The sequence below is a fragment of the Pistacia vera genome, unplaced genomic scaffold (assembly GCF_008641045.1).
Source record: "Pistacia vera cultivar Batoury unplaced genomic scaffold, PisVer_v2 Contig206, whole genome shotgun sequence".
Lineage (NCBI taxonomy): Eukaryota > Viridiplantae > Streptophyta > Magnoliopsida > Sapindales > Anacardiaceae > Pistacia > Pistacia vera.
In genome coordinates this window covers 542,543-604,688 of record NW_022196009.1, presented here as the reverse complement: position 1 = coordinate 604,688, position 62,146 = coordinate 542,543, and the positions used below count along the sequence as shown (strand labels likewise).

Genomic DNA, 62,146 nt, shown 5'->3' with positions numbered 1-62,146 from the left:
ATCCGGATTTGATTCAAAGAGATTATATATCTGAGTAATAATGCTAAATGGAAGATTATACACAATATAGATGTTATATATATAAGAAAAAAGAAGAGAGAGATAATATATATATATATTATATATATAATATATATATATATAATATAAAAGTAAAGAAATTACATCACTTATTGTAAAACATTTAATGTGGTGTAACATCAAATATTACATGGTTGTAAGATTTTCCTCACAACCATTATAAATACATACAAGCATTAATAATATGAAATTACATAACATGAAGTTAATTAATTATTAGTAGGGAGTTTAACATTGGGATGAGATAAGGCCTTCTCACAGCATTCTGGATTGTATCTACAACAAAATGGAACTCAGCCTCAATGATTTCAATCAATGTACCAACAATTAAAACTACCATTATTATCATTTCAAGACGACAACCTCATCATTGAGCTTTCCATTATCAATCGAGATACTACCTACTGTGATGATCAACAACTCTCTTGATGATGAATAGATAGAATAAATGAACATGTATTTATAACTAATCCTAACTATATTAGAATTATAATCAACTGCATTCTTCACATATGGGGTTTATTCTACATTGAAAAAGAGGTTAAATGTTGGTTATTCAGTTTTTAAACCCTAAAAAAACTAATTAGTAACATATATACGTGATCATCTCAAATCCATGATATTTATAGGAGATTATGAGCTGAATCTAAAGTGATAGAGATTGAATTGACGATACATATGATGAAGGGTCAGTGTTAATCACACCCTAAAATGAAACAAAATACAAAATGTAAATTTTCTAGTTGAAACTTTTATAAAGTAAAAGAATACCAATTACAAAGTTCACATCCATTTAAAAAAAAAAAAAAAAAATCCAATCTTCACATTAATGTGAAACAACTGGTAGGTAATTCAATTATCTTACTAGTTTATCATATTTCATTGAACTTATAAGTAAAATACAGTTTAAACTTTTACCCCTTTTTGTGTATACTTATACTCTATGTTTTTGCATTAGAAAACCTTTATTTTATTTTATCAAAAAAGCTAAATCCAAGCAATCAACATTTTTTATTTTATTTGTTTTCGGAATATCAAATGTATTTTAATTTTATAAAGTAAATACAAAATTATTTGTATACAAAGATTTATTAACAACTTCGTGGATGATAATATTTGAAATTTTTCGCTTGCCCGGTTGCAACAAATCTTGACTCAATCACTGATTTTGGTCATATTTGTTTTTTTTCGTAGTGTAGACAAACTCTTTATTCTTTATTGTATTTCGATCTCCATAAAAAATTGTCATGAGTAAGTCAGTGTTCATTGGTTTTAAACGACAAACAAGATTTATTTTCTAAATATTATAAAAAAAAAAACCCATTTTCCAGTTTTCTCAAAAAACGAACAAAACAATTATTAATATATAAAGGCATTACAAAGAAGAGAATTTACAATTAAAATATGTAAGAATTTAAATAAATGCTTTGGCATCTCACAAATCACAATAATATTATTAATGTTCAATATGTTTTTTTTTATATAAATTTCAATTTAAAAGATTTATTTTTTTATTTTAAAAATCGATTAAGTAGGGGTCAAATAAAAACATTTTCTTTTTTACGAAAATGAAATGAACTTTTTAGTTCAGATGATAAAAGAATGCATTGGGCTGGCTGGGTCTTGCATCCCAACTCAACTGGGCTTGACCCATAAAAATTTAGGTCGATTGGGTTGAACTTGGGGTTTGGAGGGGTTTGAGTTGGTCTAGAAAACTCATTTCTTCTCAACATATAATATTCTTTTAAAAAAACAATTAAATTAAAAATTTAATAAAAAATTCAAAAGTGAAAGGCCTCCATAGATAGAAGAAGAACCGCAAAGCAACATCATCAACCAATATCACAATAACATTATCTATATTCTAGAACGAGATAAATTTAGTGACTTAAGTAAAAATTAGTACATTATTTCTTCAAAATTTCACTTTGGTCCCAACAATGGACCAAGATCCTCATAATTGATTACCTTAAAAAACCTAAACCTAAGGTATAAAAATAACCACCCATAGCTAGGGACTCCTATATAAGAATCTAAAATTGAAGGAGATGGACAATTCAAATTAGTTACACTTACCCTTTATGCTACCAAATCGTATCCACTAGTCTGATTAAAGAAGCAACAAAGAATCACGATTTCGGGCATTAAAAAACCAATTCTATATATAACACATCTAAGTATAACAAATCAAATCAAGAATCCATATGTTTGTCACAGTTGTAACAAATACTGATAGGAAACTGTTAGCATCATGACCAATGATAATCACATCATAAATCAAGAGTTATCCCATAAAAATATATAAACTATGTCTCCAAATTTATCTTATTCTGTTTCCTATTTGCTAAGAAGATGAATTCCACACCTTTTCACAGAGACACTGACCTTGCATACCATGTCCATAGACTTTAAAGCTTGCTTAATGTCATGAAGCCACTTTTCCTTATTGAAATACCTTCAAACTCTGTAGTGAAATATAGCCTAGCCAAAGGTGATCAGAATCACAGTTGAGGAACTAGGGGTGAGAATGTGAAAGAGAAAGAAACTATATATTTAATCTCTAAAAAGCATCGAATCTGGAAGAACTGTCTGGAATCCTCACATATTTGATCTGAATAATCAGACAGGAAAACACTAAACAAACAATGAATCCCATGAAGTTATCATTGTACCTGTGTGGAGGTAGTTGGATTCTTAATGAGGCTCCATGACTCTGATGGTAAACCACTCTGGAACTCACCACAGAAAGGCAAATATGAAATTGAGCAGATTGACTAGAGAGTTCCTGCATGTAAATATGTAGATCATGTAGCTCTAGATATACAAATTATTAACTTTAATTGACAAAGTATTCTAAGTAATTAGGGACAGATGCGAGAAGAGACCGACTGAAGCCGTAGTTCAGGAACATAACTGCCAACGTGATGTTGGTCGTGCTGCTTGATCTGTGACCCGTTCGGAGCAATTGAAAAACTGGACAAGATATTTGCAGAACTAGTTGGACTTAGTGGACTTGAGAATGTTTTCAATGCAACGCAAGCTTGTGCCCCCATAAAAATTATTCAAATGGAAGCTCTGGCAAAGACTCAAGCCTCTGGCAATTGTTCACTGAAAGATTTTAAGCTTAGAAAGCTGATTCATTCTTGATGGTAGGCTAACAAAATGGTTTCTACTTAAATCTAAAGTTTCTAAAGAGACTAAGGAACAAAGATCATTGGGATTGCTCCTCCAAAAGATTGCAATCACTCAAGTCTAATGTTCTAAGAGACTTCAGACCTATCAAATTAGCAGCGATAAACAAATTGAATCTTGATATCTTTTCGGCAAAAGCAATGACCAGATGAAGAAGTCCATGTTCTGTTTGCCCATTACATCCACGGAGAGACAGCTTTTCAAGATGTGTCAAGAGAGTAATAGAGGGTGGCAGTTCTCTTATTGCAGTCCCACTTAAATCTAGCTCCTCCAAACACTCGACTTCCCCAGTTCTGGGGAAGTTTTTCGAGTTTCGGAGCAGCCATATAGATTCAGATCTTGAGAGATTTCAAACCACAGCGCTGCTTGGGAAACTCACAAGATTTTTGCAGTCTTTCAAATTTAAAAGCACAGCTTTGTGAGCAGTCCAACGGATTCGTGAACCTCAAGCAAGCTTATACACCCTTCAAGATCAAGGCTCTCTATATTCGGAATTTGTGTGAAGTCTGGTGTTTTAATCAGATTGTAAGGTGACTAAGCTTCATGTTTTCAACTTCTCAAAAGCTACAAGAACACAAAAAATTGATTTCATAACTTAATAATTGATATGCATTCAGAGAGATTGAGCATTAATATGTATACCTTTATTCCGTTCAAAGATTGGACATGACTAAACACATGTGAGTTTACAAAAGTTCTGAGGATGAAACTTGAAGGCAAAGAATTTGAAGGATATTTATGCCATTTCAGAAATCGCAACTCATTTGAGAGGTACTAGGTCTCCCGAAATGTGCACATTACTGATTTTGAGCAGTCTCAAATTGTTCATTTTAGACAAGGATTTACCATTCAAGTTTAGAATTTCAACTTCAGGCTGGTCCAGTATCATTCCTTCAAACTGCATCAGTTCCCTTCAAAAATAAAAATAAATAAATGAATATTAATAGAGAAGTTACCTTGATGAAATGCAATATATGAAATAATGGTACATAATTCATTCTCTTAAAAAATTCTTAATATTTCTCTCAAAACACGAAAGCTATCCTTAGAAAGCCATAAACTACTCATTTTCCAGGGTTATCACGATGTTGTTCACGAACAAATTCCAACCCATTTCGTATCAAATCATGCATCCACAATTATTATTTCGGATGGTTATTAGAGATTTGTGTCGAGTTCTTTTATTCCTATGGCTGAATTAAAACCAAAACCATTCAGTTTTTCCATGACTTGATCTTTGTTTTTCCCATTAAAGAAACATGAGATATCTAAAAATATCTTTTATCTATTTGATCGGAATCATAACTTATTCTTAGCACTTTTGCAATTCTTTCATTGGAACATCCCGTAGTCTGTCCAAGGCATTGTCCATTCCTCTACACTTCTATTACACAAATAGGATCCCAACACTACAAGAGCTAATGGAAGTCCTTGCGTATAACTTACGACACTCATGGAGAGCCAAACATACTTACAGAGGGTTTCTTGTTTTGAAGGCCTTTGATTCAAACAGGTTGAGAGCTTCATCTTGTTTCAATCCTTCAACCTTAATATATGTGTATTTTATCCATGGCTTACAAGCAAATGTTGATCTCTAGTTGTAATGACGATTTACTACCAGAACCAAACCACTCATGCTCTCCAGCCAATGCTTCCAATTGTTCTAATTGATCAACATCATCAAGAACAAGAAAAACTCTTTTCCCAAGCCGACTACTTATCAAATTGATCCTGATGTAATCAATTTATATCAGTATTTTTGAACATTGTCATAAAAATCTTACCTTGGCCCCTGGTTTTATGCTGTAAGAGTAGCATCTGGAACTGCATGCATCCACATACTCTGCAATGTCATCATCCTCATCTCCATCTTCTGTCCTCGCAAGCCTAATCACCATTGATCTCACATTCTCACCAGGCCATTTGTATTCTACATGGGCTTCGCAGTCCAAATCAGCCACCATATCTCTCCATGGGTAATATAGTTCACTTCCACTGTTACATATTATTGCATCAAAATCTTCTATATTTACTGGGCAGCTTTTGATTGCTTCCATAGTCTACCATAAACTCGAACCAGTTAACAATATGAAGCCTACTTTGCCCAAGCCTATACTCAATCCTGCTGCTTTCATCACATTCTTGATTGTTGTTTGAAACTTCTCTGTGATATTGCTGTTGCTTTCATAGAAATAAGCAGCTATTACAGAGAGCATCTGCCTTCTACTAGGACTGCGAGTGACACTGGCACTGCCATTGAAGGAAGCCTTTTGGGTGATGGCTTCAATGAGTTTTTTCTGTTGCATTGCTGCATCAAGCTCCCCATTAAGCTTGAAGTCTCCTTCTATGGAGACCTTTAAAGAAAGATCTTCCACATCTTTTAGAGAGTCACTCATTGGTTCTTTAGGAACGTTCATGATCTCAAGACGTGTGGTTGGGTGATGGTTCCTACAGTCTTCTACATGTGAGAGGTGGTTACGGCAGTGTTCTATCCATGAAAAGCGGTGGATTTTCTTGAGTCCATTTTTTTGACAATCAGACTATTTCTTTTTCAGCAACCAGCTTTAGGAGGGCATCTGCTACGGCTTTCTGATCATGCGGGTCAATTAGGAGACCATTGTTAAGCACCTGGTGGTAAAACAGAGTCCTCTGTTACTATCAGTCTGAGTCATAAGGTGATACTATGATTAATTCATTAGGTGGCCAAAATTTCCCATCAAAGCTATTTCTGTCATAATTTCATAGTTTGGAGTGTTATAAGATGAGGTATTTTTGAATTCTGCATAATTTTAGTCTAGGCATGCATTTCTTCTACACAACTTTCTATAAAGGATGAGAAATTTGGAACCTTCACAATGTCCACAGGTCCCCCGTTCTTTGTGGCAATAATACACAAAGATGAGGCGCGGTTTCATTGATACTGCAAATTCCATTGAATACAAAAAGTAATGATTTAACCTAAATACAAAGATATATATATAGGCTAAACAAAGAATATGAAACAATCTACCCTTAATAAATAATAAAACAAAATAACCCATATTTCTTAACATCTCCCCTCAAACTCACGATGCGGCAGTCTACAAGCATCGAGAGTTGCCAACTAGAAAACGAAAACGGGAAATAGAATGCGACTTGGTAAGAAATCTGCAATCTGCACAGAGAGAAACCAATGTAAGGTAATGGTGCCATGCTTGAGATGATGACGAGTAAGGTGACAATCGATCTCAATGTGCTTAGTTTGTTCATGAAAAACCGAGTTGTGAGCAATCTGAATAGAATTCTGGTTGTCACAATACATAGGAGTGGGATGAGAAAAAGAAACGCCCATATCTGCAAGTAACCAACGTAACCAAACAATCTCTTTGGTAATAGATGTCATAGCACGATATTCTGCTTCGGTTGAAGATTGAGAAACAATAGATTGTTTCTTGCTCTTCTAAGAAATAAGAGAATCACCCAAAAAGATACAGAAACCAGTAACAGACTTGCGATCCGTGGGATCACTGCCATGATCAACATCAGAGTATGCACGTAGCTCCAAGGAAGAGGAGGATGGAAGTAAAAGACTCTAAAAGACTATACCCCGAAGATACCGCAAAATACGAAGAACAGCTGCCCAATGAACTGTAGTAGGAGAAGCAACAAACTGACTAACAACATGAACAACATATGTAATATCTGGACGAGTAATAGTGAGATATACCAAACTCCCAACAACAGTACGGTATAAAGTAGGATCTGATAAAGGTAAACCATCAGAAGAAGAATTCTTTGCATTAACCTCAATCGGAGTATCGACAGTTTTTTTATCAGTAAATCTAACCCGCTCAAGAATATCTGCAACATATTTCGACTGAGAGAGAAGATAACCTCTAGGTGAGTAGGCTATCTCAATACCCAAGAAATATCGTAAAGAACCCAAATCATTCATTTCAAACTGTTGAACTAACCCTGTCTTCAAAACTGAAATACCATCAATATCATCACCAGTAATAATCTTGTCATCAACATATAAAGACAAAATGATATGACCTGCATCAGTGCACTTAACAAAAAGAGCAGAATCATGACTATTAGAAGCAAATCCAAGGGAAGAGATCACAATAGAAAATTTCTCAAACCAAGCACGAGGTGCTTATTTAAGACCATATAACGCTTTCTTCAGCTTGCAAACATACCCANTATTGCACCATCAACAAATTCAGGTATGTGTGGCCAAAGTGACTCTTTTGCTATGTACCTGTAACACAAACATTAGAGCAATTCTTCCGAAAATAATCAACGTAAAAGCTTGGATCAGGCGAAGATTATTACTTATCGCGAGCACCACACGGGATGCGGATGATATAGGCTCCGCAACTGCCACTGCCGTCGACGGGGCAAGACAACATCTCAATGGGTTCACCATAGCTAAAGTCTACTTCTGGTGAGGCAATTTGCCTTGTCAAGAGATCCACACGATGAACTCCTTTAGTGTTGGCCAAGGCTCTTGCAAGTTCAACAACATATTTTACCTGAAAAAAATGTACTCAAGAATTAGACTAGAAATGTAATGTGATTTAGTACCAGCTCAGTAAGTTTATCATGCCAATACAATCTAAACGTTCCAAATTTTAAAAATATAAATACACAAAATAATTATGAAAATTAAAAAGATTAATGGTATTACCCGAAAATAATAAATTAAAAATATATGAGCATAAATACCTGACCACCAGTATCAGAATCTCTTCCAAGCTCCATATTTTCTCCTCGTATCAGCCCATGCATACTACAAACAAAAAATTAGACACAATATAAGTTTCTTAAAAATAATTCTTTTGATTTTAGGTTGTCGTACAGCACAGAGGTAATGTTACCCTAATATGAACATTAGATTATGGTTGGCGGGCATCTTATATAAACATTGCTCATTTCTCTTTCAAGTTCAGCACCTTAGAAACATTGAGCTCAGATGACAAATGTGTACATACCTTATCAAGACAATGTAGAGGTTCTTGCTAGACTTATCTTCATCATTCCATATTTGCAAGTCAGAATTGATTCTTGTTAAATATTTGGAAGATTCTGAAATATTAGCATCTCCCTTCTCCTTCTCGCCTTCGGAGAGCTCCGAAAGGTCATCAGCAGCATCGTTTCGACCTTGCTCACGCTCGAAACGTCTCTTTGCTAGCCTTTGTGCATCCTCCCAAGCAATCTACAAACATAAATATAATTTGTATGTATATATGGTAGTCTACTGTTTGACTTTGATAATTAAATGATAGACTTGTAAGATTGAAAGAAACTTATAGTATAGCGATATTTGTTTTGCAATGTGATTTATTGTCATATGCAAGTTATGCATCGGCATAGTTAGCATCATATGTAATTTCATTTATTTTTGGTTTAATTTATCAATCTGAATCTCTGATATTGACTGATTTAGATTAAGATTGAACCTTATATTTATGGGCCGGTAAGAGGAGAAAGAAGTACTTGTTTAGTTGAGCCCATTATTGAATGTGTACTCAGATATTTAATGTATGGACTTAGTGCACTGGGCTTTAATTTTTGTCTAGATTTTGAGAAAGTTTGTTAAAATTGGGCTGGAGATCCCGGTATCAAATTATTCATCAATTTAGCTGGAATTTTAACATGTTTTATAACAAAAACCCCCTTCAGTATAATCAAATAGCAAAAGTCCTTTTGTGGTTGTAGTAATAACAAAAATCTCTATACAGTTAAGTTTTTTGTGTTGAAATAAAGGGCAAAGTGGCAATTTTGTAAAATATTATTAACTTCTCTTATTATAAATTCTAACAGCACACTAATAAGAGGATTTATGTTATTTCTGAAATCTGATGGAGACTTTTGTTATTTTATTAAACCTTGGGGGTAGAGAAATCCACTAATTAAAAGTTAAAACCCAATTAATTATTAAGGTATTTTCATAATAACTCTTTTAAAAAGGTTACTAACTATTCTCATAATTTTAGATACCATTTTCAACCAAACTCAAAACATTTTAGGATGTCAATTAATTTTTTTTTTTTTTTTTTTCAAGAAAAAGAAAAAGAAAAAAAAGAAAAGATAGATACAAAAAGTAGAAAAATAAAGCAAGCCGGTCATAAGAACATGAATTTTCTTCAATTTTTCTTGGACTTTAAATTAAATGCTCCGTAAAGAAAAAGAAAAAGAAAAAGAAAGTGTAGATAAAATAGCGGAAGTTGAAGTTGAAAAGGTAATACTTGTTTCTTTTTGCGAGCAAGATGCCAAATTCGCCAGCACATATTCTCCAGCCTGTTACTCCCTTCACGGGAATTCCTTGTTGCTATTACCTGCATTCACATCAACCTTTCAGTATCTCACAAGTTTCCCTTTCCCTTTCCACTTTTCATTAAATTAAAAATTAAAAAGCCAGCTATTAAATTTTGTTTATTATGTTTCAAATGAGAACCAATATATGTGTATTTATTCAATCACAACGTACCATGCTAATATGTATAATTTACATGTGTATTGTGATTAAATATAGGTAGATGTATTTATTCACAAAAACATATATTTTTGTTACATGTGTTTGTACATTTGTTTAATACTGATGTAAAATATTAATACATCGTGATAGAATGATTACAAATGCGTTTGTGTTACTTAAAACTTTTTTTAATATATATTTATACACAAATAACAAAAATACAGGACATGCAACTTCCTAGTTTTGCTTGATTGTTGCAAATATTTGTATGCTATATATATGGTTACATTAATAATTTATTTTTGAAGTGGATTTAATTCATTTCATCTTTGGGTTAGTGTTATTGAACTTCTTGAATTTAAGTATAATTTATAACACTACATATAAACTTAGAATTATTATTGGATTCCCCTATTCTCTCTTAAGATTTTGCTTGATTATTGCTAATCTCATTTAAGAGTGGTGGTTGTTAATGTTAACAATAAGAGAACTTTAGGCAAAGTTAGAAAAACTTAGAAGGGCGAAATTGATCATTCTCAAAGTATTGGGAATTTTAGAGAGAGAAGGAGGAGGGGTGGGGTGGGTTTGGTTGTTGGTGTTGTGAAAATTAGCACTTTATTGTTTTATTTTGGTTTTTATTTTTATTTCACATTGGAGTAGTTATCTAGTATGTATACTTATACCAAGAACTTTGTATTTGACTTTTTTCTTTTTTTTTTTAAATCTCTATTTTATTTCAGGTGAAAATTTATAAATGATTTATCTAATTATATTCAATATCTCTCTCTCTCTCTCTCTCTCTCTATATATATATATATATATATATTCAATTTCATGTGTAATAAACTTGTTTAATTAAAAAAATAGAGTATAATTAATTAATGAAAATAGTAAGAGAAGAGAAAAGCTTCATATTGAAAGTTAATTTTCCTCCATTGAAAATATTTGTTATTATTATTATTATTGTTATTATATTCTTATTCTAAATTCCCATTTCTTTTTATAGTTATTATTGACAAAAAATATCACAAGTATATAAGGTCCCTTTACTGACATTTTTTTTCCAAAAATAAAAAATAGATAAAAAATCAGACTCTCTCAAAAAGGTCCAATATTGTAGCATTTTCTTTTAAGTTAACATCTCATTCCAAATAAAAAAATAATTTTTTTTTTAACAAAATGTTAATATTGGTTGGGACCCTAGAGAACCAATTTTTTTCATTTGGCCTACAAAGAGGATCAATCTAATTGTACTTCCAAACTCTGCCACACAAAATATTGAGATATATGTTCATTTTCTATATACATATATATATATATATTTTTAATTTCTTTTTTTTTTTATGTCCATAATTACATTATAATATGACATTTTCCCACATTGTTTATCAAACAATATGCATAAGAGAATGACTATATGAATAAATATATAGGCGTTGAGAGAATTGAACTGACCTTGACCCAAGTTCTATGGAGGTCAGATTCATCAAAACTATTAATCACTTCTTCAACGAAGTATTTTGTAGGGCTAAACAATTGCCCCTCCTTTTGCTTTGATTCTTCAAACTTTGAAAGCTTCAACTTCCCATCATCCATTTTTCTTTTCCCACTTCCCACATCTAAAATTGCCTCCAAGTACCCATTTATCCACTCATTTCCAGCCATTTCACCTTCTCTCTAGCTTCAACAAGCACTTTTCTTAGAAGCGCTTCTGAATCTTTGTTTATGATATATGAAGAAGAAAATTATTAAAGAAAAAGAAAAAAAGAAACTCAAAAGAAAGTGAAGTACTATTATTTTGAAAGATAATAAATATTCATTACAAGAAATACCACTTTCCGCAACGAAAATTTTCCTAGAAAATCTTCATGGTAGCAAAGAGAAAAGTTTTCAAAGAGAGAGAGAGAGGTGAGGTTTCAAGTAATGGCTCTTTGAAACCAAATTGGAAGTAAACAAGTAAAGGCTTTTTATAAGGATTGAGGAATGGGGTATTTACTATTTAGGTATATTTTTTTAATATTCTATAATATTTTATGAACTTTCTATTGTCTTATTGACGATATGGACTGTGGGATTGAGTGGTATTTGTTCTCTCCCTTTATTTTATGTTTAAAAATTCTCTTTACAAACGCATATTACTCTCACAACCATATTCTTCAATTATTCTCCACTTACACCTAAAAGTTCTTTCAAAATTTAAAACCTATATGGAGAATCCATTTTTTTTCTTTCATAAACTATCTATTCTTGCCTTATTATTAAGGGTCTTTTTTTCATCCTTTTTCCCAAAGCCTTAGGAAATATTGTAAAAATAAAATGGCAATGGTGGTCCTTGATACATCTTTGATGACCAATTGCAAAGAATATTTGTTATTCGGAATAATATTTGTTATTATGATAAACTTTGATGGTATGTGAAAACACTTGATTAGGAGAATTAATTATACTCGATCTAAAACATATATAAATTTTGTTCAATAATATAACACCCTGTTTTATTTCAAATTTTCTTATATGATGTTTAGATCAATTGATTAAACTTTTTAAGACATATGTTAAAATATGGATAAAACTGTAAAAAATAAGAGTAAAATGTGATTTATTATATGATAATACAAAATTTAATTGGTTGAAAATGTGCTTTTTCTTGAGATGAAACTTGTATAACCTATCAATTCGACCCAAATTAATCATTTTACAATTTTTTATAATGTAGAATTAAGTAATCAATTTAGAGTAATATATAAAAGAATGGGGTCTTTTTGCAAACTGAAAAAAAAAAGTAATATTTTGTCTTTGATGAGTTGCACTTGTTTCAAGGATGATGCGCTCAGAAACAAACTCATTTAGTACATTTTGTCTAAACTCTAGCAAACGACAGGTCTTTCCATTGTCGTTTTTATGCGAAATAACTTTATTCTTTGAGGGTCTTTACAATAGCAACTCTTGTTTGTATTTACAAAATAGAATTTTCTTTCAGCCCAACTTGTTTATTAAGTCAATGTTATCTTACAAATTTGACTTGAAAAACCTTTTGGAAGTAGTTTTTGGTGGAGATTTATCTTTTGGGTAATTTTTTTTTTTTTTCATAATTTTAAAAGAAAAACTTATAAGAGAGTTTTATTATCTCACCACATCAACATGGTGAAATGATGAGAAAAACATTCTTTTTTATAACAAAAAATTTACAACTAAAAAGAAAAATTAGATTTACACAACCAAATAATTAACAATCTTCACAGCTTCTATTTCTTTAAGCTCTATCTGAAAAAGGCATCATAAAATCTCAAAAGTTATAAAGATGTTAATTAATAAAGAGAGGTAAATCTATATGTATATCACACTCAACTATATTTTATAGTTCCACTTAGAAAAATAAATCACGATAAAAGGTTTTTAAAAGCAAGTAAAGCAATTAAATGTATCTTGCACAATTTTTCTTCAGAAAGTAAATTAAAATAACACGTGTGAACTTTAGTTTGTAAGCAATCAATTATTGCACATTTTCAAGGCATTAATTAGACCGTTATAAATAAACCCATCATTAATTTATATATAGAATAAAAGCGAGGGCATCACAAGAGCACAATCCACCTAAAAATGTTGCCTAAATATTAGTTTATACATAAAAGAATCAAAGAAAAGGAAAAGAGAAAGAGAAAAAAAGAGATAACAAAAAGTTAAGAGTGTGAGTTAGGAACCAAAGAATTAAGAATATTTGTTAAGATCATAAAAACACTTTAGACTGGTCATTCATTCTTCTTAAGAGATCATTTATCATCGGAAACACTTTTTTTAAGCATATTTTAAAGTGATTTTACCCGAATATAATTAATCTTTTCTTAAAAGAATCTTTTCATAAACACTTCGAAAGGACATCTTTTACAAAAGAAATCAAAGGGTATAGAACAACATGTGTAGTGTACTTGTGTATTTTTTTTATTGCTAGATACTTAATCTACTTTATAATTTACTTATTTTTTATTGACAATTTTTTCTTGTACCGTCAATATTTACTATGAATAGCTACTTGAATTATTGGCGGTTGATAATCAAGTACTTTTTTTAAAGATTATTCGAAATGTATATAGAGTACTTGTAAAAAAAAAAAAAATCTTCAAATTAAAGTACTACAAATAATTTAAAGTAATTAAGATATTAGCACTTCTTTATATATTATTTGAAGTATATATTTATATAAAAGTAGCTTTGTTCAAAAGCACTTTTGGTATAAGCTCTTAAAAATTAGAGATACCCATATTTTATGGATGTGGAAGTTTCATAAATTTTACTCCAGAAAAAGTAATAATTGAATTAGCACTTCTATTAAAAAAAAAAAAAAAAAAGCTTAAAAAATCAATACAAATTAATATTCAAGGATTTTTTTTTTTTCATTCACTTACTAAAAGGGAAAAAGATTATTTATTAAAAACTTTTAAGTCAATGGAAGATAGCAATACGGGAGAGAGAGATTTTGTATACAATAATACTATATTTACAAAGAAATCTTATAAAAATTTATATACAAAGTGAGGTGGCAAACTCTTTCATTCATTTTTTGCCGCATCACTTTGTATGGAGATCTTTGTAAAATTTCTTTGTAAGTATAGTATTACTTTTTTGTATAATTAACGAGGGAGAGTGATTTTGTAAAAATTTATTAAAAGAGACGTGTTTTACAATTAATGAGGAAAAAGATTGCATTANTAAATCTGTTAAAATAAAAGTACTTTTTGCATAAGCAGTTCCAACTTCCAAGTAAAAGTTACCCTTAAGTGTATGGATGTGGGAGTTAGGCAGGTTTACATCACAATCGCAATAAGAACAAATTTAATGGGAGAGAGCTCAGCAAATGCAATATGAGCTCGAGAAACTCAATGGATATTTGAAGGAATATCCAATTTCTTACAACTCTTATCACATTTTGTGACCATTCAACTAGTTTTATTCTTTTTATCTTCCTCACTTTCTTCCAAGAAAATATATGCCACTTGCATTTTATGATATAACAGCCACTTAATTTTGTTATAGTTTTTATTTTATTTTATTTTTATTTTGTATTATTTATCTTTTCTCTCATGTTACTTCTTGTTTTTATATGATTGATTGGTTCAAATTGAAGATGCTTTATGGAGCAATTAATGCTCATACTGAATTTCTGATGTCTATTTTTATATAAATTAATTTCGAATATGACTCAGCCTATCAATTATACCCTTTCATTTTATTTTATTTACCAGAATTTTTAGACGGATAGATCAATATAAAGGGGGTTAATTTGCGCTTAAGTTTCAAGCGTAGAATATTTTGAAAAACTATTAAACATTCCTTTAAAATTATGAAGACTCCTTAAGAATATTGGAAAAAAAAGAAGAAAAAAAACTCTTATAGTGAAATATAAAACCCCCCTATAATGTTAAAAAACCCTGAAATATTAGGTATTTAATAATTTCGAAAACTGGGTGTTTGAACTTAATAATCTCTTACAGGATGGATGAAATTAACTTTAATTAATTTTTTTTAAGGGTTTATATAATATTTAACATAACTAAAACCACGTGATAAATAATCAATCCTTTTTTGAGGTGGTGTTCTGATTTTTTTTTTTTTTTTAAATTAGGACAATGGTACAAGAAGTTTAAAAAAAATTTTGTACTATAAAAAATTCTATTTGCCAGAAATCTTGATCTCTATTTAAAAAAGAAAAAATTGATTCATTAATGACAATTCTCAACTATTGAGTAAATACAATTATATATCTGGTTTGATTTAATCTCAATGATTTTACTCAAAAATTGCATAAGCATAGATTGATTAAACTTATTTTTTATTAGCAACAGTTATATACCTGGTTTGATTTAATCTCAATGATCATACTCATTAAACTATTCATGTAAGATGATTTATATCAACATAAAATAATATGTATTATGTTTTTTTAAGCTCCTTTTTCCATGAACACTTGTACCGAAATAAATATAAATATTGAGCCTCTATCAATTAACTTAAGCTTTTAGGTACAGGGTAATTAACTTAATGTGGTATCATAACTAAATGTCAGAATTTTAAATCCCACAATATTAGTTTATAAAGGAGACACAATTTCTTGTTTTGTGTAAAAAATCTGTGAAATTTTTTTATTTATTAAAATGTTCTTAAAACAATTTCAAATGTAATTTAAAAAAAAAAAAAAATTTACCTTCCCCCATTTCACAATTTCTTAACTAAATTTTTTGGATATTATATCAATGTATTTTTAGATATTAAAAATAAATAATTATTTCAAGTTAGAATTTATATTGAATCGAGTTTCCAAAAATTATTTCCAAATCGTAAAAAAAAATACCACCAACAAAGTCATTTTCCATATTTGAAATTTCTCATTAAGTAACTGTGACTTACTAATAATCTTCAATACGACGAGCACACATGCTCCAATCTAATAAAGAGAATTGAAGATTTTATCACGAGTTAATAATATATCGATTTCTTTGTTCCAAAGGGGCACAAAAACCTTAAACTGTAAGTGTTCAAAGTAATTATTCATTCCAGGGGGTCAAGACGTTAATAAACTTAATAATATAATTATAGATAAACTTATAATAAGTAATATATTGGGTATAAGTTATACAAAACTATGAGTGTTTATTTATAGTGCTCTTTATAATTAATATATTTATGATTGTGTTTAATGATACGGAATAAATTTATAATACTTTAACGAGTGCAAAACAAAACTAAGAAAATTTACTAATTAACAAGTTATTAAACCAATACAAATAACTACACCTCCAAATTAAACTACAATAAAATTTCTACTAATAAAATATTCAAAGATTTATTTATCTTTTATAGTAAAATATTATAACTTTTGTTATAATTTCACTTTTGTGTTTCGACTCCTTAAAATAATGCATCAAAATATATATATAGTATTGAAACATAAAACAATTGACAATAGTTTAATTTGACAAATAAATTTTAGAAATGATATTTATTTTATAAAATATATGAAAAGATATATAAACTTTTTTTATTTTGTTCTTTGTACAATTAAACAATATATATAAAATTCATTATATAATTTATCAAGAATTTTTTTTTTTTTTTTGTAAAAACTAAGAATTTAATTTGATATATTTGATGAATTTAGAAGACATATATATAATTTTCTAAAGTCAAGGAGGGTAAAGTAACCCTCCTTGACCCCCCCTCCCTTTGCCCCTGTTCATCGGTGTTTGTGGGTATGGTTGTTCAACATAAACATCATATAAACCATAAGCAGAAAGTAAAGCATACAAGCATATTTACATGGTTCGGCTAACAACCTACATCCATGGAACCAAGTTTAGATGAAGCAAATCCACTATGACGAACAATTACAAAGCTGAAATTATGTATACAAATGTAAAACACTCCTTATTGCACAACACTCTAACTCCACCCTCTGGTTGAACCAATATTTTGCCACAGCTTGCTTGATTCAACAACCTCTTGGATAGCTCAAGTTCTACTCAAGCTTCAATGCTAAAGACAACCTTCAGCTCCACAGGTTGAACCCTCTTCAAGCTTTTGTCACTGGAATCATGTTCCAACAATACTCAAACAACAAAGATAAGAAAAGTATTTTGAGCATAAAACCATAAAAGGAACCTGACCTAAAATGAATAAATTCTCTAAGGAATTTTAGAGAACAACCAAATATATGCATGGACGAAGAAGATAATATAGAATCCCTGCTCAACAAACCTTTAGACAGCCAGCCAACAAAGCCTTACACATGTTTGGCTATTTTAGGAAAGTTTTCAACAACTTGTTTGAACCACTTCTGAAAAGGCAAAACAAATTTCTAGGACACATCTAAAATATTTGACACTTGTATTTGGACCATTCACGCATATTTCAAAACTAGAGAAAATCCTAACAACCAATAAAAACTCAACATTTGTATTAAAGGTCTAACTGGAAAATTTTTTATACATCTGACTCTAATGTGCCCATATATTTTGTGATAAGTTCTGTGAAATTGAAAGAAAAGAAAGATAAAACTTGATTCTAAGCTGAATAATTCTTTGTATTTGATTGATTAACAAGTTACAATACATTGTGGCTGCTTATATACTTGAAGAAAATAAGTGAGAGAGTGAGTGAAGAAGAGTAAAGTTACAGCAGCTCATTACACTGAATAATCGTTTTGGGAAGAAGACTTTTACAACTAAAGTGAAACGACATCGTTTGTGAAACTTCAGTCAGATCCTCACATTTTGAGAACTTGCAGTTAGCNATTTCATAACACTCTAACTCCACCCTCTGGTTGAACCAATATTTTTCCACAGCTTGCTTGATTCAACAACCTCCTGGATAGTTCAAGTTCCACTCAAGCTTCAATGCTGAAGACAACCTTCAGCTCCACAGCTTGAACCCTCTTCAAGCTTTCGTCAATGGAATCATGTTCCAACAATACTCAAACAACAAAGATAAGAAAAGTATTTTGAGTATAAAACCATAAAAGGAACCTGACCTAAAATGAATAAATTCTCTAAGAAATTTTAGAGAACAACCAAATATATGCAAGGACGAAGAAGATAATATAGAATCCCTCCTCAACAAACCCTTAGACAGCCAGCCAACAAAGCCTTACACATGTTTGACTATTTTAGGAAAGTTTTCAACAACTTGTTTGAACCACTTCTGAAAGGCAAAACGAATTTCCAGGACACATCTGAAATATTTGACACTTGTATTTGGACCACTCACGCATATTTCAAAACTGGAGAAAATCCTAACAACCAATAAAAACTCAACATCTGTATTAAAGGTCTAACTAGAAAAATGTTTATACGTTTGACTCTAATGTGCCCATATATTTTGTGATAAGTTCATACTAAGGAAATGTATACACATCTATGCAGAATGTTATGACATGTGTAAACTACAGACACGATTGTGCTTAACCAAATAAATGTGCAAACATCAGAAATGCATGTGCACACATAACTTCATAAGTTAACAAAAATACTTACAATATAGGTAGCAATGAATCTCAACGTTCAAAACTATTTTAATTCAGTTACATATAAATTGTATCATATTTTGTGTTAAAAAAAGGTGATTAAATCTTATCTATTGAAGTAATTCAATTAATTAATCTCGTGCAGGAACTTAAAAAATAGCTTGTTTAAGATTATATTTTCAACCTAATTTTTGTGTCTCCCCCCATATCTCTGCTTCATGTTGAAGTTTTAANAATGTTATAACTTTTGGGGCCCGTTTGGATCGGGTTTAAATTTTTTAACAAGGGTAATATTTGTTTAATTTAGCATATTACCTTGTTTGGCATTTTTGTAAAAAAATTTTATGGGAAAAAAAGATGACAAACAGTGCTCAAAGGGGGGTAAATTGCCGGGAATATTTGTACCTCATGGGGGGCTGTTGTTAAAACGTTACCGGGTAATTATAATTTCTATCCAATCTTGCCCCTAAACAGTATATTATGCAGACGAAAATATCCTTGGCTTGGTTAATAATTACAAAACGCCCAATTTGTAAAATGACAAAACACCCCCACCACCACAGTGCCAGATTCCGGCCACCACCATCGGAATCTGGTTGAAATCTGCCGTTACGACTCATAGTGGTCAAATCTGGCCGTTTATTCATCGATCTGGCTTTTTTCGGCCAGATCTAGCCGTCGAGAAAAAGGCCAGATCTGGCCGTTAGATACGGCCAAAGATCAACGACGGCCATTTCTTTGGTCGTCGCTGACGGCCAAATCTAGCCTTTTCGGCCAGATCCATCATGGATCTGGCTAGAAAAGGCCAGATCGGGGAATAAACGACCATTTTCAGTCGTTTTTAGACCGTTGTCACAGATTCTGGCCACCATTGACTGTGGTTGTCAGAATCTGGTAACTATGGATGGGTGGGGTTGTTTTTGTTAATTTTTAAACTTTTCTTTTCTAAGGGTGTTTAATTAAGTTAATAAACTTAAGGGGTCTAAAAATAATTAAAAAAAAGAATAGTATTTCCCAAAATAATTAAACAAAAAAGTAATAATTAAACAAATAAGTATTTTGGGAATATGATAAAGAATAAGGTTTCAAATAATAAAACAAACAAGCCCTTAATTATTTATATCTAGTAATCATCTAAAGGGCATTTTAGTAAAAGGTATTTCAGGACATCTGTTATTACTATCAACTAAACGCATTAATTATTAATACATCCCAGTTGAACCAAGTACAATAATAATTTAAACCCAGTAATCTATAATATAATCTTTTTTTCTGGTAATCTTATTACTAAGATAAAAAAACATTATATAATCCAAACGCCCTCTTGTTGTAATTTCACTTTTGTATTTCGACTCCTTAAAATAATGCATCAAAATATATATATAGTATTGAAACATAAAACAATTGACAATAGTTTAATTTGACAAATAAATTTTAGAAATGATATTTATTTCATAAAATATATGAAAAGATATACAAACTTTTTTTATTTTGTTCTTTGTACAATTAAATAATATATATAAAATTCATTATATAATTTATTAAGATTTTTTTTTTTTTTTTTTTTTTTTTTTTTTTTTTGTATAAACTAAAGAATTTAAGTGATGAATTTAGAAGATATATATAATTTTCTAAAGTCAAGGAGGGTAAACTAACCCTCCTTGCACCCCCCTCCCTTTGCCCCTGTTATCAGTGTTTGTGGGTATGGTTGTTCAACATAAACATCATATAAACCATAAGCAGAAAGTAAAACACACAGCATATTTACATGGTTCGGCTAACAACCTACATCATGAAACCAAGTCAGATGAAGCAAATCCATTATGACGAACATACAAGTCAATTACAGATTGAAATTATGTATACAAATGTAAAACATCCCATTCAAACACTCTAACTCCACCCTCTGGTTGAACCAATATTTTTCCACCGGTTGCTTGATTCAACAAAACCTCCTGGATAGTTCAAGTTCCATCAAGCTTAATGTGAAGACAACCTTCAGCTCCACAGCTTTGAACCCTCTTCAAGCTTTCGTAATGGAATCATGTTCCAACAATAACTCAAACAACAAAGAAAGAAAAGTATTTTGAGTATAAAACCAAAAAGGAACTTGACCTAAAATGAATAAATTCTCTAAGGAATTTTAGAGAACAACCAAATATATGCAAGGATGAAGAAGATAATATAGAATCCTTCAACAAACCCTTAGACAGCCAGCCACAAAGCCTTACACATGTTTGACTATTTAGGAAAGTTTTAACAACTTGTTTGAACCACTGAAAGGCAAAACGAATTCCAGGACACATCTGAAATATTTGACACTTGTATTTGGACCACTCACGCATATTTCAAACGGGAAAATACCTAACAACCAATAAAAACTCAACATCTGTATAAAGGTCTAACTAGAAAAAGTTTATACAGTTTGACTCTAATGTGCCCATATATTTTGTGATAAGTCATACTAAGGAAATGTATAACATCTATGCAGAATGTTATGACATGTGTAAATACAGACACGATTGTGCTTAACCAAATAAATGTGCAAAAATCACAGAAATGCATGTGCACACATAACTCATAAGTTAACAAAAATACTTACAATATAGGTAGCAATGAATCTCAACCATTCAAAACTATTTTAATTCAGGTACATAAAATTGTATCATTATTTGTGTTTAAAAAAAGGTGATTAAATCTAATCTAATGAAGTAATTCAATTAATTAATCTCGTGCAGGAACTTAGAAAATAGCTTGTTTAAGATTATATTTTCAACCTAATTTTTGTGTTCCCCCCATATCTCTGCCTCATGTTGAAGTTTTAAAGAGATAGTGCAAGTGCATAGTTTGCATGAAAGTTGAATAGAAAAAGGTTATATTTTGAAGGTCGGCAAAAATGTATATTATCATCAAATAATATCAGAATTTGAGTGTGGAATCTCAGTTCGTTCAGAACTTTTATAATTTATTTATTATTTTCAGGAATAAGCAGTGGAATATATGCCAGCTGAACCCAAATCTAACACAAAGAATAATGTCGAAATTGACAAAGAACCTATGAATTGAATAGTTTTAAGCATCTACCATGAGATGCTATTCTTTGTTCTATATTACTTGTAGTTTTTTTTTTATTTAACTCTCACTTGATGAATTGATATGTTTGAGCATCTACCAAGCTTTACCGAGGTTTCATTTCATATGCAGAATATCTCCAGCTATTGATAAGGGAAAAACAACTAAAAGTTAATTAAAAGAATAAAAATGTTACTTATTTCAAAGTTGGGACATAAATGCATTATTGTTATAGGAATTTTTACTTAAGAGTTAACATTTACTACTAAAGTATAAAAAGATTTATAATGGTTTTAAAGAATAATTATTAGAGAATCATTTAATTTAACATAATCTTTTTTAAGATTTAATTTTTCTTCAGTTATCAATAAAATTTCACATCTTCATATTACAATAAAAAAATGATTTATCTTTATGAATATATATTCACCATTTATATTAAGGGATGCAATCTTTAACTTAAATTGGAACTTAAATTCATGGCCATTGATTATTGCAATCTAATGGATATGAGATAGGAGTTGAAGGTAGCCATTGATTCGTGAATCTAACGGTTTATCATAAACCGTTAAAAATTTGTGTTAAAAATTTAAGTCAAACATTTAAATTAAGAGTATTCATCCCAAAGACTTATCATTTATGTGTCAACATATGGGCATTGACATCTCATCTAATCATCATCACTTCATTTAAATTCAATGCCACATATGATGACAATCACTGGCTACGAGTGGGGGCTCTAATTGTGGGTGGTTGAGTGGTTGGAGTCAAGGAACTTGTGTGCCTAGCAGTGCCGTGATCTAGTGGATGGCGTTGTGCTTGTGAATCTGGTGGTGGTATTTTTTTTTTTTTTTTAAATTTAATAATTTTCGTTTCAAATGGGAAAGTATCTGAGTCGTGATACATGGTGGATTGTTACAAATGGTGTGAACGAAATAGAGACAACAACAGGAACAAAATATAATAGTAAAACAAAACAAACAGTAAACAAAGAAAATAATACGCGCGATTTACCCTGTTGTCACCTAATGTGGACTACGTCCAGCTGAGTCAATATTATTGCAATATGTCTCACCTCTCCGTTTAAAATGAATGAATGCGGCTCCGCCCCATAACAAGAGAAAAGTATGTTTATATACTAGGTTTAAGAGATATAACCTAGTTTACAAGGATTCTATTCCTAAGCCCAACCCAAAAAGGAATTAGGACCCCCGAGCGGTGTCTCCGTTACCCATTAATGCTGAAGTAGTCGACAACTCCAACATTCTCCCACTTGGCGAAAACTTCACCCAACGAAGGCCTACCTCATCAACACACCATGTAAACTTTGCTAAGCATCACACCTTGGTAAGAAAATCTGCAGCATTAACAAGTGTATCAACCTTCTCTAGCAACACCAATTTTTTTTCTCCACTTTTGCCTGATGAAATGGTATTGTATGTCAATGTGTTTTGATCGCGAATGAAAGGCAGGATTCTTGGCTAAGTAAATAGCCCTTGATTGTCACATCCAATCTTCACAGCATCAAGCTTGAAACCAAGCTCTAAACTCAATCTTCGAAGCCACATAACTTCCTTGCAGCATGTGTCAATGCCATGTACTTTGCCTCAGTTGATGACAAAGCCACAGTACTTTGCCTTACTCATCCAACAAACAGCAACACCAATAAAGAGATACATACCCACTTGTGGAACGCCTACTATCGAGATCACCTCCCACATCAGCATCCACAAAACCTATCACATCTAGCGCTATCCCCAGTCGCAGCTCCATAACATAATGATAAATCCGAGGTCCGCGAAGATATCTAAGAAACCTCTTTACAGCACTCCAATGCTCCTACCAGGATTGACATTAAAGCGACTCAAACTCCCATTGCTTGTGCAATATGGGGTCGCGTGCACACCATGACATACATCAAAATACCTACAGCACTTGCATACGGCACATGTGTCATTTCTTCGGCATCTTCCTCAGACTTAAGACACTGATCAGTAGAAATTTCACTCCCAAGTCTATAGAGTTTCACAGGTTTGCAGTCTACCATGTTAAATTCTTCAACACCTCCTCGATGTACTTTCTCTGCCCTAACCACAATTTACAACTCTGACAATCTCTAGTTATTTGCATACCCAAAATAAAATTTGCAGCCCCAAGATTCTTCATGTCAAATTGTGCAGCCAATAGACCCTTCACAGAATTTATCAACTCCTTGCTATTCCCTATCAGACAACATATCATTTGCATATAAGGTTAAAATAACAAAGACATTTTCTAATCTTTTTACATACACACAGTGATCCCGTTGCTGCGGCTAAAAACCATGTGGAGACATAGGAGTCAAACTTTTGGTACCACATCCTTGGTGATTGTTTAAGACCATACAGAGACTTCTCAACCTACACACCAAGTCTTCCTTCCCTTTACATACAAAACCCTCAGGTTGCCTCATGTAAATTTCCTCCTCTAAATCTCCATGTAAGAATGCCGTCTTTACATCAAATTTCTAATTTCAAGATCAAACGCAGCAGCAATAGATAGAACATACACTGATTGATGTTAACTTGGCCATAGGGAGAGAAAATCTCACATAATCAACACCCTGAATCTGCGAGAACCTTTTGCAATGAGTCTCGCCTTATACTTTGCCATTGTTCCATCTGCTGCAACTTTCTTTGAACACCCACTTGCAACCAATTGCCTTTCTACTTAGGCAATTTACATAGGATCCATGTACATTCTTGTCCAGTGACTGCATCTCATCATTCATCGCCAACCTCCCACAGATTTGCATCTTCCATGGCTCTTGCTTCATTTACATTCCTAGATCTCATCACATCACATTAAGCATGTAATCCACTCAAGGCAATTAGAGAGAAACGAACTGGTGCCTTTCAACTCTTGTAGATCTCTTCAAAGTTGATGGCACCACAACTTCATCCAGAATCATCCTAAATCATCCATAGAACCCTCATCAGCCATACTATCAAGTTTATCTTCATGGCTCAGATTCTGTAGACTCTAAATTTTTAGTCTCTGCCAGCAACATTAGGAATCATCTCCTCCTCTTGTCTACAGTAGTCACTTCAAACTGAATTTTCTTTGACTGCTCAAGATCTTCAGGAGTTCCCACACGTTGTTTTACCTCTCTAAAGATTACGTCTGCTGTAGGTAATGCTTCACTCACAGGATTCCACAACTTGTATCCTTGATGCATCTTGAACCCCACAAACTTGCACTTCTCAGATTTACTAGCAGCTTGCTCTTTTCTCCTTTGGCACATGCACATACACATCACAACCAAAAACTCTAATAAAAGACAGATTGGTTTCTACCATACAAAGCTTCATATGGTGTGTCTTTAACAGAAGAAGTGGGGAGACCGATCTTCAAAAATAACACGCATCGCTGTAGCTTCAGCCCAAAATTCAGACCCAAATCTGTCGTATTCAGCATACATCTAGCCTTCTCTAAAAGTGACCGATTGAGACGTTCAGCCATACATTTTGCCATTTGTGTTGACGTGTGTAAAGTGTAGTTTTCTGCCTTGCAATTCGTTGTCGCACAAAATTGCCAAACTTACTAGAGCAAAACTCACTGCCATATTAGTTCGCAAAGCTTTAATCTTCCTGTCAAACTGATTCTAACTAAGGCTTTTAATTCCCGAAATTCTCAAAAGCCTCAGATGCTGGCGATGAAATAAACCCAATAGTATCTAGAAAAATATCAATGAAAGAACATAATACTGTACGTATACATATCCACTAAAGTGGCGCCAAAAATGTCACTATGAATACTCCAGTTTTTTGTTGCTCTCGTGCTGTCGATTGAAACTTACCCGATTCTGCTTGCTGTAACATTTCACAAAAACCAAAACTCATGGAACAGTTAGGAATACCTTCAATCATATTCTGAGTCACCAAAGTAGACAAAGCGCACTCCAATGTGCCCCATTCGTAAGCCACTGTTGCAGAATCAATTTCTTTTCAGCCTTCTTTTCCAAAACATAACCACCCAAAGAGGAATTTCTTACAACTGATGCTTGCAGCCTGTATAGGTACCATGTCGAACTCCTCGTGCAATAACCATAGATCCTCGAGTCATCTTACAGGATGTTCTGTCACAATTGAATACTATTACCTGCGTCAGCCATTGTTCCAATAGAGAGCAGATTTCTACTCATACCAGAGATGTGCATCACTTCAGGGAGCGTCCTCACTGAACCATCATGCAACCTCAGCCTAATTTTCCCGCCGGCCAATAATCTTACAGCAATTCATCTCCTAACAGAACGTTTCCTCAATTGTATGTCTTATACTCACAAAACCATTCCTGTGAGTTGTCATATGGAACGACGCACCAGTATCAACATACCAGACTGATTGGTCTGATCCAGCCATACATGCAACAGCCACATACATATCACCATTGATTCCGTTTGTACGAAGTTTAGCTTCTTCCCTTCACCGGTTTGTTTCTGCACGTCTTTCTAAATGCCCAAATTCCTGACATCTCCAGCATTTAATCTTACTTTTTCCTGCTCTTAGATCTACCTAGCGACTTTCCCCTGTCGCCGACTTATTAGAATTCTACAGGTTTCGTCCCTAGTAGTTAAAGCATCCCTAGACGAACCCTCTGAACCTCTTCGCCGCATATCCTCTGCCAACAATGAGAACATACAGATTCCCACGACATCTGTGTCAATCCTCCACCACCAATCGCAACAACAGGTTGTCCCAACTATACGGCACGAGCATAACAATGTTACCACTTTCTCAGATTCGGTGAGTTGTACATCCACAGCCAGCAGATGATTCACCAGAGTATTAAACTCATCCAGATGTGGCAGCAAGATAATCCCCATCATGCATACGGAGATTGTAGAGTTTCTTGCGACGGAACAACACGTCACCAAAGACTTACCAGATACATATTTTCCAGCTTCTGCCATAAACCCTTAGCCGTATCCTGATCCATCACATCGTTAGAACAGAGTCCTCAGACAGATGCAAATCAAACCTCTGGCTTTTCGATCCTCTGTCCATTCAGCAAGTGCGGCACGATCAGTCGTTGATATTCTCCTTCAGTAGGTTTAGACCCAGCGTACTTGACAATCCAGTTCCAGACGTTTCACTCGTCGTAACAACGGCAGTCTCGGCTCGACCTATCATCACAAAATGCACCCCACAGGTCCCTATCAACGAGTAGATCCTCCATCTGCAGTTTCCAAAGCTCGAAGCATTTGCCATCGAACTTCTCAATCTCAACCTTTGATCCCGCCATCTCTAAATCATGATCTAACAGAACCTGGCTCTGATACCAATTGAACGAAATAAGACAACAACAGGAACAAAATTTAGTAAAACAAAAAAACAGTAAAAAAGAAAATATACGCGCGATTTACCCTGGTTCACCAAATGTGGGCTACGTCCAGCTGAGTCAATATATTGCAATATGTCTCACCTCTCTCGTTTACAATGAATGAATGCTTCCCACCCATAACAAGAGAAAAATATGTTTATATACTAGGTTTAAGAGATTAAACCTAGTTTTACAAGGATTCTTATTCCTAAGCCCAACCAAGGAATTAGGACACTCGAGTGCATCCCGTTACCCATTAATGCTGAAGTAATCGACAACTCCAACATGTGGGGTGGGGTGGTGATTTGAATTGAATAAATGCTATATTCAAAGGAATTTGTTTTTCGATTACTGCATAAGATTTTTGTGTTTCTTATGGAGGAATTATTTATTTATTATTTTCTCAAATCTTGTTTTTTCTTCTGTAGTTTTGGTGCAGTAGATTTTTAGTGTTAAGTATTTGGAGTTGTGATTGGGTAACTACAAGTATTAGCAAATTTGTACTGCTTATAAAGAAAAGTGTTGTTGGGTGTTTTAATTTTATTCCACATTAATTTTTTGTTCATTCAAGGGGCATTTTAGCCTTTATGCAAAAGATGTCATGTTGGTTAATAGAATATCCTAACGTCTCTTAGTTCTAGGGACTTTTTGCTACTGAAAAAATCATTGTGTCCTGAATTGTTATCAACGGATATAACCAAGCGACCACTGAGTATTTACCTCTATATTAAGAGTAATACTACACTTGCAAAGAAATTTTACAAGTTTCACTCTTTCATTTATTTTTTGCCACATCACTTTGTATGAAAATCTTTGTAAGATTTCTTTGTAAATATAGTATTATGAACGAAATAGAGGCAATAACATGAACAAAATATAACAGTAAAACAAATCAAACAGTAAACAAAGAAAATAACACGCGTGATTTACCCTGATTCACCCAATGTGGGCTACGTCCAGCTGAGTCAATTGCAATATGCCTCACCTTTCTCGTTTACAATGAACGAATTACCCTATGATTTGCTATCACTCCCATAACAAGAGAAAAATATGTTTATATACTAAGTTTAAGAGACTAAACCTAGTTTTACAAGGATTCCTATTCTTAAGCCCAACCCAATAAAGAATTAGTAACTTAAAAGAAATCCTACAACGGTTATACATGGAAAAGCCCAAAACCGCCTATGGGCTCAGGGGCGTGCCCCCACGACCTCCACCTGCTCACCGGGGAGTGGGGCACCTGCCCGTTAACTAGGCAACGAGACCCCCGAATGCGTCTACGTTATCCATTAATGCTGAAGTAGTCGATAACTCCAACATATTATTGCTATATTAATACTTATAAAAAAATTTACAAAAGTGATGGTCCATTTGTCAGTTTAGTCTTTTAACGACTAGTGTCACGTGACCGCTAGGTAAGTGCCTTGTCAAACCCAATTGACTGGATGCAAAGCGGTCGACCAAAGTCTGGGATTTTCAAGTTTGATTTTTTGGCACAACGACTATATGTTTGCACTTTTCTATATGAATTCAATAAAACCCATTCCTAATCAACTTCGGCTAATCCTAAACTTGCATATACACAAACCAAAAGTGCTTAAATCATTTTAGAGAGCTTTCAATAGTAAATCTCATATTCTAGCTCACACCCATTGGTGCAACAACACTTGTATCTTTGTAGATTGTGTTCCTTTGGGCTATACACTTGTTATCCATTATATTGAGAGAGTTTTATTGTAAAAACCATTCTATTCTTGGATTGTAAAAGAGTGTGTCACACTCTTGGAATTTTGGGCATTTTTAGTGAGATAAAGTAAGTCTTGTGTGTGTGAGTTTTCAATTGCACTTTGTGAAACAATTGTGTGTAAAGGTTTAATAACACCTCAACAAAAAGAGATAGTGGAATATTCCTAAAGGGAAAGCTTGGAGGAGTGGACATAGACCAGGTGAGGCCGAACCACTATATGTCACTTGTTTTTGCATCTCTCTTCCTTTATCTCTCTATTTTGTCCAGTTTAGTGTATAAATGCTAGTCATTAATTGTTTGTATTCTCAAATTGCATTAGAAAAGACCTTAAGTCATAAATTGCTTAAAGTTTTTCATATTGTTGAAAAGAGACCATAGGTGGTTATAATGGTTAATTCACCTCACTCTTAGACTATTTCGATCCTTTATAATAATACCATGACCCTAGTACCTTATCATGATCATATGAATTTAGTTGATAGCAGATGAATTTTTAGGATCAAACACAATGTTGATGGATATGTGAAATAATACAAAATTAGGTTAGTTGCAAAGGATTTCAGCAGACTCCAAATTGAAACTATTTTGAAATTTTCTCAGCGGTGGTGAAGCCTTATACTATAAGAATTTATTCTTACTCTAACAGTGTTCTATGATAATAAAGTTTAACAAATTGATATCAATAATGTTTTTCTTAATTGAGATTTAACTAAAACAATTTACATGACAGAACTTGCATATTTTATTTCTTCAAATTTTCTCATAAGTGTTTGTAAGCTCAACAAAGCATTTTGCGGTCTTAGACAAGCTCCTATAGCTTGGTTTGATAAATTAAAAGAAGCTTCAATACTTAACCATGACAAGCTAAACTTGTCTTTTGTGGTTAACAGACTTAGTCAATTTCTCCAAACTCCTATTGAAGCACATTAGACAACATGCAAGAGAGTACTGAGATACAATCAAGGCATACTTAATTATGGTTTGAAATTTCATAATAATTGTAGATTCTCTCTAGAAGTTTTGCTGATGCAAATTGAGCTTGTGATTCAATGAACAAAAAGTGTACAAGTGGATACTATATTTTTTTGGGTTGTAATCTTATTAATTGGGCTTCTCGCAAACAAAAAATGGTAGCTGTCAATTCCACAAAAGTTGAATTATCAAGCTTTGGCATAAGTTACTATTGAATTGATATGAATTCAAAATCTATTTCAAGAACTTCACATATCTACAAGTTCTAATCTTGTTTTATGGTGTGATAATCAAAGTGTAAGATCTCTAACTTCAAATGTTATCTTTTATGCTTACCAAAAGCGTATTGAGATAAATATACGTTTGGTTTAAGAATTGGTTACTCTAAACAATTAGTTGTTCAATATATAGCCATAGAAATATCAAATAGTTTTTCTCCTCACCAAACCCTTGGTTACTACTCGGTTCAAACTTTTGACGCAAACTACAATGCACTACATTATCTATTTTGTAGGAGGATATCGAGAAGAATTAGGAAGAGTAGTTTATGGAAGGATAATGAGATGAAATCAGAAGGATCAGTTAATGGGGGAATATTAAGGACAAAGAAGAATTAGTTTATAGGAGGATATTGAAGAACTGAAGCTGGGTATGTTTAAATTTATGTTTTAAGGTTCAAACGGTCATAAGGTTGACAAGGGTTATAATTGAAGCTGCTAAATTCGTTATTTTCTAAAATGCTTCTATATATCATAAATTTGTATATAAAATTTGAATGGATTTTTTTATTAAGCATTAGAAGACCTAAATTAGAATTTTTTGCCCTAGGCCTCTACTTTCCTTGAAATGGCCCTGGTTTTACCAAACCCAAACCAAACCAAATATTTTCAAGTACAAAAAATAAACCCAAACCAACTCACATTCATTTGAAACCCAAACCAAACCAAACCAATATCAATTGGGTTGATTCGGGTTGGGTTAATGGAAGTGATTTTTGAACGCCGTTAATTTATCAGTAGCCCCATCCCCTATTTACATGAGGATAAATTTTTAAAATATGAATAAAATTGTAAATTTAACTACAATATATGAAAACATATTGATAAAGGTTGAATTGTGATTTTCCAATGGAGTTAAGAGGGAGAAAGCCAACTAGTCACTGCAGCCAAGAGCCATAAATTCAATGAGAATGTAGTTCAATAGCGGAAAGTGAAAGTGAAAGAGAAAATTGTAACCCCAAGGGATTGTGTTGGTGATAAAAAAAGTTTGTTCCCTTCATTGACTTTTTGAATTCAAACTACCTTGAAACATTGGGTTTGTGGGTGTTCAATAAACCTCGAGGATTGGTTGTGGTGCGCGTAAGATGATTCAGATACCTCGGTCATTAAAAAAAAAAAAAAAATTGTTGGTTTGGGTGGTTGAAAGAAAAAGTATGTGGGATGATGGCAAAGGAAGCATCCTATCACAAACATATTATTTTCTTTATTGGCCATGGTGATTTATTTTAACAATCTTTGAGTTTCATTTTACAATTTCTTAAATTCTTAAAGATATGATTTCTCTTTTTTGTTTTGTCCATTTTTTCAATAATAACTCTTGATTGTTTGTTTTAGCAAGGAGTATGACTTTTTTTTTTTAAATGTTTTTACATAATGAACATAATAAACACATATAATAAGTTTATTCACAATAAATATATTTAGAATCCTATTATCCTATTATATGATAAATATATAATATGGTTTGGTTCGGTTTCTCAAGTCAAAGATCATTAACTCAAACCGATCTATTTAAATTTTTATTTAATTTGATTTAGTTTGATATTTTAGTATCCAAACTATACTGCTTGATTCATGTAGACGTAAAAATCTACCTATACGGAAAGAGGGTCTGATCCCGTGAGGTTGAGGCTACTAGCGATCTGCTGCACCTGCACACGTAAGGAAACAAACGTGAAGCGACGGAAAACACCAGGGTGGTGTTTGCCGTAGGCACTCAGACGCCCAAGTCAGCAAGGCTGAATGAGGCTAATTTAGTGAGGGCTAGGGAGAAGAAAGGTTACCGGAAGTCTAGTCGAGGACTGTGACTACGGCTGCAATGAGAAGTTCTCAAGAATAGGAACTTCAGGGTTTGGGGGTGTAATGGAATCTGTCCTTTGTGAGAGGGCTGACCTTTGTTTAAATAGTGACTGTATGGTTTCCGAGTCTAGGTGGGAATGGGAGTCCTCGTACTGGTAGTCTTCCCAAAGGGTGTAGCCTTTGGATCCCTTATTTCAGTAGGAAAGAAAGTTCGAATGTGCCTCGGATATGAACATTGGAAGAGTTAGGATAGTAATCGACTTCTTTAGTAGAGTTCAAGTAGGAAAGTACTTCGTAGGCGACTGTGGGCTCCGAGTTGATCGTAAGCCCAATAGGTGTTCAAGGATCAGGAGGCCTGGGTCCAAATGGTGAGGAGCTGAGAAAGCATACTGAATGGGCCTCATCTGCAGAACTCTGATTTGGGCTCTATTGGAGTTGGGCCCGAGCTTCCGGCTTGGATGAAGGTGTCTTCGTCTTTTGGCCTATTTGGGCCGAGGACATTTTTTGGCCCTAACACTTTGTCGCCCACTCTTTGAGTTAAAGAGTACTTAACTTAGAGAGTAGGCATCGCTTGGAGGCATAACTGGTCGGCCTTCGTGGTCGACCGACTAATAGCATGATCCAGCTCGTAGTCCGTATGTTCATCGATATGCCTGACCGGATGGATGGGGCGACGTGGTCATGAACATAATCAGTGCCTTTAACTGAGTTGGGGCGTGTAATCAAACCAAGGAGATGCTATCAATCGGTGTATGAGGACGAGCAAATGGTTGTATGAGTAAGCAGTCTCGCGAGCGCGTATTCGCTCAGTGTGACCGACCGATTGCGTGAATGAAAGAGTTGTCTACTGAAGTGTATTCACTCGGTGTGTTAGGCCGAGTAACTGTCTAGGAGGTGAGCTCTTGGAGGTGGATCCGATCTGTGTGCCAGACCGGGTAGGTGGACGAGCGTGCTATTCCCTGAAGGTGTCCTCAGTCGGTGCCTCTATCTGAGTGGATTATATTAGACCTGAAGTGCCTATGGTACCTCAGGAAGATTTGTCGAATCCGGGCGAAGGCACGTACATGTTCAATGGGTAAAATTGCTCGATCAATCGGGGCGACCTAGTAATGAGATCGAGGTTTTGCTATACATTATTTGGGGTGAGTCTGGAGAGCCAAGGCTGGATAATCAACCATGATGATGACGACCCCGCTTGATCGGATGAGCCGAGCGAAGGGTTACCTTTCAGGGATGGAGTACAACTGGACAGAACCTCTCTCGACACGTGTACGATAGGGATGCCCTCTGAATTCGGGCGGGAAAATCAAAAGATCACAGTTCTCAATGACCATTCGCATGGTGCCCGTGTTGCCTGACACCTTTTCGCTGATAAATACTTGGAGGCGCGATTGTTTGTTTCATCTCCCATTTCTTCTTCTTTTTTCTTTGTATTTTTCTCTAAAACTTAGGTTCTCTTCATAGCTTCGAAGGATTCTGGGATTTGGCCATTTCTACGGTAAAAACTACTTCCTCTTTGCCTTTTCTGTTTGGTTCCTCGTTTTCTTCATGTTTGTGGTTTTTTTTGGGGGGATTGAGCGAGAGTTTGGGAAGTTTTTGGTTTGTTTTCTTTTTGAAAAATTTTGCCCGAGTTTGGAGGTGCCGTGCTTTGGTTTTTAGAACAGGCTTGAATATTGGGTTTCTGGAAAAATTGTGGGTGATTGAGTGGGTTTGCCCAGTGTGCGAGGTTGCGTCCTCCTGCATGGTTTCCACATTCACCTTCATGGAGTTTGGCGATAACCTGTTTGACCTTTTTTGGGCTTATGCCCTTGAGGTAGGGACCGGAGAATGACTTTCTAAGGAGTTAACCCTGATACATGGTGAACTTGGCAACTCTTGCTCTTAGGCAGTGTGCTTTGTTCTTGTCGGCTGGGAGCTCATTGTGTTCCAAGTACTTTATTATCGGGGTCATCTAGGAGTTGGCTAGTTCGATGTCCATTGCTTCTTTGGGTGACTTGTTTGTTGGTTGTTCCTTCCAGTTGGCTAGCCATTGTAGGAATAAAAGAGAGATGGATGACTGGGAAGAACATTGAAGGGTTGAGCCGAGGTTAGCAAGGGCGTCAGCATGAGTATTCTCCGCTCTTGGGACTTGGGCGATGGAGAATTCTTCGAATTCGGTCTGCAATTCTTTGACCAGGTTCAAGTAGGATGTTATCTTCGAGTCGCGGGCTTGGTAAGTGCCTTGCAGCTAGTTGACCACGAGTTGGGAGTCGGACTTTACCTCTAGCCTCCTTACTTCGATTTCTTTGGCTAGGGAGAGTTCAACGATGAGAGCCTCTTATTCAGCTTCGTTGTTGGTGCACTTGAATCCACATCGTTTGGCCCGCTGAATGACGTCTCCCTCTGGTGTAGTTAGTACTAACTCGAGCCCGCTTTCATTCACATTACTTGAGTCATCCATTGAGCGAGTCCACTTTGATGGCGATCTGCTATTAATACATAATAATTCTCTTTTTGTTTGGACGATGGTGTTCGGGATGAAATCAGTAATAAAGTCTGCCAGTGCTTGAGACTTGACGGCAGTACATGGCTGGACAGATATGTCAAACTCACTAAGCTCTACCATCCATTGCGTGAGTCGGCCTGATAACTCTGGCTTGTATAGTATCTTCTTGAGTGGGAAAGAGGTGAGTACGACTATGGAGTGGCACTGAAAGTATGGCTTGAGCTTCTTGGATGCATAAACGAGGGTGAGCGCCAGTTTCTCCAGCTGACTATATCATGTTTCCGCGTCGAGGAGTGACTTACTTACATAGTACACTGGTAGTTGCTTCGTATTATCTTCCCGAACTAACACTGCTGAGATTGTTGCCTTTGAAACCGCCAGATAGGTGTAAAGCTTCTCCCAATCCACAGGCTTGGAAAGGAGCGGAGGGGAGGTCAGGTATCTCTTCAATTGTTGCAAGGCTTCCTCGTAGGGAGGGGTCCATTCAATTTTCTTAGATTTCTTGAGTGTGTGGAAGAAGTGGTGGCACTTGTCAATGGATCTGGAGATGAAACAGCTCAAGGCGTCTACTCGTCCTACGAGGTGCTGAACGTCTTTGATGCAAGTTGGTGATGGTATATTTAGGATTGCTCTGATTTGGTCGAGGTTGGCTTCTATCCCTCGCTGAGTTATCATGTATCCCAAGAATTTACCTGACGAGACACCGAATGAGAATTTGACTGCATTCAGCTTCATGTTATACTTCTTTAGGACGGCGAATGCCTAGTTGAGGTGGTCGAGGTACTGCTCGGCCATTAGGGACTTGACGAGCATGTCATTGATGTAAACCTTCATGGTGTCCCCGAGGTGTTTGGCAAATATTCTGTTGACTAGCAGCTGATAGGTAGCCCCGACGTTCTTGAAATCGAACGACATCACCTTGTAGCAGTATGTTCCCCTTCTGTGATGAAGGCTGTTTTCTCCTGGTCGTCAGGGTGCATCAAAATCTAGTTGTACCTTGAGAAGACATTTATGAAACTTAGGAGCTTGTGGCCTGCGGTCGCATTGACCATTATGTCGATATGTGGGAGCGGGAAGGAGTCCTTAAGGCATGCTTTGTTTAAATCCGTGAAATCAATGCAGACTTTCCACTTTCCATTCTTTTTCTTTACGACCACAACGTTTGCCAGTCAGTCGGGGTAGTGGACCTCTCTGATCAGACCGTTATTCAGTAAATTATCAATCTACTTATTGACGATCCGGTTGCGCTCTGGTGCGAATTTCCTATGCCTCTACTTCACTTGGGGGTGATCCGGATCTACTTTGAGGTGGTGGACGATTGCTTCTAGGTTGACTCCTGTCATGTCAGCGTGGGACCAGGAGAAACAGTCTTGGTTTCGTTTGAGAAATTCTATTAGTTTATCTCTTGTCTCGGGCCCGAGGCAAGAGCCTATATGGGTCTTTTTTTCTGGGTCTTTCGAGTGTATTTGCACTTAATCGAACTCTTCCATAGATGGTTGATCTGGCTTGGTCGGAGGGGTTGGATGAGACTGTAGTTACTATGAAGCTTGACCTTTGCTTTTGATGGCGTTCTTGTAACAATCTTTGGAAGCCTTGGGATCGCCCTTGATTTTCCTTACTCCCTACCTTTTTGGAAACCTGATGGTTTGGTGGAAGGTGGATGGAACAGCTTGCATGTCGTGGATCCACGGTTAGCCCAAAATGACATTGTATGGTGAAGGACAGTCGATCATTAGAAAAACAGCTTGCTTGTTCACTCTGCTGGCATAAACAAGAAGAACGATTTCTCCGATGGTGTATTTCTGCTTGGAACTGAACCCAACCAGTATGGTTGGTTGTTTGTTGATGTTTATTTCTTCCAGACCCATGGCTTTCACTACTTCAAGGAAGAGAATGTTTGCCGAGGACCCGCCATCTATGAATACTCTCTTGACCAGGATGTTGGCGATCTGGAGGGAGATGACTAGAGCGTCGTGATGAGGTGCGGCCAGGGTGACTGGCTTGTCATCTTCGAATTGAATTACCTGGTGGGAGTCTGATCGAGAGGACAGATGGATGGATTGGATTTCATGGTGGTTGTTGGCTTTGGCGTAGCGTTTAGCTGAGGAATAACTGACCCCACTGATCTTCGACCCTCTTGAGATGATTGAGCAGAATCCTTTTGGCGTAGGTTCTCGTGGAGGCGGAGATGTTTCTTTCGTGCTTTTCTGGCTAATGATATTATTCCCTTTATCCGTCAATAGATCACGGAGATGTCCCCTCTTCAGTAGTGCGACAACTTCTAACTTCAGGGCAATGCAGTCAGCGATATTGTGTCCATGGTCGCCATTAACCTCGTACCACTTGGTCGTGTCCCTCCTTGCTTCGGCATTGAGCTTGCTCGACTACTTAACGCTAGATCCCATTCTTTTCATGATTGCCACGACCTGGCCTGGTTCGACGTTGAGGTTATACTCTGGGACTCTGTATCGGCTCAATTCGGTTGGTCTGTTGTCAGTTCTAAGTGGCTGGCGGTCATATGGTTTTCTAACTTTGTTTAGATTGCGTGGAAGGGGTTGGCGAACGGGGTTCAATCGATTTGAGCTTTGGCCTTCTATCATTCCGCCTTGGGTCATATCTTGCATGACTCACCCGATTCATCTCATCTTCCTCCCACCTTATTTGAATCACTGCTCTGGCCAAGGCGTCTTCTATCGTGGTGCAACCGAGCTTCATCAGTTCTTTGTATAGTTCACCATTTAGGAGGAGACCCTTCCTGAAGGCGTCTATGGCTATCTCGGGGTTGCAAGAGGGGATGGAAATTTTTCCTTTGTTGAATCTGCTGACGTACTCTCTCAGCGGCTCCCCCATTTTTTGGTATACTCTGTACAGGTCGGCCGATAGTTTCTCAAGTTTCTTGCCGGCGAATTGCTCAACGAAGGTGTCAGTGAGTTGTGCGAATGAGTTGATTGAACTGTTCGGGAGGTTAGTGTATCACTAAAGAGCCGGACCAAAAAGGCTTGAACCAAAACTCTTGCACATGCAGGCTTCCCTTAGTGTTCGGGGTACGAGACGGTGAACATCGGCTACTTGTATGAGGCTATGTGATCATCTGGGTTGGTTGTTCCATCGTACGGCTTCATGCTAGGGATAGTGAATTTATGGGGCATATCGGCTGCATCCACGAAGGGTGAATCGGCATAACAGTAAAGCTTGCTCTTTTTGGTAGGGATTGGCATTCCTAGTATAAGCCTCATCACTGCCTCTATGTCGGCCAGTCTCTTGGCTAATATCTGTTCCATGGGAGAGGCGAATACCACTAGATCATCCTGATTGACTTGGTTGGCCATAGGATTCACACTCGATGTATTTTGTTGGGTCAATCCACGCGGTGTGGCCTGGTGGATCATTCCTTCGTGTATCGTTTGGTAGCCTGGATTCCCGTTCATTCCTTCCGGTTGGGTGACTCCCATTGTAACTGATAGGTGTTTCGCCCTACATGAATGGTTAGGGGGGTTATTTGGTACTTGCTCGGTCCGTTGGGATGGATAGACTCGAGCAGGATGGTTTGAAGTGGGTGGCCGCTTGACCTGTGAGGATGAACCAAACCGAGGGGAGTTTGTGTAGGGACGGTTGACTGAAGGTGAGGTGGGATGGCAAGGATGGGTGACTCTTGTTGTAGCGGGCTTTCTGTCACCTGGACGCCTTGATCTTGCGCTTGAGGCGGATCGACCGAGAGGAGTTCTATTGGCAGACCCCGTTCACAGTGAATCAGGGCTGAATCGTCAACCAACGATGAACATAGTTGACGCGACTGCTTATCTGAAGTCGAAGGTTCGTGCTCTGGAGTTTGGAGAGGTTGCATAGATGGAACTATGGTGCAGAACCAATTGGGTGATACCTGACAAGGCAGAAGCTCAAGATCATAAAACTGACTTACCTTCTCTTTTAGAGATTGGTTCTGGGCTCGGATGAAGGCGTTTTCTGTTCGGATGACAGTGTTCTTAGCTTCCAATGCTGCCACCTTGTTTGAGTGCTGTTGCATGAGGGCGGTCAGAGCCTCCAGTTTGGCCTCGAGGCCAGGATTAGTGTTATCAGAATTGTTAGCCATGGAGTGTTTCTTCACGTAGCAGGGTTTGTTGAGACGAATGATTGTTAGAGGCCCCATGGTGGGCGCCAAACTATAGACGTAAAAATCTACCTGTACGAAAAGGGGCTCTGATCTTGTGAGGTTGAGGCCATTAGCGATCGGCTGCACCTGCATAAGCAAGGAAACAAACGTGAAGCGACGGAAAAGACCAGGGTGGTGTTTGCCGTTAACACTCCGACGCCCAAGTCAGTAAGGTTGAATGAGGCTAATTTAGTGAGGGCTAGGGAGAAGAAAGGTTACCGGAAGTCTAGTCGAGAACTGTGAGTACGGCTGCAATAAGAAGTTCTCAAGAATAGGAACTTCAGGGTTTGAGGGTGTAATGGAATCTGTCCTTTGTGAGAGGGTTGACCTTTGTTTAAATAGTGACTGTATGGTTTCCGAGTCCTGGTGGGAATGAGAGTCCTCGTAGTGGTAGTCTTCCCAAAGGGTGTAGCCTTTGGATCCTTTATCTCAGCAGGAAAGGGAGTTCGAATGTGCCTCGGATACGGACATTAGAGGAGTTGGGATAGTAATTGACTTCTTTAGCAAAGTTCAAGTAGGAAAGTACTTCGTAGGCGACTGTGGGCTCTGAGTTGATCGTAACCCCAATAGGTGTTCAAGGATCAGGAGGCCTGGGTCCAAATGGTGAGGAGCTGAGAAATCATATTGAATGGGCCTCATCTGCAGAACTCTAATTTGGGCCCTATTGGAGTTAGGCTCGAGCTTCCGGATTGGATGAAGGTGTCTTCGTATTTGGGCCTATTTGGGCCGAGGACATTTTTTGCCCCTAACAATTCGGTATGGGTTTTTGGGTTTGATTTTTTGGCGCACCCGTAATAGTTTAGAATTCTTGGTTCTTATTTATAGAGATAAATAATATAAAAAATAAACAAGAGACAAGCATAAAGTTTTAAAATAACAAAAACATAAGTTTCAATATGAAAAACAAAAGTGATGGTCTATTTGGGATCAACCCATTGAGCCACATACTGAGACCCGGTTGGCATCGGCTTGTTAGCCTTCCACTGCCAAGAGCGGGAAGTTGTTGCTGCTCTGTGAAACCAGCCTCACGCAGTGCCCTCCAACTCTAGAACCCATGTGGCTCTATTCTTCACAGGAGACACATGGCTCAACTCTTGGCTTGGAATTGGCAAGCCAATAGAAAGCCAAACCGGACCCAACTCAATGACACTGAGCCAATGTTCCATCAATTATTTGCCCCCACTTGGATCACAGGGTCACGTTGTCGAGCTCGGCGATTTGTGTTGTGCTGTGAGATGCTTATAAATTGTTGAAAATAGATGTTTGTTATCCACGTGGTATTCTAGATTTTTTCTTTTTCTTAAGATAAATAGTGGAAATATAAGGTTATAAGAAGATAATCATTTACAAAATCCATTAAAAGTTCTAAAACAAATAGATAAATTCTAAACAATTATGAGATTTAACATTTAAATGACAATCAACATTTAAATCACAATTTAGAATATACATGTCAATACGGTAAATCAATCAATTAAATGACGATCAATCATATTATTTGTAAAGATATATAAAAAAAAAATCATGACATAAATATTGATTTGTAACATGATTGATATAGTATTTTTTTTTGGGTTAAATTCTAGATTTTTCATAACCTTAAAGACATCTTATTTGAACGTATTTTTTAAAGATCTTACTAATCGGAAAAATATTGTTGGTATATAAACAAACCCATTTTTAAGTTAAGGAAAATAGTAATTTGTTGTATTAGTTTTTTTTACTCATAATTTAACATCTAACCTTTATATCATATTTCTCAATTTAATTTGTATAGAAAAGATTTAAATCCTATCAGCATAATGGAGTTTCCTCATTATTTATGGTCATTAAAGTGTTTGTGAGTGGACTATTTATCCTCTATTCAACAATTATAACAAATTTAATTTTATAACAAAAAATATTAACTGATTCCTCATTGTTTACCTTGACTAAGGGAAAATCCTTCCTTGCCCTCTTAGTTTACGTGGATGATATGGTTATCGCTGGGAATGATGCTTCACATATTCAAGAATTCAAGCATTATCTTAGTGATTTTCTTTTATTAAGATCTCAGTCATCTTAAATACTTTCTTGGCTTAGAGGTTGCATGTTCTCCTGAAGGGATTCTTCTTTGCCAACAAAAATATACCCTTGATATCTTGACAGAAACGGGCATGATCGGTTGTAAACCTGCATCTTTTCCTCTTCCACAATAACATCATTTATCTTCCGATTGTGGGGAGCTTTTGAAGGATCCAGGACAATACCGTCGCTTGGTTGGTCGTCTAGTTTATCTTACGATTACTCATCCCGACAACCCTTATGCTATTCATATTCTTCCTCAATTCATGCAAAAACCTTGTTAACCTCATCATGATGTAGCTACATATGTTCTTCAATATCTCAAAGCCTCCCCTAATCAAGGAATTTTCTTTAGCTCCAGTTTTGGTTTTTGTCTTAAAGGCTACTGTGATGCTGATTGGGCCAGTTGCCCGATGTCTAGAAGATCAATTACCAGTTATTTTTATCTTCTTTGGCTCCTCCCTTATCACTTGGAAATAAAAAAAGCAAATTGTTTCTAGATCCTCTGCTAAAGTTGGATATCGCTCCATGGCATCTACCACTAGTGAACTTGTCTAGTTATGACGGTTACTTGCTGATCTCACTATCTCTCCTCTGCAACCTATGGACTTACATTGTGAAAATCAAGATGCCCTTCATATCGCAGCTAACCCCATTTTTCATGAGCGGATGAAACGCATTAAAATTGATTGTCATTTTGTTCGTGAACGCTTGCAATCTCATGACATTCGCACCCGATATGTTCCTACACAACTTCAACTCGCAGGCATTTTCACCAAGGCCCTCAAATTTGATCAATTTATATTCCTACTACACAAGTTGGGCATCGTAATCCTCATGCTCCAACTTGAGGGGGGATATTGGAGATAAACATTATATTGGAGATATACATTAGCTGTATTGAAGATAAACATTAGCTGTTGAATCTTTTATTTAATAAATATTAGTTGTATTTCCTTCTTAGCTGATTCAGGGCTTATTTTTTTGCTGATTTCTCCCTAAATTTCACATGTATCGTGTATATGAAGACATATGGTGAAATAGAAAAAACTTACATTTTGCCATTATTTTACATGTATTATGGAGAATTAACAGAAATTTTTGGTGAATAGATCATTGTGATAAGATGATCATGGAGAATGGAAAAAATGTTGAATCTTATCAAAAATCAGTTCAGCGACAAAGGGTGCATATTGTGTTAAAAGAGGGTGGTGGTAAGTTGTTCGTTGTTGAGGTGAATGATAAAGTTGTTCTTGATTGAAATTGTGTTAGTTTGGTTAAGAAGGAAGTTTTATGGCCAGCAGATTTGGGAGGAAGCAAAGTTAGATTTCGATTTTGTTGCCATCGAAGAGAGTGATTTTGTGCCATTCAGAGAGTGTAGAAGGTCTTCAGTGAATTTGAGGTTGGTTTATAGTTGACGTTACTGGCGCAGCTACGGCGAATTTTTAACAAGTAATATAATTTATCTTTCAACATAATAATAAATGATAAAACTTTAATAATTATTGTTAATTATTTATTACAAAAATTACAATTTTCTTACGCATTTTAATGTTTAGAAAACGATTATTGTCAATACAGTTTAAAAAACCTATAAAAAAATCTAATTAAAGTTAAACTAAATTAACAATAATTTAGAATATAACTCCTAAGATAATAAGGGATTTATCCTAATCCAAACCATAATTTATTGTGTTTATAAAAAAAAATATTGGCCTTATAAATTTTTTACTTGTAATATATAATCTCAAGTAAATTTCTATAATATACCCCTTATTTATTTATAATCAAACTATTTTTTTTTTTTTTTTCGTAATTGTTGTTTGAAGGAGATATTTGTTTGGGGGGAGAAAGTGACCGTATTCAGGACAGTATAATTGGAGCAGTGGCATCGGATTTCCGATGGGTGAGGACTGCTACAAACGAGGAAGAGGCGAGGAAGTGTTGAGCGAAGTAAGGTTAATACGTATATGGAGGATGAGGGTAGTAAGGTCATTAACCCTTCTCTATTAAATCTAATTTAGGGACAAAACAAACACAAGTTCAATTTGTTCAATATTTTGGGACACAAATGATGACTTTGTCCATCAAGAACACTATATTAATTGTAGGAACACTTACTATTAATGTAGTCACATTTAATCGGAAACTAGGCAAATCAATAATTGTACAAGTTATAAAGAAAATAAAAGCAAAATAGAGTCAACTAAAGTTTTTTATCCAATACAACACTGCACATGTCTAAGAATTTTAAAAAAAAAAAGATTAAAAAAAAAAAGAAGCAAATTCATTGACTTTCCCTCTTGCTAGTCTACAGGGGTAGACTATTATGATGTTTGATTTTGACACCAACGATCATACGTGCAAAGTGCTAAGCGGACTTAGAAATCACCCGTGATAAGGAAAAATAAAATGAAACAATGAATGAGAAGCGATATTTAAGTGGGTTCGGATGCTCAAAAGTGAATCCTACGTCCACTGATTGTATTAATAGATGAGTAAAATCAGGTCGCGTGAGGCGAACTGAGTTATAATCTAAAGAGATACAAAGAGAGAGAGAGAGAGAGAGTATAAGTTGTTTTAGACTAAGATTAGCCATCCCGTAAATGAGAGGGATGTCCTCTATTTATAGTGGGAGAGTTCAAGGTAATGATTACAAGTCTGCAAGTTGGTAGGTTTCGTGCAAATCACTTCTTTACATCCCATTGGTTATCTGCACGAGAAATATCCTAAATTGCCTAAGGCTCAGGTAGGTGGATAATTCTAACCACTCGCAAGCTAGCACTCACATGCATCACCTGCTGCACTAACAAGAACTAGACCTATTCCATCACTGCGCGACGTGACAACGTCTGATGACACAAAAGTTTCTGAACCCTAGTTGGCTCTTGCTGACGGGTCCACGTCAGCCCTAACTTTTCAGGTATAACAACTATCTTAATCTAACTAAATCCTAACCACATCTTTCCAACTCATACTTTTTTTATATAAGAATATTTCGAAAAAAACAAAAAAAAAAAAGCTTACAACTATTAAAACCTTATTTCCCATCTCTTATGCAAGAAGTACAAGATGTCCCAAAACCTAAGCTTCACCAAACCTCCCATGGATTCCCCGGCTCTTGATGACCCTCCTCGCCTTCCGTCGACCTCACTCGCCGCCCAAACATTACCGTCAACCGCCGTCTCTTCAACCTTTTCGACTCAAAGCTCCAGCATCAAAAAAACCAACAATGCGTTGCAACTTCAGATATCAAAGTTGACCCCTCTCGCAATCTCTGGTTCCGCTCTACACGCCTGAAATCACGGTGGCGGGGGCGGTGCTTGCATGCCGGTTTTCTTACTTCCATGTGGAGGTTTTTGCTACTTGGCTGCAAATTCATTTAGCTTTGATAGGTATTGCAGAAGGCTCGCCAGGGAGCTCCGTGCTGTATAGTTTCAGTCAACTACCGCCTCGCCCCGGAGCATCGACATCCATGTCAACGAGAAGATGCGGTTGATGTGCTCAAGTTTATTGACGAAACAAATATTGAAAACTCCCCTGCTTATGCTAATCTCAAGCAATGTTTCATTGCTGGAGACAGTGCGGGAGGGAACTTGGCACATCAGGTAACCTTGGAGCCATTGAGAAAAAATTTCGGAAGCTGAAAATCGTTGGACTTATAGCGATTCAACCACTTTTAGGCGGAGAAGAAAGGACAGAGTCAGAAATTAGGCTTCAAAAATTACATTAATGCCAATGCACCGTACTGATTGGATGTGGAAGGCGTTTCTGCCTCAAGGTTCAAATAGAGACCATCGGCGACGAATATTTTCGGGCCAAATTCGGTTGATATTTCCGGGCTAAACTTTCCGGCGACGATGGTGTTGGTTGGAGGGTTGATATTGCAAGATTGGCAAAGGAGGTACTATGACGGTTGAAGAAAAGTGGAAAAGAAGCTTATTTGATTGAGTACCCTAATTGTGGTCACTCTTTCTATGTTCACACTCAGATTCCCGAGTCGTCTTTGTTGAAGAGATGAAGATTTTATAGGACTTCAATTGCTATCAATGAATGTTCTCCATGAATTATATCTTTCCGGAACCAGGATTAAGTATCGGGAGGGCTGTAAACTTTTTTTTTTTTAGTAAACTTAAAATAAAAAGTTATCACATATTCTGATAAGAAGAAAGTGCCTTATTAGGAAAGTATTACTTAATATAGAGATTTACTATATAAGAAGTATAATTTGTTTTGAAAGGACGAAAAATGAAAAACATATCACATAATAAATTGAATTATAATAAATTATATTAAGAAAAGAAACAAAGTATTTATTGGGATCAAAAGATTAGAAAAAAACTAATCAAAACATTCAAGATAATGATATACAAGAATTTAATTTAATAACAATTATAAGATTAAAATTTAATTTTTTCAGCATTTTAGCCGACCTTTTCTGTGTACATTAATTTGATGAAGATGCTTTGTTCTTTCGATACGAGATTCATTAAAGATTAGAAATCATTTAATGGAGAGGTAATGGAATGATTTTTTTTGTTTAAATTTTATTTGTTTACTGCACATGGGTTAGTTTGAGTGTAACTAATCCAGCTAAGAAAGCAAGTGTCAATATAATTTTGTGAAAGGTGAATAGTGGAAATAAAAAAACTCATTAAATAGTAAGATCAAACTAAAGATAATAAATATTTTTTTTTGGTTAGAATCTTCTTCAGATAAAATAGATTTCCTTCAAGTACGTTACTCAATTATATACTAATATTTAATTTTAGAAATTAAAAAAATCTCGTGGACCGTTTCCTCACGTGAGCCAACCAACTTTGCTCAAGTTTAGAAGCAATGCAGGCGTTATCTGACCTTCATGCTTAAGCGGTGCAAAGCACATAACAATGATGCAGCTCATTAGTTCAATCTTGAAGATTAAAAAAGCGAAGAAGAGAGAGAAAAGGCAATATTAAGAGAGTTTCAATGATGCAGACCCGACAGGGTGAATAGTTTTGACGGTGGTAGAATGCCATGATCTTTGACCGGGCACTCCAAAACGGTCTAACGAGCAAAACTCATATTTGTAATGAGGGTGGACAGTTTTAGCCTTTCACAGTCGTTCGGAAGGATTTTGAACGTTTCTATGTTTTTAGGGGTGTTTTGTAATTTTTTGGAGTGTGGTAAATTTTGTGGTGATTGTTGAACTTACTTTTCCGTTTTTTCATTAGGTTTTATGAGAGAACTATTTAAAGGCAGTTTCAGCTCTAAGAACCAGTTTTTGGTATTATAGTTAATGAAGTATTGAAAAACTAGAGAATTTTCAAATTATTTAGTATCTAAATCTTGATATAATCGGCGGTGGTTTTTTGTATCACTTGTTGTCATGGTTTCAGTCATCGCTTGATAGTTTCAGTATCATTCAATAAGGAACTTCGAAGTAAAGGTGGAAAATGAGGTACGATTCGGTTTTCTAACTGAACCAAACCATATTGTACCACAAATTTTGTAAAAAAGTCATACTATATGGGCCCGTTTGGATCGGTTTAAATTTTTTAACAAGGGTAATATTTGTTAATTTAGCAGACTACCGTGTTGGCATTTTTGTAAAAAATTTACGGGAAAAAAAGATGACAACAACGTGTTCAAAGGGGGTTAAATTGCCGGAATATTGTACCTCATGGGGGGGTGTTATAAAGCATTACCGGGTAATCATAATTTTGTCCAATCTTGCCCTAAACAGTATATTATGCGACGAAAATATCCTTGGCTTGGTTAATAATTACAAAACACTCATTTGTAAAATAACAAAAACACCCCCACCACCACAGGCCAGATTCAGGCACCACCACCGGAATCTGGTCGGAATCTGCCGTTACGACTCAGAATGGTCAAATCTAGCCGTTATTCACCGATCTGGCCAGATCTGGCCGTCGACAGCCGAAAAAGTCTAAATCTAGCCGTAGATACACCAAATAGTTGGCCATCGTTGACTGTCAATGACTGCCAAGAGTTGGCCGTCGTTAATCGTCAACGATGACCATTTTTTGATCTGGCCTTTTCCGGCCAGATCCACCATAGATCTGGCCAGAAAAGGCCAGATCTGTGAATGAACGACCATTTTCGGTCGTTTTAGGCCGTTGTGACAGATTTGGCCACCACTGATGGTGGTTGTCAGATCTAACAACTATGGGTGGTGGGGTTGTTTTTGTTAATTTTTAAACTTTTCTTTTCTAGGGGGGTTTAATTAGGTTAATAAACTTAAGGTGTCTAAAAGTAATTAAAAAATAGAATGTATTTTCCAAAATAATTAAACAAAAAAATAATTAAACAAATAGTATTTTGGGAATAGGATAAAGAATAAGGTTTCAAATAATAAAACAACAAGCCCTTAATTATTTATATCTAATATCATCTAAGGGCATTTTAGTAAAAGGTATTTCAGGACATCGTTTATTACTATAACCAAACACATTAATATTGATACATCCCAATGAACCAAGCATAATAATAATTTAAACCCGGTAACTATAAGGTAATTTTCTTTCTGGTAATTTATTACTAGATAAAAAAAATAATTATGATCCAAACGCCCCCTATAAGTAAATAAAGAACCATACTGAACCAAAAAATGAGTATGATACCGTTTGGTTTTTCAGTTTTCAGTGGGGGCTTTTCACATTTATAGGTTTTTTTTTTTTTTTTCTTTTTGATAATCTTTTAGAAGGTTTATAATATTTCTAGAGGATTTGGTATTTTAGGAGGTATGTTAAAAAAAAAAAAAAATAAAAAAAACAAAAAGATAATGGGTACGGTTGCGCGGTATTTTTGCCCACTCCTACTCGAAGAGCATTTAGAGGCGGTGGAGATGAACAATTGAAAATCCTTATTATGAGTGGATACATTACTATAACATTTTCAGGAAAGTTGTATTATCGGTAAATGTTTGAAACATGAATGTTATTGTTAATAGAAAGTGAAAATACATTTCATAGTGGTTTTATATATTTTAAATTCCCAAAAATGTGTTATTGCTAAGCTCCCCGGTTGCTTCAAGATAAACTAAAGCATACATGTGTGTACACTTTGGTTGAGATACGTAGTTTGATCATGCTATAATACAGGTAATATGGAGGGTAGGTGAGCCGATGACCGTTTGAGCAGATTATTTAAAGCTACTAGATCGAGACAAGGACTGGATGTGCCAAAAGATTCTAGTTAAAATAAACACTTCTAGATCATGTAAGGGAACCTCCATTGGATTTTAGATAATATTTTTGTTAAGATAGTATTAATAAATGTTTTAAATTTATTAGAAGAAAGAAAAAAATTAAGAAAGAGGAAACTTTGAAAGAAAATAAAATAAATTAGAAGATTAAATTTGTACAACTATGTGAGAGTTAAATATTGGACCAGGTAACACATGCAAGTCTTGCCAAAAGAACAAATGAAGTGACATTAAAAAGAAGTTTTTATTAAGATGAGAAAGGAGGAAAAAAATTATAAGTGATGGTTCATTTGGGGTCAACCCCCTGAGCCCTATTGGGAAAAGTGGCACTAGCTTGTTATCCTTCCACTGCCAAGAGCGGGAGGTTGTCGCTGCTCTGTGAAACCAGCCTCACGCAGTGCCCCACTCTAAGACACATGTGGTTCTAGCCTTCGCCGGAAACACATGGATCAACTCTTGGCTTGGAACGGGCACGCCAGTAAACAGCCACGCCGGACACAACTCAATCGAATGAGCCAATGTTCCACACTTATTTGCCCCCACTTGGGTCACAAGCTCCGTTGTTGAGCTCGCGGCGATCTGTAATGTGTTGTAAGATGCTTATAAATTGGTAAAAATAAATGTTTGTATCGATGTGGTATTCTAGATTTTTTCTTTTCTTAGTAAAAATAGTGGGAATATATGTTAGCTGAAACCAAACCGAACACAAAGAATTAATTTCGAAAATGATTCAAAAGAACCATTAAGATTGATATGTTTTAAGCATCAACATATAAGAAGCTATTCCTTTCTATGTATTGCAATATTTAATGAAATCTCACTTTGAGTTACAATTCCAAGCATAGATCGCAATAATGTAACTCATAAATTTAAAATGGAAATAAAAATTAAGAATCAATTAGAAAAATCAGTAACGATATACCAATATAAAGTTGAGACACAAATAACATAAGTTAAAAGAAGATAATCATTTACTAAATCCACTAAAAATTATGAACGATAGATGAAATAAGACTAGTATGTTCATTATGAGATTACTAGTATAAAATATATACGTCAAATGTTAAATCAATCAATCAAACGATGATCAATCATATTATTGTAATGATAAATAGAAAAAAAATCAGACATAAATATTGAGTGTACATAAACTGATATAGTATTTTTTAATATTCTAGATTTTTCACAACCTTAACTATATATTTATTTGAACAGTTTTAAAAGATCGTATCAATTGGATAAATATTGTTCGTACAAACAAGCCAATTTAAGCTAAGGAAAATAGAATTGTTTGTGTTATATTTTTTACTTATAATTTAACATTAACTTTCATATAATACTTCTCAATTTAATTTATAGAAAATATTTTAATCCTCTCAGCGTAACAGAGTTAGAGGTGGAAAAAATGGGCCGGGTTTGGCGGGCCAACCTAACCGGCCCGTAAAAAGAGGGCTCAAACCGGCCGCCTTAATGGCGGCCAAGTTGAGCCAACCCAGCACAACCCTGGGCGGGTCAGGTTGCACAATGGTAACCCGGCGGCCGCGGGTTGCTAATTTGTCCTCTTTGCAAGAGGCCCGCAACCCGGCAGGTTGCTGGCGGTTGGCAACGCCAACCCGCGGGTTGGCCAAAAAAAAAAAAAAAAAAATTGTAAATCTTTTTATTTTTTTCAATTACACTTTATCCTGAAATATAGCGTTGGAGGGGGCTTTTTCGTCATTTTCTTCCCTATTTTTTTCTATTAATTGGCCCTAAACTCTCCATTTTCTCACAACTCAAATTCTCTCATTTTCTCATATTCTCTATTCTAATCTCTATTCTCTCAACTCTCAACTCTCAAATTCATTTATTCTCTAATATTTTGTTATCAATTTGCTCTTATTTAATTTTTATAGGTTTTGCAATTTTCAATTATATTCAATTTCATATTCCAAATCTCTTTCTTAATTTTTATTTCTTCTACATCTTTTTTTTCAACTACAAGTCTACAATGGATAGATATTTCTCTCCCATCAATTTCAATGAGGAGAAAACTATTATCCTAGTCCTAGTCCCGCCTGATTTATATGAATGCAGGAGATTCAAATAGTCCCGCGTCCCAACCCAGTCCAGAATCCGATACACCTCAAATATGCCGTCGATTCCAACAGCGCCGGTGGTTCTAGAAGTCGTCCTCGTCCAATTCATCTCAAGCTGAGGCGGGATCATCAACTGCCGTCGAAAGCGAAAACAGACACACATCAGACGTTTGGGCGCATTTCGACAAGTTTACAAGACAGAAAATGGCGTTCAAGTCAAGAAAGTAAGATGCAAAATTGTGCAAATGTTTATAAGCTGATTCGGTAATGGTATAGTACTTTAAAATGGCATGCTAATAAACATATTAATCAACATGGAAATAGAGAAAGCATCAAACTCAATAACTAATATGGGTACTACTTGGCTTTATAATTCTGATGTATATAGGGAACAGTTAGCTTTATATATTGCTGCATCTGATCAACATTAATATGGCAGAAGTAAATATTTTTGAAAGATTTGTTCAAAATTCTTTTTCCAGGATTTAAAAGTTATTCATAAAACTGCAACTAGAAATGATTAATTAAATTGTTTAAACAAATGAAATAGAATTAAAATAAATTTCATACTTGTCATATTAGTGTGGCTTTATTGTGTATATTTGGGAGTGGTAGAGCTAAAAAGATTATATTTGTGTGACTAGTCATTATTTTGATAATGAATTTAAATTAAATAAATCTTTATTAGATTTAGATTAAGGATGTGGATTATAGTGGTTTAGAAATCTATAATAAATTATTGAAGTTTTGAAGATATGATATTATTGATAAAGTGATAAGTTTACTTAGATATGCAAGTTCTAATAGTAAAGCTATAGAATTTTTCAAATAATTATCTTTATATAATAATTTGAAGTTTTTTCACCAACGTTGTGCATGTCATGTTTAATTTAATTGTGAAAAGTGGTATGAAAACAATTAAACAAAATTGAAGAATTAGGGAATTAGCTTGGTACTGGTAGTAATAAAGAATGCTGAATTTCAAGAAGCTTGTATAAAATCAAATATGTCTCCTAGAACTTTTGCATTAGATATGCCTGTTAGATGGAATAGTACTTATTTAATGCTTGATCTGTTTACCTCATGTAATATAATTAGTATTTGTAGCAACTAATAGAGGGCCTCACATTGGTAGAAATGATTGGAAGATAGCTAAAGTATTCATTCTTTTCTCAAATGTTTTTACCAAGCCACTTTATAACTTTCTGGTGTGTATTATCCTACTAGTCTATTGGTAATACATGCAATTATAAAATTTCTGAGTTATTTACAAAAACAAAGACAATAAATTTTAATGCACAATAAAGGCAATGAAGTTTTTTTTTTAAATATGGAAACCCGTTCATTTTCTTTTTGTTTAGGTGCTATATTTGATCCTAGAATTAATTAGCACGTTTAGAAATGGTCTTGACAATTTTAGTGAAAAATTTACAAAACGAATCATAGTCAATCAAAAGGAGAGGTAAAAAATAGTCTTTTCGAAGTATTTCCAATATGAAACAGTATGGGAACCCACAGTCGCAGAGGGTGAAATATCCCGAGAAGCTGTAGCAGAAGAAACAATAAGATACTATCTCTTGGAATGACTGAATAGGCGAAGAGGACCCGAGTCCGAAGCACAGCCTCCTCTTCAGAAGCACCACCACCACAACAACAACAACTAATATGCTGTCCTCCATGGAGTCGCAGAGTAAGAACTTCAACAATATTTGGCAACCCCCGAATGTTTTCAACAGGTCCATTTGATCTCTTAGAGATTGGAGACAGAAAATGTATTTTCCGGTATTATCAGACTTGCCTGGTGTTTTCGTGTTGTTCCTGTCTCAACCGTCTCATCCGAACAAACATTTAGTGCAAGTGGAAGGATTTTAATGAAAGGGATCTAATTGCTCCAAAAATGATTAAGTCCTCACATGTCTTCGAGATTGGGAACGATCGCGCCATCAAGATCAATACGAGGTTATCGACAATGCTTTAGTAGAATCATTTCAATTTTGTAATATAGATGATACAGATGAGGGAGGTCCTAGTGAACCACCCCAATTTAGTTGTTTTGTAAAATGTATTTGAACATTAATTGTCATTATTGCACTCTTTTTTCTTCCAAGTTTTTCTCCCATTGGGTTTTCTTGTGAGATTTTTAACGAGGCATAAATTGTTGTAATTTCTTATTTTATTTTTTGATAAATGAATAAGTCTAATTTTATATTACAATTTTATTATAAATTGAATTGAATTTGAAATGTTAACAAAAAAAAAAAATTGAATTAAATGAATTATTGATATTTGAAAGTTAACTAAAAACAATTATATTATAATTATTTATTTGAAAAGTTAAATTAAAAAAACAAAAAAATAAAAAAACACAAAAAAAAAAGAAATTCGGGCTAACCCGGCCCGGACCGTTCCTAACCCGACGGGTTAGGGCTGGCGGGCCGGGTTGGGCCAGCCATTCTCCTAAATTGGCGGCTAACCCAGCCCGCCTTTGTTGGCGGGCGGGTTAAGCCCAGCCCGCCAAAGCATGTAAACCGCCGCGGCCGGGCCGGGCGGGTTACTTTCCACCTTTAAACAAGTTTCCTCATTATTTGACAATATAACAAATTTATATAGAAAAATATTATTGTTTATTGATTACATAATTTTATTATTATTATTATATTTTTTTTGATATATAATCTCTGTGAAGGCCTATAATACAGAGCACCACCCTTAACATACTCGTGAAGGCCAAAGCGAAAAGGCCTATACAAGAGCACCACCCTTACATACTCCGTGAAAGCCAAAGCAATCAGACCCAACATTGCGAACCTCCCATTCCACAGCTCAGCATCCGACGTCATCAACCCTTCTGACACGGACTCCACGCTCACTCCTTTGAATAGAGGAACAAGATGCCAGTGATAGTACAACGCTTGTACTATGAACCATGTAAGCCCACGGTCTGATATTTGAGAGACAAAGCCTGACCCTTAGCTACCTCTACTGCCATTTGTGACGCCTCTCAAGCATTTACGAAACTGGTGTGCGTCACTCGGACAATCTAGAAGCTTCCGGAATACTCTTGTATATGCTAGAATATGTAATTAATTGGTAGTTGTGTAGATAGTAGTGTTGTAGGTGGTAGTTAGAGTTAGCTAATCCACCGTTGATCTCAAGAGATCTTGACCGTTCATTGTATACTCAAACTACTATAAAAGGGGGAGGCCTTATTTGGCCAAACCATCCAAGAATTGTAAAGTTCTCTCAATTGTAAAAGAGTTCTCTAGCATCTCTTGTGAGTTTGTGTGAGTGTTTTCTTACTTGCAGGGCTAGGAGCGTGAGCAAGCAAGGCTGACTTAGGGCAATCGTCGGGAGATTAGCACCTAAGGCCGAACGAGTCCGAAGGGAAGCAATCGGGTCGTTACAGTTGTATCAGAGCGGGAAGATTCTTGGTTCAAGATGTCGTCGAAGTTTGCCATGAAGAGCAAAGGGGGGGAAGCCATTCCTAACCCCAACCCTTCAAGAGAACTCTCGAGGAGGGAAGGACAAGTCCGTGGACATGATCGCCTCCATGGAAGCGCGGGGTGATGCGCAACGAGGTGAATGTTGCCGAAGTGAAGGAACACCTCGACGTCCTCGATCAAAAGATGGACGATGTTGAAGGCATGGTCGAAACCATGGGAGAGTTTTGCAACATGTGCCGACAAGCACAAGCTTTGAGGAGTTCCAGCGGTGGTGTTGGACTCTCTAGGACATTACACGCTCAAGGGAAGAGCTCCGATCGGGGTCTAGAAGAAAGCAAGGGCGATTAGGCGTTTTGCAAGAGGGCGGTGGCAAACGGGTCGTCACCATGCCGCACCTCGCAAGGGTCGAGTTCCAAGACCGCGGAAGTATGGGGGAAAGCAGATGCCCAGAGCTGGAGAACTTTCTATGGTCATGGAGAGTACTTCGAAGCTACCAATGTCCAAGTGGGCAAGAGAGGGTGAACATTGACAACGGGTATCTTGAGGACCATGGAATCGCATGGTGGCAACGAAAGCATGCCGAGATTATGCAAGGCACATGCATCATCAACACTGGGAGTTGCTCAAGTGTGAAATCAAGAAGCAATTCTATCCGAGCAACGTGGCATATGAAGCACAAAGAAGATGCGAGAGCTTAAACACACGGGCCGATTTCCAGGTATGTGGATGAGTTCTCTAAACTTATGCTTCAAGTTGATAAGATGAATCTGAAGATTTGCTATTTAATTTATGGAGGGGCTCAACCCTGGCATACGGGAGCTCCAAGGCGTAAGTAGCCAACATCCCTCAGCCTTACCGAAGCCGACACCCTTTTGGATTCCGCAAGGGAGAACTCAAGTCGAAGAAGGATGGCAAGTCCGATCATGGCAAAGGTGGGGGAGGAAAGGGAGACAAACCACCCACCGAGAAAGGGAGATAAGCCGCCGCACAAGAAAGAATGCGGGGAAAGATGGCAAGAAGGAGTACAAGCGTCGTGAGAATTGCTACCTTTGTGATGGGGACCACTGGATCCGTACTGCCCCAAACGCAAGGCCATCAATGCCATGTTCGAGAGAAACAACTGAGACATCGCATCCGAGACAGCCAACATGGGATGCCTCCAACTTCTCAATGCCTTGAAGGTAAAGCCCGCATAACCGAAAGCTCAAGACAAGTCCCTCATGCACGTTGAAGCCACCATCAACGGGAAGAAAGTTCAAGCCTTTTGGACACGGTGTGCTTCCACAACTTCATCAAGATAGTGAGGCAAGACGGTTAGGCCTCAAGGTGGAGAAATCAGAGGATGGCTCAAAACGGTGAATGCTGAAGCTAACAACTTGGGGGCGTGGCTCGGAACGTTGAGCTACATCTTGGCAATGGAGCGGCAAGGTATCATTTTCTGTTGCAACTTTAGTGATTTTAACCTTGTTCTTGGCAGGAGTTTCTAGGCAATAATGCGGGTGCCCCTACCGCGTACAATTCTATGTGCATCCTGAGGGGAGTCCCGTGCATGGTTCCACCATGAGCAAAGCCGCACAAGCACCAACTCTCCGCAATGCAAATTGAGAAGGGACTTAAGCGAAAGGAAGAGACCTTTCTCGCTATGGTGCATGAGTTGGAAGACGAGGAAGTGGGTGGACACTAAAGCCGGTACCGGGGGAAGTATCCAGAAGTCTTGAGAATACAAGGACGTCATGCCATCCGAGTTGCCAAAATGCCTACCCCTAGGAAGGAGGTGGACCATAAGATCGAGCAGAGCGGGAGCCAATCCACCCGCCAAAGCTCCATACGGATGTCGCCACCAGAGTTAGATGAGTTACGGAGACAACTCAAAACTCTTAGAGGCGGATTTATCAAGCCTTCAAAAGCACCATACGGAGCTCCGGTCCTCTTTCAAAGAAGCACGATGGTCGCTTCGCCTTTGCATCGACTATCGGGCACTCAATAAGGTAACCATCAAAACAAATACCCATTCCACTAATTGCCGATTTGTTTGACACTTGACAGGCCAAGTACTTTCTAAGCTTGACTTGAGATCGGTGTATTACAAGTGCGGATTGCGGAGGGGATGAGCCGAAGACTGCATGTGTGACACGTTACGGAGCCTTCGAGTTCAAAGTCATGCCATTCGGCTCACCAATGCCCTGCCACATTTTGCACGCTCATGACCACATCTTCCATCCATATCTTGATCGGTTCGTGGTGGTCTATCTCGACGACATTGTGGGTGACAACAACACTTTGAGGAGCATGCCGAGCACCTGCGGACAGTTTTTCCGAGTGTTGCAAGAAAACAAGTTGTATGTCAAGCGGGAGAGTGTTTCATTGCCAAGCCGGTAGGTAGAGTTTTCTCGGCCACAAGATCACGGATGGGAGACTCTATGGACAAAGCCAAGGTGAAGGCTATTGTGGGTGGGAAGCTCCAACAAAGGTTACGAGTTTACCCTCTTTCCTGGGGGCTCGTGAACTATTATGAGATTCATCAAAGGCTTTCCACCATTGCCGCACACTCACGGATTTGCTGAACAAGGCCATAAAATGGGAGTGGACGTTGATCGCCAAAGCCTTTACACTTTAAAAAGGGCCATATGGAGAGCCGGTGTTAGCATTGCCTGACCATGCTCGACCATTTGAGGTACATACTGATGCATCGATTTTGCTATTGGAGGTGTTTTGATGCAGGAAGAACATCCGATAGCCTTTGAGAGCCGGAAGCTCAATGATACGGAGCGGCGATACACGGTGCAAGAGAAGAGAATGACAGCCGTGGTGCATTGTCTACGCACTTGGCGCACTAATTACTTGGTCCAAATTCTTAGTGAAGACGACACTGTGGCAACGAGCTACTTTCAGAGTCAGAGAAAGCTCGTCCCAAGCAAGCTAGATGGCAAGACTTCCTGCCGAGTTCGGACTATGTGTTAAGTACAAGCCCGGGAAAGCCAACTTGGTACAGATGATTGAGTCGGAAGGCCGAGTTAGCAGCCATCAGCAAGATACAAGGGATCTTCTCAAGCTATAAGGGAGGGTCTCGAGCATGACGCATTGGCCAAGCAACTCATTTCCCTAGCTCGAGATGGCAAGACCAAGCGCTTTTGGGTAGAAACGGCCTCCTGTACACCAAGGAGAAGGGTGTTGTTGTTCCGAAGTGGGGAAATTTGCGGAGGAACTTGATCAAGGAGTGTCACGACACCAAATGGGCCGGACATCCCGGACAAAGGCGCACCGAGCCCTGTTGGCAAGCAGCTTATTATTGGCCACAAATGCGGGATGATGTGGAGCAGTTTGTTACGAACTGTCTTGTGTGCAACCAAGACAAAGTGAGCACCAAAGCCCCACTGGATTCTGGAACCGCTTGCCCACCACGAGTAGACCATGGGAGGCATCTCATGGATTTCATAGTGTGCTTGCAAAATCTAGGGGTTTACCATTATTGTTGTGGTGGTACAGGTTATCGAAGTAGTACTTTCATCCCCGCACCGAAGGAATGTACAGCGGAAGACACGGCCAAGCTCTTTTTCAGCATGTGTGAAGTATTGGGGTCGCTTCCGAAGTCTATCATCAGTGATCCGGAGATCGGTTTCAGGAGGTTTTGGACCGAATGTTCAACTCATGGGTCGCGTTGCACTTTTCTACAACTTTCACCTCAAACCGATGGCAAACCGAGAGAGTGAATGCTTGTTAGAGATTTATCTACGGCACTTTGTGAGCGCCAACCACTTGATTGGGCAAAGTTGCTCGACGTAGCCCATTTCATCAACTTGCAGAGAAGTGAAGCCACACAAAAAGCCCGTCGCGAGTAGTAATGGGTCAACAGCCACTCACGCCGCACACTTTGGGTAAAGTTATAGGGAGCAGCACCCCGGGCTTCAAAGTTGCTAAGTCGTGGCATGAGCAAGCCGACATCACACGGGTTGTACCTCATAAAGCAACTAAGAAGATGGAGAAAATGGGCGGACAAGAAACGAGAGGCATGTAGAGTCAATGTGGGAGATTTAGTAATTGTAAATCCTCCCTTCACACACAAGTCCACAGACATTTACAAGGCCCTTGTCCGACGATACGAGGGGCCATTTCCATAATCAGAGTGGTCGGTATGTGTCTTACAAGCTCGAGCTCCCTTCTGGTTGAGACTTCATCCGGTCTTCCATGTGGTGTTTGAAGCCGTACCACGAAGATACGAAGATCGAGAAGAGGGGAACCAAGCGGGATACCGTTTGGAAACACAAGTTCTATGACAAGGAGTGAATGTGTGTTAGCCGATCGCGTCGTTCGACAAAAAGGCTATCCCAAGTCGGGAATACTTCTCAAATGGAAAGGTCTACCGAAGAGTGAAGCTAGCTGGTAACCCGAGAGTGCTTTGTGGCAATTCAAAGCACAGTCCAAGAATTCCAGAAGAGTCGACGAGGACGTCTCGAGTTAGGTGGGGAGAATGTGACGCTCTCAAGCATTTCATCGACATTGTGGTGCGTCACTCGGACCAACATCTAGAAGCTTCCCATACTATTTGTATATGCTAGAATATGTAATTAATGTGGTATTGTTAGAGTAGTTGGTAGGTGGTAGTTTTTGAGTTGCTAATCTCCACCGTTGATCTCAGAGATCTTGGACCGTTCATGTATACTCAAACTACTATAAAAGGGGGAGGCCTTCATTTGGCCAAACCATCCAAGAATTGTAAGTTCTCTCATTAGTAAAAGAGTTCTCTTCTAGCATCTCTTGTGAGTGTTGTGTGAGTGTTTTCGTACTTGCAGGGCTAGAAGCGTGAGCAAGCAAGGCTGACTTAGGGCAATCGTCGGGAGCTAGCACCTAGGCGAAAGACGTACCGAAGGAAAGCTAATCGGGTGTTACACATTGCAGCTACAAGCCTATCATAGCAAGCCTGCCGTTGACCCCTCCGGAGCTGGTCCCTAATGCGAACACGTCTGAGAACTTCTAGCTCACCTTTGCTTGTTTTTCCTGCAGAGTTGAGAAGAGAAGGATAAGAATTACTCCAACAAAACAGGATCCATAAATTAGAGTTCAAAGAAATAACAGAGCATGGTAATCAAGTCATCATCACTAACCTCAGCCATGCAACGGACTTGTACGCCGGCATTTCTTCCTAGACGAGGCACGTACTTGACCGGGAAAAACTGGCTTACTCCACATGATCTGTTCGTAACACCGGACACTGGGTTTCCCAGGATAGATTGAGTAGCAACTGAAAATGATGCAGCCATCTCACGACGCAATGCTGAACGATCAAGTTCCCGACTCAACTGTTTATATCCACCACAATGAGGAGTACTCTTAATCTTAGAAGAATTGAGCAAGAGCTGTGAATCTGTTTAGACAAATACCAGTGGATATTTATAGTAGAGGAGGTGTAAAGAGTGGTGGTTGATATTTTGGTTCCACGTCTTCTGGATATTTTTCTGGACAGTGAAGTGGTTCACGTGGCTTCTGTTGACCAAACATGGTGGAATTGTATGTCGTGGCTACCATATTTACTAGAAAAAATTGTCACTCGCGAATTTTGAATTTTGAGGCCATTGGTGTTCTAGGTTTCCTGTAAGCACTACGGCCTTCCGGTGAGTAGTAGTGTTCCGTCTCATATGAAGCCACGTTCTTTTTTTTCCCTTAACAATAAAATAGATACCGACACACTGGCTACTTCACGGAACCTATTTGTTTCTAGTGGGTCTTTAGCAAGTAGCATACGCAGCTCTGTTTTAAGCCGTCTCATATGAAGCCACGTTCTGTATTTTCTCTTAACAATAAAATAGATACTGACGCACTGATTACTTCATGGAGCCTGTTTGTTTCTAGTGGGTTTTTTGTAAGTAGCACGTTGGAGTAGTCGACTACTTCAGCACTAAAGGCCACTAGACATATTTGGAGGTCTCCCTGTTCGGTCAATGGGTGGGGATCCCACTCCCCGGTGAGCAGGCAGGATCGTGGGGGCAACGCCCCCTAGCCCGTAGGCAATTTAGACTTTTTTCATGGATAACCGTTGAAAGATTTTTTTTAAATTATTAATTTTTTATTGAGTTTTGACTTAGAAATATGAATCCTTATAATATTATGTTTTAGTCTATTAAACATAGTATATAAACACACTTTTCTCTTGTAATAAGTGATATAAATCATAGAACAAATTACTTTATTGTAAACAAGAGAGGTTAGACAGTATTGAAATAATATTAACTTTGCTAGGCATAGCTTATTAATTGGGTGAACCAGGGTAAATTACACGTACTTCTTCTTTCTTTTACTGTTTGTGGTTTGTGTGTTTATTATTTTGGTTTCGCATTTTATCTCTATTTCGTTCATAGCAAACACAACTCTATTTTTTAAGCAATAAAAATATATTGATCATGCCATTGGGGTTTAAAGGATAAATATTAGAGCAAACGACTTGTTGAGACCCAAAATGTCATCTACATATAGAAGTAGATACCTTATAACAGAATCTTGTTTATAGCAAAACACTCACATCAGAGACAAAGTTAACAAAACCCCATGCAAGTAAGACAGACTTGAGCTTATCAAACCAAGCTCTAAGAGCTTGTTTAAGGCCTTTTGTAATTTACAAACCTGCTGTGGATGGTGCTGTTGTGGCTCAAATTTAGTATAGCCTTTAGGTGGTAACATAAAGACTGTTTCTGTCAATTCACCATTTAGAAAGGCATTGTTCACATCCAGCTGCTGAATATCCCATCCTTGATGAACTACTAAAGACAACATTACTTTGATTGTGGCTACTTTGACCACTGGTGAGAAAGTATCAAAGTAGTCCAGACCAGGAGTTTGCTAGAAGCCTTTGACTACCAGCCTAGCTTTATACTTCTGAAGGGTACCATCAGAGTTCAATTTTGTTTTAAAAATCCATTTGCTACCCACTACATTCATCCCTTCTTCCCCATGTATTGTTATGTAATAAGGCCTTGTATTCAGTTGTCATGGCTTGTTTCCATTCAGGAATAAGTAGAGCTTCAGTAATAGACTTTGGTTCTGACAAGATAGTAGCTGAGGAGACCATAGCTGGATAGGCAGTATATCTCTTGATAGGTTTAGTACCAGTCTTTGATCTTGTTAACATGGGATGAGTGTTTAAAGCTGGGCTAGTGGAGCTACCACCTACTGTAGATTGATGAGAAGCAGGAAAAATGTTCACATGATGATCAAGTGATGTATGAGATAAATCTAAAGAAGTAACAGGTCCTGCTGGAGAGAATGAGTGAGTTGTAGGAGATAGGCTATGTGGAGAGGAGATATTGAGGATTCATTAACAGGGATGGAATTGGGTGATGTTCTTGATATATTATGGAAATCAGCTAAAGGAAGATCAATTTCATGAGGAAGAACAAATGCTGGTGCTAGGGAATTTGGTGACTATAGTGGATCTATTTGAGTAGGATCAGCTGAAGTAGATACAGGAGTACTGTTTGATCTCTTAAGGGAAGTAGGCAAATGAGAGTATCTGACATTAGAAACAATAGCTATTGAATCCTTTGGAAGAGTCTAAGAGGTGACAGATGAGCTAGTGAGGGTATCATGAGATAAAGGCAGTTCTGAAGGTGAAAACCCAGTTTTGAATGGAAAATCCACTTCATTAAACTTCACTTGCTTGACAATGTACACTCGACCAGATGAACTAAGACAAAGATATCCTTTGTGAGATAACTTGTAGCCAAGGAATGCACATTTCTCAGTGTGACAGGCCAATTTGTGCTTATTTTAGGGCTTGAGATAAGGGCAACAACTGCACCCAAATACTTTGAGATGGTCATAGTTAGGTTCTTTATTAAACAGAATAGCAGAGGATGACACAAACTAAAGAGCTAATGTAGGCAACCTGTTAAGAAGATAAGTGGTTGTACTAAATGTTGCCCACCAGTAGGCTAAAGGTATTCCAGCATGAGCTAAGAGAGACAGTCCAAACTCTGTGATGGATCTGTGTTTTCTTTCCACCCTGCCATTTTGCTGATGAATATAAAGGCAGGAATGTCTAAATTGTATGCCATGATGCTATAAATAACTAGTGAAAGCTCTAAATTCTCCTCCCTAGTCAGTCTGTAATGTTTTAATCTTGTGATTTAGCTGCTTTTCTATAAAGCAGTGAAACTAGACAAAGGCTGTATAAGCCTTAGATTTGAGTTTCAAAGGGTAGATCCAGGTAAAACGACCGAAGTCATCAACAAAGATAATATAATACTTATATTCTTCTCTAAAAATTATGGGAGCTGGACCCCACAGATCTGAGTGAACCAGCTCTAGAGGTACAGTAGCTTTAGAAGAAGAAATAGGAAAATGACATTGTTGCAATTTCCCAAAATGACATGCCTCACAAAAGAAAGTTTTATTGCTTGTCAAGGACTTTTGTACATTCAACTTTTCTAAAACAGCATGAAGATTTCTAACATTATTATGTCTTAGTCTTGCATGTCATAATAAAGGTAAGTCCAAGCTTGCAGTCTTATTCAGCTCGTCATCAGAATTGTAGATAGTATGAGGACTATGACTAGCATTACTAAAATGAGTGACATGTTTATTCCTAACATTATGTGAAGTTGAACCAATAGGTTCTGTTGAGAAGGACAGGAAAGCTACAGTAGAAGAGCTAAGAGAGTCTAAAATTGGATTTGCAAAATGAGAAAGATCAAGCTCATACAATCCATCCTTAACAGTGCCTTGAAGTAGAACAACTTTACTATTTTCG

General features: G+C 36.5%; 2 protein-coding genes and 1 pseudogene across 2 annotated transcripts; 1 reads left to right on the top strand and 2 right to left on the bottom strand.

The window, feature by feature from the left end:
* Positions 1-3,814: 3,814 nt before the first annotated feature.
* LOC116128988 (probable sucrose-phosphate synthase 4) lies at positions 3,815-11,690 on the bottom strand. The gene is given in 14 exon segments (XM_031414730.1): positions 3,815-3,837; positions 4,120-4,184; positions 4,749-4,819; positions 5,058-5,814; positions 5,816-5,901; positions 6,122-6,184; positions 6,343-6,427; positions 6,870-7,308; positions 7,455-7,516; positions 7,591-7,790; positions 7,984-8,047; positions 8,250-8,473; positions 9,507-9,596; positions 11,192-11,690. Coding segments are annotated over 14 exon segments (2,439 nt in total). The 5' UTR covers positions 11,402-11,690.
* Positions 11,691-26,951: 15,261 nt separating this feature from the next.
* LOC116128987 lies at positions 26,952-37,314 on the bottom strand. The gene is made up of 3 exons (XM_031414729.1): positions 37,096-37,314; positions 36,207-36,848; positions 26,952-27,134 (listed from the first exon to the last, which is right to left on the bottom strand). Exons 1-3 carry the CDS (start codon positions 37,312-37,314, stop codon positions 26,952-26,954), a joined length of 1,044 nt encoding a protein of 347 aa, XP_031270589.1.
* Positions 37,315-41,810: 4,496 nt separating this feature from the next.
* On the top strand, positions 41,811-44,699 carry LOC116128986 (annotated as a pseudogene).
* Positions 44,700-62,146: the final 17,447 nt, after the last annotated feature.

Excerpts from the sequence above, each read along its gene's own strand:
- LOC116128987 (XM_031414729.1), bottom strand. The coding sequence starts at position 37,314 with ATGGGGGAGCCGCTGAGAGAGTACGTCAGCAGATTCAACAAAGGAAAA. Across the intron at positions 36,849-37,095 it reads AGGAAGATGAGATGAATCGG|TCGAGCAAGCTCAATGCCGA; the intron begins GTGAGTCATGCA and ends AGCGTTAAGTAG. Across the intron at positions 27,135-36,206 it reads GCAGAGTGAACAAGCAAGCT|AGCCAGGTTCTGTTAGATCA; the intron begins GTTTTTCTAATG and ends AATTGGTATCAG.